The following is a 69,866-nucleotide window of genomic DNA, read 5'->3' as shown; positions in this document are numbered from 1 at the left end:
GGATGATAAGCAAATGAAAAGTTTAATTTAGTCCCACTTAAACGAAACAATTCTTTCCAGAACTTACTAGTGAAGAAGGCATCTCGATCACTGACAATTGATTCTGGTATACCATGCAAACGAACAATATTTTCAAAGGAAAGCCTTGCTATGGAAGATGCGTTATATGGATGAGCAAGAGAAATAAAATGTGCCACAACCACTAATAACACTGTTTTACCTCCTGATTTTGGCAGGCCATCAATAAAATCCATTGAGATATCTGACCAGATTTGATTAGGCAGTTGTAAAGGTTGTAACAAGCCTGCTGGACTCAAATTATCAGCCTTATTAAGTTGGCAAACTGAACAAGCAACAACGTAATCCTTGATAGTTGTCTTCATAGCTGGCCAATAGAAATCCTTGTGAATACGTCGCGTGGTCTTCTGCACACCTTCATGTGTGCTATCATGAATCCCGGACAAGACAGAAGTTACCAATGGTGAGTTTGGCAAGAGATAGACCCCGTCTTTAAAGAACAACAACCCATCTCGAAACACCCAATCAGCATCCATCTCTCCCTGTGCAATTTTAGCTTGAAGTTCCTGAAGAATGGGTGACTGCTTGACTTCTTCCTGAACTTCCTCAAATATCAAAACTTCCGGCTGAGAAATAGCAAATAACATATCTTCAGCCTCTTCTCGCCGCGATAGTGCATATGCAGCAGTATTCAATCGCCCAGCCTTGTATTCCACCCGAAAATCAAACCCCATCAACTTGTTAAGCCGATGTTGTTGAGGAGAAGTAGTAAGACGTTGATCTAGCAAGTATTTAAGGCTGTAGTGATCCGTCCGAATTAGAAAGGCTCGACCCCATAGATAAGGCCTCTAATGTTGAACTGCCTTTGTCAAGCCTATCAATTCCCGTTCATAAGCTGGAAGTTTCAAGTTTCAGTCCGCTAGCTTACGACTGAAAAAAGCAACTGGATGTCCTTGCTGTTGAAGGATTGCTCCTATTCCAACACTCGAAGCGTCACACTCAACAACAAATTCTTCTTTAAAGTTTGGCAACTGTAACACCGGGGCAGAAACTAATGCCTTTTTAAGAGCTTCAAAAGAAGCAAAGGCATCATCGTTCCACTTAAAAGAATGCCGCTGAAGCATACTTGTTAAGGGGGCAGCAATCAAACCGTAATTCTGAATGAATTTACGGTAATATCCTGTCAATCCTAAGAAACCACGCAACACTGTTGTTGATTGTGGTTGAGGTCAATCCACCACGGCGTCGATTTTGGTAGCATCAGCAGACACACCTATGTTTGAGACTATGTGGCCAGATAAGCTACTTGTTTTTCGCCAAAGGAACATTTGGATTTTTTTTTAAATAAAGACGATGAGCTTGGAGCAACTCAAAGATGATTCACATGTGTGACAAATGATCTTTCCAAGTCTTGCTATACACAAGTATGTCATCAAAAAATACAAGCACAAATTGACGTAGGTACTCCCGGAATACCTCATTCATCAAAGCTTGAAACGTAGAAGGAGCATTCGTTAATCCGAATGGCATGACAAGGAACTCGAAATGACCATGATGTGTTCTGAAAGCCGTCTTCTCAACATCCATAGAATCCATGCGGACTTGATGATAACCAGAGCGAAGATCAAGCTTGGTGAAAAAGTGTGTCCCGTGCAATTCTTCAAGTAACTCCTCCACTACTGGAATAGGGAATTTGTCTTTTACTGTTTTAGTATTTAGCTCCATATAATCCACACAAAAGCGCCATGTTCCATCATGTTTCCGGACTAGCAATACAGGTGATAAGAATGGAGAACGACTTGGTCGAATAATGCCTTGCTGAAGCATTTGCTCACATTGTTTCTCAATCTCATCTTTCTGAAAGTGAGGGTAGCGATAGGGCCATAAGGCAAAATCCCACAGAATAGGGCCTAGTGTTTGTAGCCATTTGATACCTAGGACAATATCAAAAGCATCCAAAGGAATCACATATAAATCAACACTGAAGGAATGGATAGTTACACACAATTGCACTGCTGTGCAAATGCCCTAACTGGAAATCTTCTCGCCATTTGCCACTGATAAATGGAGATTTCCTCGATGTTGGATAGGCAAATCTAAGCGCTGGGCTGCCGTTGAGCTAATAAAGTTGTGTGTACTGCCCGAATCCACTAAGCTAAGCAACAACTTCTTATCAATTAAAACTTGCAACTGCATAGTATTTGCATGTTGTTTGCCTGTGATAGCATGGAGTGAGATGGCAGGTTCTCCGCTATCCGTTGTTACGTCATCAGATTCCCCATCCTCTATTTCTAGCCAGAATAACTTTTTGCACTGATGGCTTGTAACATAAAGATCATCACAGTTGTAGCATAACCCCTTTGCACGTTGGGCAGCCATCTCAGCGCGAGTCAACCTTTTAACAAAAGGATTGGAAGCAGTTACTGTAGCACTCGGAGTCACTGTTGTAGCGGCCGCTTTTACACTAACGTTTGAGGTTGAACCATAGCCCCTTTGTGTGCTAGAAGAAATTTGTATCTTCCTCTCAAATGCTCTCGCGAGACTCATTGCTTGTACTAAGTTAGATGGGTTGTGCAATTCAACATCAAGACGAATCAAATCAACTAAACCAGCTGTAAACATATCCACTTGCTGGTCTATACGTACAGATGATGCACGAGCCAACATTTTGGAAGTTCCTTTGATAATTTTCAACAGAACTAGTTTGTTTCAAGTTGATCAATTCCCCTAATGGATTACTTTTCATTGGTGGACCAAAACGGAGAGTACAATATTCTTTGAAGACACCCCAAGTTAAATTGGGTTCCTCCTGTTCCGGTTGATAAACCCACAATTGCGCCTCCCCTACCATGTGAAAAGCGGCTAAACCTACTTTTTCTTGGTTGATTGTACGCTGGTTAGCGAAGAACTTCTCACAACGGTGAAGCCAAATAAGAGGATCTTCACTTCCATCATAAGTAGGAAAGTCTAATTTAGTGTATCTGGTAACTATACCTCTTCCTCCGATATTGTCATCAGTACCATAGTTACTGTTGTTGTTTCTTACTCCGAGACGCACATCTAGCTGTTCACCTACATTATTGGTTCGCTGGACAGAAGCAGCACTGTTGTCTCCAACTTCAACTCCCTTTGCACGCGCCGTAGTGCGGATTAAGGCTTCAATCTGTTGCGATAGTTGCTGGAACTTGGCGTCCATCTTTGCTTATGAAGCTGCTACTTTTGCTTCGGTTTGAGTTTGGGCTTCCTGTAAAAGACTTCGCAGCTTTGCTTATACAGTATTTTCGTCCATAGTTACAAGCCCTCATACCAAATTGTTAAGGTCCCTAATTCTGGATCTGGATCGAGTCGCTGGTTGACTAACTTGAAAGTCAGGCCCAACATGCAGGTCTAAGCCCTTGTTCTTGTTCCTTGACTTGCCTATGATTGCTGAATTTTGCAATTCATTTAGGGAATTGTAGACCTGGGAACTTGTTTGAGAAAGTTCCAAATCTCTGAAACTTGATAAAATCCAACCTATTTTATTAATAACGTCAATTCTCTTAAATAGAGGGTTACAGTAGCAAGAGTCCTAACAACTTAGAATAGCAAAAGTCCTATAAAACTGAAATAACAAGAATCATAATCCACGCAGGGAAGTTTTATTTGACTAACAAAAAAAATTCAGAAAACATTAAGTATTATCTGTCCTATTAATTCTCTCATCTGGAATATTGTTTCCCCACAAACGCATCAATAACAGCCTGTCTAGTTAATGGCTCAAGATGTACAACGTTTTGATCTCAAGGTGTCCCATGCTATTCTGGAATGGTTCTTGATGCTGCTGACATAAAAAGCTTTTGAGCTTTCTGCTCCGCTAGCATCATACATGTTTTCTAGCCATGTTTAAGGAAGGAAGGTAGTGATTTTGCTAATTATTTCAAGTCACACCATTCTTTCTCCTAATGATTGGCAGGTGTCTTTCCTTTTATAGAGAGGGAAAAACTAATATAGTTGTATGGTTCATGCTACAGTGGTTGAGTTTGAAGCAACTACAAACTATCATCTGACATATTGAAACAAGTTATGTTCCATCTTCTCCGTTCTGAGTATGATAGAAAGAATGATATCATGGTACGTGAACAGAAGTAATGGAGTTTCAGTATCCAGAGAATGACATTGTACTTCTGAGGAGAATTGCTGTCTCAATATCCGCTTCTCCTTCATTATGCCGAGAATAATAGAGAAAATCACTTGAGTTATGACCCAAAAAATGAAAAAGGAAAAGCAAAAATTCACCAGTGTTATAGAGAAGAATTGCTAAGAATGGATTTTGGGTCTAACTCAACTCCAAAAGCTAGCTCCTGAGGGAATAATTGACCAAGTCCATATAAAGAGATCACCCATCCCTTTTTCATCCGATGTGGGACTCTTCAACACCCCACCTCACTCTCAGGGCTGGACATCTGGTGCGTGAACAATTTAATATGGAGTACCATCATCGGTATACAATAATTGGATGGATCTTGCTCTGATACCATGAAGATTTGAAGAAGAGAGAGCTTCTTTATATTTCTTGAGGAATATAGAACACATGAGAATGGGTACTTATACAATGAGTCCTAAGACTAAATAAGGAAAGACGATATTACACAATCAATTCCTAATCAAGTACATTTAAAACAATAGCATTCTACTCCTATAATTAAGCTATCAATGTCAATCAAATATCAATTAACACATATCCATAACCCAACGACAATATTGTACCCTCAATGATAAGTAATTTATCCAAGTGTCTCAAGACTTACTTTTTCAACCAACAAAGCAAGTAAGCTAGTAAAGTAACAACAAAATCAATATGACAACAAGTTTAAAGTAAGGTGATATTTCACCAAACCTCAAGCTACTCACAGTATCTCAACAAATTTAAGTTTATGTGCAAACCTTGGAGCTTTAGTGCTTGTAAAGCTCAAAGAAACATCAAGGAATTAAAGATCTTCTAAGCCAAGAAAAGAGCGATTCTCCTAATGTTTTCTCCTTAGCTTGAATAAATGTCCTTTTCACCTTAAAACACATAATCAAATACTTGCTAAGGTCTGAAATTTAAGGATATTCAACATAAATCAAGATGAGGAACAAAAGATAGCCTAATTTGTCAAAACACTTCCTAATTTAAAAAAAAGAATAATCTGGGCAGCACTCAGGTCCTGCATTGTGCCCCATTTTTGATACAGTAAACAGAGGATCTAGGATTCTCTATCCGCGGTTGCACGTTTTTAGTGCGCTCAGGGAGGTTGGGCCAAGAGAGAGATAGTGCATGTAAGAACTCAGAAACAATATAGGCTTATGATGTGGTTGTCAAAGAAAAGGCTTTAGGCTCAAAGGGGGAATGCTAGGGATAACGTCATTTGGTAGGCTAGAAAGGCTCAAACGGGTCAAAGAAGGCCTACGATCCTTTTCTATGCTGAGTGTTACTCAAAGTTGTGGGTAAATCTCTTATCTTTCTACTTCCTTTGAATCAACCTCAATCTGAGTTATAGGTAAAACGTTATGCTAGAAATTCTAACCGCTGTGCAACAAAAACGAAATTTCAATTCTTACCACAAATGAGAGCAATGACTTGTGAATCCTACAAAACAAAGCTTATATTCTTGATTTAAATGGAAATATGAAGTATTCAACAAAGTACATTTGACTTTTTATGAGAAAGATGTAGAGCTAGGGTTTGATCTTTAATGGAGAAGAAGATGGAGTTTGGAGAATGATATTTTCCAATGTGAGGGCTTCTCTATTTTTTTTGGTCAACAGTAAAATTTTCGTTTAACCAAGTGGAATAATTACACCAGCTAGGATCCTGTATAAAATTCACTTACATTGTGTAAAATTTCTCTCACCGTGATCCTATTTAATTATACCATTGATCATTGTGTACAATTAAAAGTAAACCAGTAAACTAGACAGGAAATGAATTTAAACTATCAAGAATGCTACTCCATTTGGGCTGCTGTGGCCCTCTGATGTGCAGCTGTGATGCAATCTCTTTGGCTCGCTGTTGGTATGTCAATCTCTGTGCCATCGATGAGCATTTCTTTCAATCCATATATGGTAAACTGTTGCTGTGAATATCCAGCCGTCTCTGCTTGTGTCCTGCCCCTGCGTGTTCTGTTGGAGACCCAAACAACCTCTGCATCCCAGGTGGTAATTTGCCGGTGAATCTGCATCCATGGCAACAAAGTACTCCACAACTGTTTAGAGTAAGGACAGTTAAAGTATAGATGGGAGAGTTCATCCATCCCATCAGGACATAGCACACAATTTCTGTCCACCAGAATACCCCATTTGTCTAATCTCTCAACTGTGGCTAGCCTTTGGTGTAGTGCCAGCTAGAGGATGAACTAATGCTTAGGTACCACATGATGCCCCAAGACAAGATTCTTCCATTGAACTTTGGAAATTGAGGCAAGAAAGCATTGTAAGCCTTCTTAATGCTGAATTTCCCACAGGTTGTCCATTGTTTAAGCTCTGTTATAGTATCAGGATCGCCTCGCCCAATCAGCTTCTACCTTCAAATACTTTCCTCACAAGCCAATAACCTTGCTTTGGCATTGTTGTATCCTCTCAAGATTTGCCTCTTATGTAAAAGCTGTGAATCCGCTTCACCCAGAGGCTATCTGTCATTGAAGCAATAGCCCAGGAAAGCTTGCAGATGGCAGCTTTATTCCAAACATGGTAGTCAATCAAATAAAGGCCCCCTGATCAATGTGAGGGCTTCTCAAAAAGGGAAAAATTCATCTGAGGATAGAATTACATCTCAAAGATCCAATAGCTAGGATATAAGGACTATTTCCTTCAAATTGCACATAACACCTCCCTTTTTTTAAACAATGTAGACAATAACCTTTGGCCACTCAAATTGTATAATAGACTCCACAAGATACTATTCACTTTCCCATTTGACCCCATATTGTACTACTAATTTGCTAACCAATACAACAACAACAACCACCCAGTGAAATCCCACAACGTGGGGTCTGGGGAGGGTAGAGTGTACGCAGATCTTACTCCTACCAAGGTAGGACGGCTGTTTCTGAAAGACCCTCGGCTCAATAAAAAAAAGCATAAAAAGAGGTCAGATAAGGCTAAGAGATTCCAAGCGATATGGAAATGAAATAATACAAGTGACACAGATAACATAGGATAATCAAAGCACAGGAAATAACAGATAATAGCAGAAATCAGAGCACAAGAAATTATACTGCGATAATGCGACTACTAATAAGACAGGATAACGAGACTATCTACTAACCTTCTACCCTAATCTAGGTCCTCCAAACCCTCCTATCTAAGGTCATGTCCTCAGTAAGCTGTAACTGCGCCATGTCGTGTCTAATTACCTCTCCCCAATACTTCTTCGGCCTACCCCTACCTCGTCTGAAACCATCGATGGCCAACCTCTCACACCTCCGCACTGGGGCATTTGTGTCTCTCCTCTTCACATGCCCAAACCATCTCAATCTCGCTTCTCGCATCTTGTCTTCCACCGAGGCCACTCCCAACTTGTCCCGAATATCCTCATTCCTAATCCTGTCACTCCTGGTGTGGCCACACATCCATCTCATCATTCTCATCTCGGCAACTTTCATCTTTTGAACGTGAGATATCTTAACTGGCCAACACTCGGCCCCATACAACATAGTCGGTCTAACCACCACTTTGTAGAACTTGCCCTTAAGTTGTGGTGGCACCTTCTTGTCACATAGCACTCCAGAAGCAAGCCTCCATTTTATCCACCCTGCCCCAATACAATGTGTGACATCATCGTCAATCTCCCCGCTCCCTTGCATAATAGACCCAAGATACTTGAAACTACTTTTTTTCTGAATGGCCTGGGTACCAAGCCTAACTTCCAAGCCAGCCTCCTGTGGTGCTTCACTAAACTTACACTCTAAGTACTCTGTCTTGGTCCTACTCAGCTTAAAACCCTTTAGACTCCAGAGTATGTCTCCAACCCTCCAGCTTAGCGTTAACTCCGCTACGAGTCTCGTCGATCAGGACTATGTCATCTGCAAAAAACATACACCATGGCACCTCACCTTGGATTTGCAGCGTCAATCCGTCCATCACCAAGGCAAATAAAAACGGACTAAGAACTGATCCTTGATGCAACCCCATCACAACTAGAAAGTGCTCTGAGTCTCCTCCTACTGTCCTTACCTTGGTTTTGGCTCCCTCATACATGTCCTTGATCACCCTAATGTACGCCACAGGTACACTTTTAGCCCCCAAGCATCTCCATAGGATCTCTCTTGGAACTTTGTCATAAGCCTTTTCTAGGTTGATGAATACCATGTGTAAGTCCCTCTTCCTCTCCCTATACTGCTCCACCAGTCTCCTCACAAGATGGATAGCTTCTGTAGTTGAGCGTCCCGGCATGAATCCGAACTAGTTCTCTGAAATAGACACGCCTCTCCTCACCCTCGTCTCCACCACCCTTTCCCACACTTTCATAGTATGGCTTAGCAGCTTGATACCTCTATAGTTATTGCAACTCTGGATATATCCCTTGTTCTTGTATAGAGGGATCATTACACTCGACCTCCATTCTTCGGGCATCATTGTCGTCTTAAAGATGACATTAAACAACCTAGTCAGCCACTCCAAACCTGCCGGGCCGGCGCTCTTCCAAATTCTCCAGGAATCTCGTCAGGTCCAGTTGCTCTTCCCCTGCGCATCCTACGAACAACACCCTTAACCTCCTCAACCTTAATACTCCTGCAATATCCAAAATCGTGACGCTTTCTTGTATGTTCTAAATCTCCCAACACAATGTCTCTGTCCCCTTCTTCATTCAAGAGTTTGTAGAAGTATGACTGCCATCTCCGTCTAATGAGAGTCTCCTCTACCAATACTTTGCCATGCTCGTCCTGATGCACTTCACTTGATCCACATTACGTGCCTTTCTCCCCCTCGCCTTGGCTAGCCTGAACAATTTCTGATCCCCTCCTTTCTCTTCTAGTTCAGCATAAAGGCGTTCAAAAGCTGCCGTTTTTGCCGTCGAAACCGCCAACTTCGCCTCCTTCCTCGCCATCTTATAAAGTTCCCTATTTGTTCGCTTCTCCACCTCATCTTCGCTTTCTATCAATTTCGCATACGCTACCTTCTTTGCTTCCACCTTCTCTTGAACTTCTCCATTCCACCACTAGTCCCCTCGATGCTGACCACAACTACCTGTCGAGACCCCCAACACTTCCTTTGCTACCACCATAATGCAACTTGCCGTCCTATCCCACATACTGGTCGCATCCCCACTACTATCCCTGGCCCCCATAATCTTCAATTTCTCTCTCATCTCCAGGGCACTAGTCGTGGTCAAACTCCCCCATCTGATCCTAGGTCGATCATCAACGACCCTTTTCTTCCTCGTCATCTCGATCCCTAAATTCATCACCAAGAGCTTATGTCGGGTTGTAAGATAGTCGCTCGGAATGACCTTACAGTCTTTGCACAGACCTTTATCGTCCTTCCTAAGGAGTAAAAAAATCTATTTGAGTCTTAGCCACTGAACTACGAAAGGTTACCAAGTGCTCCTCCTTCTTTGGGAAACTCGAATTGGCTATCACCAACCCAAAAGCTCTTGCAAAATCCAAAAGTGAGACTCGTCCTCCATTCATAACCAATATCAGTGTATAATACAAAAATCTTTCTTTAAACAAAAAGGGGTTTTCTTACAAATAAATGTCAAAACTCAAATTTCGAGAAAGGTGAAAAATATTCACAAGAAAAAATGTGATCAATTATAATGCATTTAATAAATCTATATGGGGTGTTACAGGAACCATGATTGTAAGAGCTTTTCATTCACATTAAAAATGGTTTTAGAATCTCGTAGATATTCTAAGATTTCGTAATTATAGTATAACTTGATTTACTTCTGTAATTATGTCTTTGACTCTATTTCCTTTCTTATTATATATATACACTTAGCTATTTAAACCCCAATGGCTTGAGGGAATACTCAAGCTTTGTTTATTGGAGCTAGGGTGAGAAGAGTAGTTGCTATGCAGTGTACAAACAACATTCAAGAGTGAAGGTTGGTCGCCTTGCAAGTTTTCCTACGGTTGTCACTGTTTAAGCCTTTAAGGTGTTTGTCAACTTCTGTCAGTACTGTGCACAAACCAGTAGCATTGCCAAAATCTCAGTTGTGCGACCCATCCGAAGAAAACCCACCACCGGAAAGACCTCCAATGCTTCCACGTGCCACCAAAACAGTCTGTCCTCCGGCTTCACGTGTTAGATCTATATCACTTAGACATTTCTAAGGTGATACCGGTTCCATCTTTCTAAGTTACTATTTCTCCTTCATCTTCCTCTACATCTCCAGTTTCATCACCTGCAACTCTATCTCCATCACCTACAGCTCCACAAGGACCACAACCTACAACTCCATCAAGAATGCTTTGTGTGGTGATCTTAAGGATGAAGTATACATGGAGCAACCACCTAATTTTGTTTGTTAGGAGAACTCCAATGGTCTTTTATGCCGGATAGTTGGCTGCGTTCGTCCCTATATGATTTGAAAGTCTCCTTGAGCATGGTTTGGTAAGTTCAACACGGTCATTCAGGAGTTTGGTATGACTTACAATGAGGGTGATCATTCCGTATTCACTCAATATACACATAGGTTGATTGGGCAGGATCACCTTCTGATAGGCGGTCTCTGTCTGGATATTGTGTTCTGGTAGGAGACAATTTGGTGTCATAGAAAAGTAAGAAACAAAATGTGGTTGCTCGATCTAGTACGTAAGCTGAATACCGAGAAAAGGCTATGGCAACTTGCAAGCTTATTTTGATTAAACAATTTCTCCGAGAATTGAAGTTGAGAAATCACTCAAATGGAACTTGTGTGCGATAACCAAGCTGCTCTTCATATTGCATCAAATCCAGTGTTTCATGAGAAAACTAAACACATTGAGATCAACTTTCATTTCATCAGAGAAAATAAATACTTTCAGGAGACATTGATAGAAAATTCATGAAGTCAAATGATCAGCTTGTGAATATTCTCACTAAGTCCCTCACTGGTTCTCATATCAGCTACATTTGTAACAAGGTTGGTACACATGATTTATGTGCACCAACTTGAGGGGGAGTGTTAGAATCTCATAGATATTTTAGGATATTCTAGAATTTTGTAAATACAGTATAACTTGTTACTCCATTAAATATGTATTTTGATTCTCTGTCAATTTCTCTTTCCTTCTCACAGTGGTCACTTTCCAGTAAAATAGTTATGTTGCAATTTATCGAAATAGTGACTTATTTGGTACATCAATTTTTCTCTTTTTGGTTTGCTTTCATTTTTTGATACTTTTTTGTTAAAATTCCAAACAGATTAACTTACTTGACAGTAAGGAGCTCCAACAAAGAGTGAAACTTTATCTCATGAATCGTGGCCCACCTGAGCATTGGCTTTTTTCTGGACCTTTCAAGCGTGCGGAATTGCAGAAAGCTCTTGGAAATTATTTGTCATGGAAGGAAAGGTAACAAGCTGAACATTTTTTTTCCGATACGTGGGTAATATCTTGGACATTATTATATGCAATAAAAAGTTCCTTGTAATTGATTAAGGTTTAGATTTTAACTATAAGATCAAGTATGATACAATATTGAAATGCGGAAACAAGAAACTAAGAACAATAAAATAAAAGGAAAGAAGGTAGACACAAGAGATGGAATCAAAAGCAACCGAAAGCTATTTTAAAGCTAAAGATCTCAATTGAATTAACCAAAACAAGCACCTAATCTATGAGATAGACCTCAAGGGAATTGTAGCAATCCCTTGCAACCCACATTTCCAAACAAGCAATCAACAAAAGCTTCACCAAGCTTCTCTCTAGAGAACAACATTAATATTCATATCCTCAAAATCTAAGCTAAGGAATGAAATGACATAGTGTAGTATTTATACTAAGTTAGGCTAAGACTAAAGACCAAGGCTTATTACAAAAATACCATTAATGAAATAAAGGCCTTCTGAAGTCATGATTTAGGGGATGATGGTTTGTATTTATGGAATAGCCTCTTTGCATCCATAGCCATCTTCTCCCTAATTCTTCCAAGTGGAGTCTTGTACTTCCACTTTAGCACATTCTTGAGCCTCAAGCCTTCATTCCAAGCATCCTCAAAGACTCTAAAGTTGTGATCCCTAGCTCGGCTTGCATCAAAGTGTCTTTGGTGGCTAGCTAAGTACACACATCTCTATATCCAGTGTTTATTCAGATCTTCTATAACCATTGTTATACTTGTTAGTTAACATTTATTTTATCTAAAAGGAGTAAGATATACATCCATGTAAGACTTGGTACAATTTTAATTAAATCGAGATGAACTTTTAGATTACATTCAGTTATCCAATGTGTTATCTTCAGGATAGTAGTTTTACATTTACTTGTCCAAATGTATTTCTGATACTGGTTCAGATAGATTTGTATGATTCTCCTGATCGAATTAAAAATGTGTTGAGATTCAACTTCTTCTGTTTGATGTATTAGAACTGCATTTAGATATCCAAGAGACTAACCTAGACATGTAACTGGAGATAGTGCTTTCTTACTTCTCTGTGTATAAAAGGTGCTGAAATTTTTTTTGCGACACTTTTAAGTGTCATCCTTGGCAGTTTCCTGACGCCCTGGCTAACTTGGTTGACAAGTACAACTAAACCCATTTGGCATTTAGTTTGGAGAATCAATCCAATTCAACATTATTTGCTGCAACGTACGTCTTTCGAGCGCTGAGCATTTTTTGGAAAATGCATGAAATATACTCGATTTATGTTTATCACCCAATTTATAAGACCATAACCAGTACTCAATGAGTTTACTCCCCTTAAGAGAGCCACTTTTTAATACTTAAACTCAATTGAAATGAAGTAAATTCAATTGAAATCTACAGAGGAACTTAAATATTTGCTAAATTGATAGCCTCAGTATATGCTACCATAATCTATATGTAAGTATTGTGAGAACAACTTTAGCAGGGGAAACTCCCTCTCGCATTATGCAAGGTCAGGTTGTTTACAATAGACTTTATGTGGTTAGGCCTTTTCTCGGACCCTGCACGTAGCGGAAGCTTAGCGCACTCAGGTGCCCCTTTTGTTTAGACCCTGGTTCCGCCAAAGATCCTGTCATGCATGTTTGTAACCTTGAACGTGTTCTTTGTATCATTTGAAACTTATTCATGATGCAGGGTATAACACGTTTTCTGTCATCCATTAAACATTGAAAATTTTAGTAGTACATTAAGGCATGCCATCTATCACATATATTGGACACACATGGGACACATGAGAACTCTGACTGTCCGTATCCTTATGTATTTGCCTCCCTTTGAGCATTTAATAAGATGCTGAAAGACTTCTTGAAAAGCTACTTCTCAGGATATCCATTCTTCTACTGATTCTAATTCAATGAGAAGAACAATTGATAAAGATTTTAGTTTTTGTCGTACAGTAATTTCAGCTATCCTCCCTTGAGATTTTCGCAAATAAGGTTTGCCTCGAACGCTTCTGTACACACCAAAGTCACATCCTTTAGGAAGCTTTACTTTTTCAGATATGCTTACAAGGGAAAACTGGACACATCTCTTATTGGAAAGATTTTATCTTACGGGTACCTTAGTTTGAAATTATCATAGAACTACAATCCGCTTATGATTTTATTTACGAGTGACCATAGTCCTGAATTCAAACTTCACTCACTTACAAGGTCTTCTGTATTTGTCAAGCTAATCTTCGAGGAGCTTGAAGGATAAACTGGGTTAAAGTGGGTGCTCAGGGAACCCTGGTTTTCAAAATAATCCAAGATACATGAATGTTTTTGTCATTAATAATTATCTGACTTATTTATCTCTTATTGGTCTTCTGTATTTTCTCACGACCCACATAGCCTCTTGGTTATGGACTTAGGGATTAAGAGGAAGAGGAGAAAGAGGGTTGTGTATGATCAACCTAAGATTAAGTGTGTGAATTGACTAAGGACAACGCGAAGGAGTTGGGTGAGGAATTGCGGGCAATGGGGGCCTGGAGGAGTAGCGGGGACGCGAGTAGTATGTGGGCCACAACACTTAAAACTTTTTTTAAAAAAAAAAACTGGTAACTGTATTGTATTCCATATGAGCAAAACAGTACATAGGTTGTACTGAAACCATGTCTACAAAAGTACTCTAAGACATTACTATTCTAATCCTATATTGAATCTAATACATCATAACATTAGGGAAGCAGTTAGAGAGGTGCTAGGGGTTTTGAAGGGTTACTTTGGCGAACACAAGGGGACTGGTGGTGGAACAATGAGGTGCAAGGTGAAGTGGAAGCCAAGAAAGCGGCGTATTCCTAGCCAGTGGAAAGCAAAGATGAGGTGAAGAAGAGGACGAATAGGGAGCAATGTAAGAAGCGAGGAAGGAGGCGAAGCTAGTGGTAACATCGGCTAAGACGGCGGCGTTTGGACGTTTGTAGGAAGAACTTGGGGAAAAAGGCGGTGACAAAAAGCTGTACAGGCTAGCCAAGGCGAGGGAGATGCAGGCCTGTGACCTAGACTAAGTGTATCAAAGACGAGGAAGGCGAAGTATTGGTGGGAGATGCATATATTAGACGAAGATGGCAGGCATACTTCTATAAACTCTCGAGTGAAGACGGGAACAGGAACATTGTACTGGGTGGCATGGAGCACATCGAGTGTCACCGCAATTTTAGGTATTGTAGGCGCGTTAAGGTTGAGGAAGTGGAGGGGTTGTGCGTAAGATGAGTAGGGGAAGAGCGTCTGAGCCAGACGAAATCCCGGTAGAATTTTAGAAGAATGCAGTCAAGGCAGGGTTGGAGTGGCTTATTCGGTTGTTTAATGTCATTTTTAGGACGTTGAAGATGCCCGAAGAGTGGAGCTGGAGTACAATGATCCGTTGTATAAGAACAAAGAACAACTTTAGGGGTATCAAGCTGCTGAGCCATACGACAGAAGCTTGGGAGAGAGTGGTGGAAGCAAGGATGAGGAGGAAAGTGTCTATTTCAGAGAATCAGTTCTTAGTTCTTATTCATGTCGGGGTGACTAACCACAGAAGCCATTCACCTTGTGAGAGGGTTGGTGGAGCAGTACTGGGAGAGGAAGAGAGTCTTGCATATGCTGTTCATTAACTTAGAAAAGGCATACGACAAAGTGCCGAGGGAGGTTCTATGGAGATGTGTAGAAGCTAGAGGTGTTCCTGTAGCATACATTAGAGTGATTAAGGACATGTATGATGGAGCCAAGACTTGGGTAAGGACAGTGAGGGGTGACTCGGAACATTTCCCAGTCATAATGGGTCTATATCAGGGATCCACTCTTAGCTCGTTTTTGTTTGCATTGGCGATGAACGCATTGACGCGTCACATTAAAGGAGGTGCCATGGTGCATGTTATTTGCAGATGATATTGTACTGATTGACGAGACGCGAAGCTGGAGGTTTGGAGACGACACAGGAGTCTAAAGGTTTCAAGTTGGGTAGGACTAAGACAGAATACTTGGAGTACAAATTCAGTGACGTGATTCATGTAGCGGATGAGGACGTGATGCTTGCTACTCAAGTTATCCCTAAGAAAGGAAGTTTCAAGTATCTGGGCTCAATTATCCAAGGCAGTGGAGAGATTGACGATGGTATCACACATCATATTGGAGCGGGATGGATGAAATGGCGGCTCGCATCCGGTGTTTTTATGCGATAATAATATGTCGTTTAGACTTTAGAGCAAGCTCTATAGAGTGGTGGTTAGACCGACTATGCTGTATGGGGCGGAGTGTTGGCCAGTTAAGAAAGCTTATGTCAAGAAGATGAAGATAGCACAAAAGAGGATGCTGAGATGGATGTATGGGCATACCATGAGTGATAAGATTAAGGATGAAGTGATTCGTGATAAGGTGGGAGTGGTCCCCGTGGTGGAGAAGATGCGAGAAGGTAAGTTGAGATGGTTCAGTCATGTGCAGAGGAGATGCGCAGATGCTCCAGTAAGGAGGTATGAGAGGTTAGCAGTGGTGGGTCTGAAGAGAGGGAGGGGTAGGCCGAAGAAGTCTTCGAGAGAGGTGATGAAACAGGATATGGCGCAGCTTCAGCTTATCGGGGACATGACCCTTGATAGGAGGGTGTGGAGGTCGAGCATCAGGATAGAGGGATAGTAGGTTGCCTCACGAATTTCTTTTCCGTACCAGGAGTGTTAGTATCTTTTTACGTTGCCTATTCTTAGATCTCTAGCACAACCTCTTATTATCTTGTTTATCTTACTATCTTGCTGCTGTTACTGCCTATTATTACTGCTGCCTTTTCATCTTTTCTTGAGCCGAGTCTATTGGAAATAGCCCCCTTACCTTCTCAAGGTAGGGGTAAGGTCTGCATACACTCTACCCTCTCCAGACCCCACGTGATGGGATTATACTGGGTCTGTTGTTGTTGTTGGTTTTCTGTATTTAGCAGTCCACTTTGGAGGAGGCAAAAGGATAAAAGGATTTAAACATAGATTCTCAAGGAACTTCCCGATTTTCAAAATAATCATAGATGAGGGTTATCTTTCGCATCAATATTATTTGATGAGTGAAATAAGGCGGTCAACAGTAGTGGTTACATTTTCTATTTTAGGAAAATAGAGATAACAATTGTAGTTGGTGCTCAAACTGTAAAAGGTTTTAGGAAAATAGAGATAACAATTGTACTTCGTGCTGAAACTGTAAAAGCAACATGTTATAACTCCATCTTATACTTGATTTGGCTATGTTCTTTTTTTGATTCCCCAGTTATTTCATACATCAAATGAATAAATTTTAGTAATTGAAAGATAAATGGGGAACCGAATATAAAAGATTACTAGTTCGACCAAAAAAAAAAAAAAAATTCAAGTGATTGGTGTGATAAATTTTCTTTGTTCTCAATCATTCAAGATACTATGTGAATTAATATATATTTTTTTTTTTTTTTTTTTTTGGTAAAGTAATAAAATTCATTAGTAAAACATTAAGAAGATGCAAGGTTACAGATGGGAAAAGCTGGCAGGCTTGGCAAAACCTGTAGAACAATCTAAAGATATCCTATCTCTACTGAACTAGAGAAAAGGAGCTGATAAAATCTAGAAAGTTACCCACATTGTTTACAGGGGCAAAAAAATGCCAACTAAAAAGACTAACTAAACACCTAGACTTTAGAGAGAAAATAGGAGTTGAGATTCCTTCAAAGCATCTGTTGTTTCTCTCCTTCCATAGGGTCCAAAAAATTACTGCTGGGATCATTCTCCAAATTCTTTTAATGGATTTGTCAACTCTCCAGAGTATCCAGCTAGCATATGCATCTTTGATGTTGAAGGGCATTACCCATTGTAGACCAAGCATAGAGTAGAAGAAAAACCAGAGGCTAGCTGCTGCAGGGCAGTGCAAAAATAGATGGTTGACACTTTCATTGGTCTGCTTGCACATGGTACACATGTTAACAACTATTACACCTCTCCTTCTAAGATTGTCTTGTGTTAGGCATGCTTCCTTCAGTGCATTACCCAGTGCAGTTAATATATTACTGAATCTAAAAAGTAAAATAAAAATGGATTCAAGTAGAGTTTATCGAATGGCTCAATTAGCTAGACCCATGCTGTGAGTTGTTTCATGCCATAAATAAATTCGGACATCAAGAAATCTGTTGGACAGGTGGATATTTTCTCATAGCAGTAAGCTAATACTTTAATTATTATTAAATCAAAGAGGCCAAAAGCATGTATCCAATAACTGTTTTCCTAATAAAATATTGTAGTCAAACCGTTGAAAAACATTGTATCTACCTGGAAAATTAACCTATCAGGGAACTGCTAGGTTTTTGTTCTGTAGAACTCATTCATTTTTTCGTCAATGGAAATTTAGAAATTTCTGCCATTATATAAATGCAAGAGTTTCTAGCAAAACGGTGGCAATTTGATTGACATTTGAAACATGGTGGAATGAATGAAGAGTGGAAATGCTCCTGGGCCTTGTCAAGTGGTAAGAGTGCATGATGTGGGTTGGGCGCATGTCACGGGTTCTAACCTGCCATAAACAAAACCTTGATGTTTAAGTGAAGATAGATGGACAGGCCCACTATCCATCGAGTTTCAAATTTTGCGCCACTGACCCTTGCGGATTTCTCCGTTATCAAAAAGAAAAAAAGAAAAAAAAATGAAGAGTGGGAGATACTCCACCTCAGAGTGGAGTTTCTACTCTTCATTTTTGTGACCCTTCCCCTCCCCCCTCCCTCTCAGGGTTTCATTAGCCAAGGGGTTAGCAATGAGTGAAGTGTGAGTTATTCCTTATTGAGATATTTAGGTGGTAAGTTGTGTGAAATTTCATTAAGAAACTCCTTAAGTCATGAAGGTTCTCATTTATTTATGTTCCACTTGTTGAAATTTACTAGTGATGCTGTCTCAGTGTTAATTTTGACAATTATTGTGCTGATCCTATATATGTATCAGCTCTTGTTTCTTGTGCTCCTAGGTAGAAATTTATTTTGCCATTCTCAAATTTTACATTTCGAGGATACACCTGTCAACCTTTCTTGCTTGTTCATTGTGGTTTCAGGTATCCAACTTTTTTTGATGATATTGCTGCACGCCTGCTTCCAATCATCCCCTTAATCATATATAGACTCATTGAAAATGACGCTATGGATGCGGCTGATAGAGTTCTTCAAGTTTATTCAACCTTCCTTCATTACTATCCTCTGAACTTCACGTTTGTTCGTGATATACTTGCTTATTTCTATGGTCATCTTCCTGGAAAGCTAATACTTCGTATATTGAATATCTTGGATATTAAAAAGGTGATGATGGTTGATGGTCTGTAACTTGCTAGTTGTTTTTGCCCTTCTCTTTAGTAGTTATTGAATCATTCTCTTTTCTTTTTCCTTTTCAGATACCATTTTCTGAGTCATTCCCGCAACATATCAACTCATCAAATGCAGCCATGTGCCCACCATTGGACTACTTTGCTACTCTTTTGTTAGGAGTGGTGAATCATGTTATTCCTGCTTTAAATAACAGCTCCAAATGTGCAGCAATGGGAGATTTTGCAAATAATTCTACCCGTGCTCCCCATGGAAAGATCCAAGCAACATCACAACCTGGGCCAACTAATTCCTCTGAAGGGCAGAAACCATATTATCAGATGCAAGATCCTGGCACATTCACCCAGCTGACTCTTGAAACAGCTGTGATAGAGTTACTTTCTCTTCCTGTTTCGCCGTCACAGATTGTCTCATCTCTTGTTCAAATTGTTGTTCACATACAACCAACCCTTGTCCAATCCAGCAATGGGCTGCATGGAGCTCCTGCTAGTTCTGGACAAGGCTCTATTTTGCCTACTTCTCCTTCGGGGGGAAGCACTGATTCTTTGGGTGCAACTAGGACGACTCCATCGGTTTCAGGAATGAATACTTCTAATTTTGTTTCACGTAGTGGTTATACTTGCCAGCAGCTGTCTTGCTTGTTGATCCAAGCATGTGGTCTTCTTTTGGCACAACTTCCTCCAGAGTTTCATGTGCCGCTATATGTTGAAGCTGCACGCGTAATAAAAGAAAGTTGGTGGCTTACTGATGCTAAAAGGTCAGTGGGCGAACTAGAATCTGCTGTTAGCTATGCTCTACTAGACCCCACCTGGGCTGCACAGGATAATACCTCAACAGCCATTGGTACGCTATTTTAACCAATCTGGAATAGCTTTACCTGTTTGTTTCCCCCTTTGTTTCTATCGATTGACCTCTATCAGTCTATCGGCTGCAATGGTGATCATGAGAATCCAAAAAAAAAAAAAAATTGTGAAAAAAGTTAAAGTGAAAATAATGATTTTGGTCTTTGAGAATGCGTTATTCTGGTTTTAGTTCCATATTATTTTAACTACACATATTTAGCCTTTAATTGAACAATACAAACACTTTTACTACTTGAAGTTAACAGAAAGTCGGAAACCTGCGGCAAATAGAAGCAAAAGAAAAGGAGTAGGAGAACTTGATGATGATGCCACTTCCTCCTCCAACCTTGCCATCCTCTCCGACCTCCTGTTCATCCGCCTACTGCTTTCACCAGAGAACACATGTTCAAGTTAGTCCAAAATCAAACTATATTTCTTGGTCAGAAGTGTGGTCAAAGCATCCAAGTTAGGTTTAACCATATCGAGTGTGGATCCCATACCCACACCCAAATCATGTCGTTTTGACATGGGCGTCGCAAGGATTATGATAGATCTAAACATCATATGTTTTTATTTGTTTTGGAATTAACTGATACTCCTTCAATCCAGTACTAAGCATCCTTCTAGGGTCCTCCTTAATTTAGTCTCTTCCTAATTTTCATTATATATTACCCCTAAAGGCTGTTCAATTTGTCATTCCTTGAACAATCTTCTTAATTAAAAATAAGAAATGCTCGAACAAAATTACTGCTTCTTGCCTCAAGTGACATGCATTTGTGCGCAAAATGTGAGCACATCACTGGACCCACATCATGTCGACATGCTGAAGCGCATTAACCCTCACCTCACTTCAGTCACTTTAAGTAAGAAGTGATCTCTTTTATAATACTGCATTTGAGGTACTTATATTATTGCATCGTGTTTTTCTTTCAAACAGTGTTCTTTTTCTTCTTCTAGGTATAATTTAGCTGCTATTTGCCTTTCTCAACATTGTCTTCTGCTACATGGAATTCTAGTACTGATGTAATCATTGGTCTTCTAGGTAATATTGTCGCATTGCTACATGCTTTCTTCTGTAACCTCCCACAAGAATGGCTCGAGGGAACACATCTTATCATTAAGCACCTTAGGCCTGTGACATCTGTTGTGGTATTAAGAATAGCATTTCGTATTATGGGTCCTTTGCTTCCAAGGCTGGCCAATGCTCACGCCCTTTTTAGTAAGGTACAAATTCTTTCGAGTTAATGTTCATTTTTCTCTTAATGTGGGACCAGTAAAGGGTAACTTTGGCGATTTGAATTTGATTTACAATATTCAGGGAAACCTAGCTTATTTTCTTATCTTTTCTTAAATTTGATAGGCTGATATTATATGCTCAGGTTTGACCATTCTCCTGCATAATAGTCCTTGTTTTGCCATGTAAAAAGAAAACATGAAAGAACTAGATTAATTACTAAGTATGCAGTATAAAACAAAGTTCCACAATCCCTTACCTAACCCCATCCATGTCTTCACCCAGATAATGACCATTTAAGCACCTCTGGAAGTGAACAGAAAGAGATGGTAGAGTCCACCACGTCATTGTACTACTTACAGGTGCTGATGCTGTCTTCCATTTCACCTCATACTCACATGGGTTTATATAAGCTTAGCTTACATTCTGACGTCTCGAACTGACCGAGTTATGCCCATTTCAAGCACCATGAAGTTGCTGAGTGGTGCGACCAAAATGGCTCTAGAAGGCAATAGGGTATAAGAAATGAAGTGATGGATAGTGTCAGCGCTAAGAGAATTGAAAAATAAAATAAAAAAGGAAATTATTAATGTGGAAAGACCCCATACCATGTATACATAGAAAAGGTTTAGAGTCCTTATAGTGAGTCATTAGAAATAGGAATTACTTTCCTTTCCTTTTTAGGATTACTTGTAAACACTTATTAAACTCAACATGCTTGAAGGAATAATCAAGCAACTCATTGCCAGCATCTCTTCTTTTCTAATTGTTTTACATGGAATTAGAGCCTCTAAGATCTTGGTAGACACACAAATAGCTTTCGCTACCGACAGGCGGTGCCGACCAATGTGTGTCGCCGTGTCGCCGCTCCTGGCAACAATTTTCTTCTTACAGCTCGCGCTTGCAATCCGAACTGACGACGGGTTTTGGAGTTAGCTCGCCCTAGCAGCGGAGTTGAATCAAAAAGCAAGGAAGAACTTCTATTGAATCAACAACTATTGATATTAGCTATGGGATTGCGGTGTCTTAACTCTTAAGTAGAAGAAGAGATTTCTTTGTCTTCTGGCTGTTATGCTACTTTCTTATTCTTTTTTTGTGTCTCCTCTCCTTCCTTTCGGTATCTAGTACAAATCCTCTCTCCAACAATAGATGCACCTCTCACCTTTCAAGCATCATTCATCTCTATGGCGACCTTTGTGGTGCCACTCTCTCTTCGGTGACCAACAACATACCCAGTGTAATTCCACATGTGGAGTCTGGTGAGGGTAGAGTGTACGCAGACCTTACCTCATGGAGGTATAGAGGCTGTTTCCGAAAGACCCTCAACTCAAGTAACACCATCTCTTCGGCGACCCGTGCTGCTATTTCTGTACGCGACTGGTGCCCTCCTCTCATCTTGATTTCTATCAGAGGCAAAGATTTGAGTCCCTACTCTGAATCTTTTCCTCTACTCTAAAATTTCTTTTACTAGAGCCAAGAGTTTAAGTCCCTACTCTGAAATTAGAGCCAAGGGTTTGAATCCCTACTCCGAAAGTTCTTTCTCTTTAATCCGAAAATTCTCTCTCTCTCCTATTCTAATACTTCACTTTTCTTATGCTAACTAAACTTGTGGTGCATATATTCAGTCTTACTTCTACCTACCCTAAAACCTTGATTCTCTAGTGTTTATCCATAGTTCTAGTTTTTTATTTACACCCTCGTTGGTTTAGTCAATAGCAGAAAATATTCAACAAATAATATAAACTTTGGGACCTATTCTATCGTGTTGGTTAGCTCATCCATAATGAGTAAACAAGTAATGGCTCAATGTTGATCTCTGGTGTAAATCCATAGTGTGGATGTGATGCGTGCTTAGGTGAGCACGTACAAATGACATCTGCATTGTGAGGATTCATCACGAATTAGCTTTAAGGTAGGTACCAACCTACTAAAACGATATCTGCATTTTGATTATGGATCCCATCAGAGACTCCAGATTTTTATCTCTTATTTTGTACATTCTCATAGATACTTTCTCATGGATTGGAAGTATGAATATCTCTATGTATGCAAAGTTGTTCATCATTTATTTTCAATTTATTATTTTTGAAAGAGAAAAGACATGTTTTTACCCTTGAACTTGGCACGAAAACTCACTTTAGCAACTAAACTTAAGTTGTATTTATATACCCCCTTAACAATTTTCATTTCAATTATTTTTCACCCTAAAAAAATAATACCACTCTCACAATGTGAGGTGTATTACACTCGCGTCACGTCATTGCCACGTCAATGCCACATCATTGTCACGTCGTTGCCACATCATTGCCATGTCAAAATTACCAACACTTCATTTTTTGTTTTTCTTTTATTATTTTTCTCTCTTTCTTCTTCTTTCTCCTCATTCTCACCCTACTTTTATCAACCACTACGCTGCTACTACCGCCACCGCCGCCGCCACCGCAAAAAAAATCATCACCATCATTTTTAACCCACACCCAACACCACCACCATCATCTCCCCACTAAATTTCATCAAATTCCTTCTTAAATTAGTCCCACTTACACTCAAATTCGTCCAAATTGATTGTTTTGATTGTTATTGTTGGCCATCATTAGTTTGGACGAAATGCCCTTAAAAGAAAAAAAAAATCACCACCACCATCTTTAACCCACATCCACAACCACCACTACCATCTCCCCCAACAAATTTCATCCAACTCCTTCTCAAATTAGTCCCATTTACACTTAAATTCGTCCAAATTGGTTGTTTTGGTTGTTATTGTTGGCCATTATTAGTATTATTATTAGCAAACCCATTTCTTCCATAATTTATTTTTGAAAGAAAATCAAAATCAAAATCAAGAAATCAAAAAATGGTGAAAAAGAAAAGAATGATGAGAATATAGAAGAAGAAGAAGCAGCAGTTGGGGGGGCGGTGGGAGGGGGAGAAGATGGTGGGTGGGGTTGTGGAGTGGAGGGGGTTTGTGAAAAGATGGTTTTTATTTTTATTTTATTTTTAAATTGTATAACCTTTATTTTATTTTTTAATTTATAATATATATATATATATATATATATATATATGAGCGGGTTCACTTTTTTTGTTTTTCACTCTCTTAATTTTTTTTTATTTTTTGTTTTTTTTTGCCACGTCAGCATTTGGGGTGGAAAATAATTGAAACGTGAGTTGTTAAGGGGGTAAATAAATAGAAGTTAAGTTTAGTTTCCAAACTGAGTTTTCGTGCTAAGTTCAGGGGTTAAAACATGTCTTTTCTCTTTTTGAAATTGGTTGAAGTTAGGAAAGATGGCACATTGTTAAAGTCGTTTCTGTTTCCATCTTGTTCCCTTTCATATGTTGCAAAACCATCTGGCAGACACTGTCGCTGCTTTTGAATATTTTGGTGGATGTCTTTGGGAGGAACTCACAGCTGCCAGTATCTGTTGAAGCAACCGAAATCTCTGATCTTATCGACTTCCTGTAAGAAACTTTTTCTGTTTTCTGTGTTTTCGTGGCTTTCTTTGATGTATTTGTTTTTACATTCTTAATTTATTCTGCAGCAGTTATGGCTCCCTTTTGCCTCACTGATTAAACAATTAATTTCCTCAGGCATCATGTTATTCATTACGAGGGGCAGGGAGGGGCAGTGCAAGCATCTAGTAAACCCAGATCAGAAATTTTGGTTCTTTTTGGAAGAGCAGCTGAAAATTTGCGTCCAGATGTTCAACATCTTCTTTCCCACCTCAACACTGATGCAAACAGTTCTATTTATGCTGCAACTCACCCAAAAATTGTCCAGAATCCTTAATAATCCTTGTATCATGCCTTCTTTGTGAAGATGTGGTTGAAAGGTATATCTTAAAGACTTTGTTATTGCAGGAACTATTTGACGGCGTTAAGTTGCTTTTGCAGCTATATGTCACCCTCCAGTGATATGAGATGCAACATAGAAATGTGTACCAAATTTTCCTTTGGGATAAAAAAGTTGTTAAAAGTCATCCCTTCAATGGGAAGGGAAGGTATATATGCTGTTAGGTGGTTGCTTTAAATTTTGTATAAAAAATACAGTATGACATGCAAAGGAGACTGTTAAAACCTTCCCCTTTCCCGTCTTTGTTTAATAAAAAAAACTCATGACGAAGTCTTCTCACAAGTTGATATTTCTTTTCCTAAATTTTTAATTGTTTTTTAATTATACAAAAATCTTAGTCGTATTTGAATCTATTGTCAAGCACCGGCCAATGGTGAATGTAAACGTGTTGTTGTGTTCCTGAAACAATTGTTCCACTTGTTACGTTCTTCCAAGTGTCATATTTGCTTCACAAAACATACCATATCAGATTTTGTAGGATATTTATTTCTAGACATAATCAGAGGAGGGTAAAAATTCGCTGCCTAGCTAAACCTAACCCCTAGCCGAAACCCTAGTAACAACCTTTCCTTTTCCGGCAACAATGGCCGTCACAGCCGAGGGTGCCCAGTTATCTTTGACACCATTGTAACGTTCATAATTCTCTACTCTGATGTCCTATCGACGAGCGATTTGTTGCATTGGAAATTAGACTCGGTGAACTTCATTTTAGGCTTTTGATATACCTTAAAATTCCTTATATACCTGGAGATATACCCCTCCAAAATTGACCCAAATTCTGTCCTTAATTCTGCCAACTTTTTTCAAATTTTCGACAAACTTATTTTCTTTGATTTGGTTGATCCTGGAATCTTCCAGAACTCCCCCTACATGCTATTTATCATTTATTATACTTGATAATGGTCATGTTCTCGTCTTTCAAGGTTGTCCTTCCCGATTACGACTTACGAGATCGTAATTCATCTTTTACTCCATTGTTACGTACTTTTCATGGCTTGTACCTTCCAAAACTTTATGGGATGCCTCCGATACTTCATAGCTACGGTGAAATATGTGGTATGCTCATGCTCTGAAAGTGCAGGGTGTAACAAAAAAGGCCATGGCCAGTCTATGGGTCTAAATTTTCATAATTTATCGGGTCTTTGTTCATTGACCACGCTGGATATTAGTGACTGCAACATTTCAGACGGAAGCATTTTATGTAATTTTGGGTTCTTACCGTCTTTGGTGAGATTGAATCTTGAAGGAAATGATTTTTCCAATATTCCAGCTGCAAGCATCAGTCGTCTCATTCGACTTGAATTCCTTGCATTGGGTGGTTGTAAGAGGCTGGAGAGTTTTCCAGAACCTACTGCAAATATACTAGAGATATATGCTGATGAATGCACATCTTTGAAGAGCATTGATCAATTAACCAAATATCCAAGGCTGCATAGAGTTTCACTCACAAAATGTCATCAACTTCTAAAAAATAAATGTCACGCCTCCATGCTTGATTCGCTGTTGAAGCACATGCTCAAGGTAAGTAACCATGTATGCTTCCAAGCCACAATTTACTGACATGAAAAGAAAAATACTTATAATGAAAATGTACTACTCCAAGTTCACATACGAATCTGGGAATAACAGTCCTTTGATGGCGCATGCAGGGACTATCGATAACGAAATGCAGATTTAGTATTTTCCTCCCTGGTGTGAGTGGTTTACGTACAATAACTCGGGGACTGATTCAATCTCAGTGCCCCTGCCCAAAGAATGGCAGACACCCACATTCATGGGTATTGCTATCTGTGCTGTTTTTGATATTATAACTCCTTCAATTTTTAATAATATTACGATCATGAAAACGTTCCAAGAACTCGCAATGCAGTGTAGGCTCACAAGCCATGATGGCTCATGCAGCCGATTCAGATCTTGTTTCGGTTGGATAGGAAGCGAAAAACCTCAAGATTTAGGCAACATTTTTCTAGGCTATGTGTCAATTGATTGTGATTTGTTGAAGGTACTCAAGGATTTGCTTTTGAATCCTAAGAACTGGAGTCAGTTTGAGTTTGGTGTATATGATATTAATAAGATTATGCTGATCAAAGGTTTGGGGCTGGGTTTTGTGTACGAGAATGATATCAATGATCCAAAATGAGATGGACAACACTTCTAAAGTTTTATAATACGTGAATTTTGTTCCTACTGTTTCATTGTTTTCATTTTTCTTTTTGTAATTTGTTTAATTGTCATAATAACCTAATAATGGCTACTGTATATATCTTGTGTGTGATATTCAATGATAGTGAGGAATCCCTGTAGCAATTGAAGTCATTTGTGATACTCAAGCAAGTGCATCCAAATAGAAGAATAGCAATACCACAAATACGATACTAATATGGTTCATATATACCATTCGTAAAATATCCCACAAACATGAAATAATCACCGAATTTAAATACTCCTAAATTACGCAGTCATACTCATACTTCATATAGATAATAGTATAAATGACATTATTCATATGCATCACTCCTCCAAGAAGCGCATAGCATTAAGTTTTTGATGTTCTCCATCTTCAATGGGGAAGTAACTGCCACACTGCTAGATCTTGTTCTCCATTCTTTCAACAGCCCGAGTCACTGTGGAACTGAACGGGATTGGACAAGCACATGATGAAATTGATACCAATTTAGGTTATCCATGCAGGTCATCCATCTGTTTAGAACAATTAGAAAATGAATGAGTAGAAACAATAAATATAAACCCCTTACAAGCTTCATAAGCTGTTACATGCGAAGAAAGAGGCCGGTAGCCTAATGAAGATGGGTTCTTCCGACTAACCTTCAGGGCTCCTAGAAATATTTCACTTAGAACATGAGCGGACGAATCAGGCGACAGCCCTTGCAAACCAGTACAGGTTTTCCCGCTCAACTTCTGCACTGGTACTTGAGAATTTGGTAATTGCTAGTCAGAGTCTTCGTAAACTTCCCCATCGTCAGAAAGCTCATCAAAAGCTCGAACATCAAGCTGATAGCGGAGAAGTCCTCCAATGCCACCAAAACCTCGGCAAAACTGAGATCCTTCTTGTGACTTGTTGGTGACAAATTCCAGACTGCAACCAAATCTCCTGTACTCGTTAGCAAACCACTCAAGCAGCGACAATTTATCCTGAGCCTCTAATTCGGCATTTGTATCGGGATCACGGAAGTTACTCTGGTCAGCCTCCTGGTCCTTGTTCAAGTGTTTGACAACAGTTTCTCCAGAACTGCTATTTTTCAGCACATACCTCGTAATATCCAGATTTTCCCACACAATAAGTGTCTCAATAGCACCCATTTCCAGAACTTTTAACGTATCATCAACCCCAAAGACGTACTTCCCAGTGTCCTGACTAATTTCCTCAAAGTACTTTCCTATCAACTTCTTCTCTTGTATAAACTTCACATTAGCTAAGATCTCAGCAGATAGCTCAATTGCTTGGTTGAAACCGTTTTCACCTCCATAAGAAACATCAACCACATTTAGAATCTTAGCCTGAAGACGAGGATCAAACATATCAGACTGACTGAGCTCTGTTTTAAAGTCAGCAGATCCAGCTAGTATCAGGCCGGAGACATTGGGCTGGCTGGTGGCAGGATTTATATAAAATTGGGTTGCAAGCTCCGCTGTCTTTCTCACATAGTTGTGTCGTTTCTCCATCCGAAGACGAGCAAAACGCAAGGCTGATTGTCCTCCCCTCCCGTGTTTTTTGGGCAGATCAACACTAAACTTATGAAGGACCTCTCGGGTGTTTCCACTCAATGTCCCAAAAAGAGTCCCATTCCCATCCATCACAATAAATCCAAATTTGTCATCAGATTCCAAAAGTTCATTCAGGGCTTCTGTGTGGAACTTGTTATCACAAAGATAAAGTGAGGCATTAATGGGCTTGAAGGGCTCAAAATCAATTGTAACCTTCTTCTCTTTCCCATCATCAGTCACAATTGTTCCAGTGTAAAGGACAAGCCCATTCGGAGGAACCTTGTTGTAGAGTTTAAGCCTCTGCTGAGCAGATGTGATTGCACCAAGCACAGATTGGCGATTCACCCTGCTCTTAATATTTGATGCAGTTCCAAACTCATCTCCAAGCATCTTGGTAACACGAGATACTTGATCACGGGGAGGCATGATAAGTGAAATCATGCTAGTGCCATTGCCTCTAGCAGCTTCCAGTGCCTTGATAAGTTTTTTAATCTTCCATATTTCAATGTTCTTATCACTCTCCTGACCATCCGACATTGTATAAAGAACTGCAGTTCAAACAGAAAAACATCAAATTGGTAGTACACATAAGATACAACAGCTTCGATCTTGAAGAGACTAACCAAACACCTGTAACATCCATACAGCACCATATAAGTTATGCAAGAAACAGGAGCATTTACATTACTGTATATCAAGGAACTTGGTGAAAAGGATTCAAAAGGTCAACATATTTCTCCTTGATATCAAATCGACTTAAGGAATAACAAGGCATGCTTACATAGAGGTTTTTTTAAAAAAATTCACTTCAAAATAAAGGATAAATACATGACTGCAAAACAACAATCCCTGGGGCAAAGAATATCCTAACCATAGGAAGCTCAAATCAAGTTCTACTAAAACCAATATATAGGAGTACCATTTTTTGTAAGGATTTAATTGCACAATAAATCTGTTGAAGTTCCATCTCAAACTATTACTCCTATTACTGCTAGATCATGAAATGCAACATTGGAAAATCATTTTTTGTTCAAAGGAGTAGGCATAGGAACCAAAGTAAGTTACGAAACAATCGGACATCCTCCCTTACACAACCAATATCAAATTTATGAATGATCTTCGAGAATTGTTATCCTTTAAAAATTGGCCTAGTTTCACATGGGATAATGTACCTTATTAAGGGCTCGTTTGGTTGGGGAACAAGTTATCCCTTGATAACTAATCCCGGGATTGTTATCCCACCCTCTATGTAGGATAAAAAAACACTACAATCCCGGGATTAGTTATCCCACGATTTTATCCCAACCAAACGTGGGATAAGGTAGTACTAAATTTTTATCCCATGACTATTTTTGCTTATCCACCATACCAAAAATAACCTTTTTACAATATTTATCATATAAAAAACTAATTTTTTTTTAATCAAACTTCTCGAATATAAATTTCACGCAACTCTAGATTAATCTTCCGAACGAATCTACATATCCCTCTTTCAATTTTAGCAATTTATTTAAACAAATAGTGAAAAATTAACCAATTTCTTATCAAGATCCAATTGAAAATACACCAAATTAACTGAACATAGAAGGAATTAAACTGTTAAAACTCAAATACTTAGAAATTTTAAATAAACAATATGCAAGGACCATACGCACCACAAAAAAATCACTTTTTTATAATATTTATCATATAAAAAACTATGTTTTCCTAATCAAACATCTTAAATATAAATCTATATCTCCCTCTTTCAATTATAGCAATTTTTTAAACAAATAGTGAAAAATTATCCAATTACTTATATAGATCCAATAAAAATACACCAAATTCAAGCATGAATAACAAAAGCTAATACTTTATCCAATTACTTATATAGATCCATATTTCCAGAAATAAAAACTAATACTTTATCCAGTAAAACAAAAAATTCAAGCATGAATTAAAAAAAAACTCAGATTCAACAGCAAATTAATGAGTAATTACGGAACATACCTTAGATTAGAGAAGAAAGAAAGATTTCTTGTAAAAGGGTGGTGTAAATTTTGAGATAATTGGTAGTGTAGGGGGTTTATTTGTGAGAATTAGGGCAACCAAATATTTAATTTTCTTACTTCTTTCACCACTGAAGTTTGTTAAAAGTACTTTTTGGTACTTTGGGTTCTATTTAAATTTTTATGGTCCTTTGTTGTTTTTATATCGGGAGAACTGCCCCCGGAAACACTTTGATAAATTAAATTTTGGACAGGAAGTCTTGGCAAATTATTTTGATATAAATCTTTAATACTACTCCTTCCGTCCAAAATGATTGTCCTCTTTTGATTTGGTACAAATTTTAAGAAAATTTAAAATGTGTGATCCAAAACAAGCCTTAGATATTTGTGTGGCTGGTTAAATTGTTTCTAAATAAGGGACAATATTTTTGGGACAGACTAAAAAGAAAAGGAGAATAATCTTTTTGGGACAGAGGTAGGAGTGTCAATGGGACGGTTCGGTCGGTTATTTTTAAAAACTTATACCATCCCAATTTTTCGGTTATTTTACTTTATATAATCAACATTAGACTTTTCAAAACCGTCTCATTATCTCGATTTTTCTTCGATATTGATACGGTTCGATTAATTTCCGGTTATTTTAATTTTAAAGTGTCACCTAAAAATGCACCCTTATTAAAATGTAACGACACAGATCTCCACAAACCTATTTGTAGCACACCATAAAATAAAGCTTCAATTTATTTCTTCTGAAATATTTAATGTAAAAGCTATTAAAAACTACACAAAATAATTAAACTGAAATGTGTTATATCAAGTAGCAAGACAACAGCGATAGCATCATCATGACGTGAATCCCTCACTAATTGACCAGGGAGAAGAGTAACTTGCCAAAGACAACAATGTTGATCAATTGAGCCAAAACAAACATCAGCTTATAAGCCACTGAAACCACAAGTTGAATTTGATACATATATATTCAGTGGCGAAAATTCTTTTTTATATTTGAAACATAACTTATAAAATATATTTTATATATTCAATTTAACATATTTGTAATATATAAAATATATTTCATACATGTAAAGCTATTCGGCTCGGTTCGAGATTTTTTCAATTTTTTTAATAAATTAAAAAGATCACCCTAATTGTTCGGGACGGTTTTAAGCTTAAAAAAAACACGGTTTTATTGAAAAAAGACTATAAATTGATTCAATATGGTTAGGTTGATTGGTTCACTTGATTTTTCATATTTTTTTTAAGGGGGTACTTCTTATTAAGGAATGAGTTTCATTACTTTCGTGCTTGAATGGGGAATTTTAAGATTCATTGTCCAAAGAAAAAGAAATTTGGTAACTAACCAATATCCAATTAAATGTGTTACGTTTTGTGTGGAATGAATGCAAGCAAGCTCACTATATATTTTTATGCTATCTCTTTTGTTTACTTCACCAAATGTTATTTTATTTTTGTACTTTCCTTTTATGACTTTTGCTTTATTTATGTTGGATGATTTATTAAATCAACAAAATTGTCATTGGGACCACCAATATAACCTTGCTTTTAAAAAAAAATATTTTTATTTAAAATCTAACTTCTAACTTTTTTTATACGAAGTCATTAATTATTATTTTATTATTGATTTGTTCTAAGAACTCCTTTTCAATTGATAATATAGCTAATTTATTCAATTTATCTTGAGACATTGTTGATCTTAGATAAACTTTTATCAATTTTAATTGAAAATCTTCTTACGACTAAGGCAATAATTTCATATATATATAACACATTTTAAGGAAAAAATGAGACCCCAAACGACTGTTTTATTGGTCTTATAGTCGAGTCACCCCCGACTATCAATATATAAAAGTTATGTACTTTGCATATGAATCAATCCAATAATTCTTTAGATTATGAGAACAACAAACTTCACTTGTAGAAAGTAAATTCCTTTATGACATTTAAGTTTTGAGAACTGATTAATTTGAGCTCACTATAACAATAGGTAAATCTTCGTAGCAAGCTTGACATGATAATATGAAAAATAGAAAAGTAACATGCTATAATTGGTTGAATTGATTGAATAGAGTTCTTTAATAATTATGCTAGTGCGAGGTACATATTTCATAGTAGGAGGTAGCATTTATTCGGTAGATGCGTAATCTCTGCACACCAATGTTTAATTCTTCACACAATAACTTTTTTTTTCTTTTACACAATAACTTAAATCCTTTGCTCAAACATTTTTTTTTCTTTTTGGCTTATTTCAATAGCAAAACTTGTGCGGGGCACTTGTTGCCTTGTTGGTATCACTAATAAATTTTCTGAAAAAGGATAACTAAGTACAGGACAGGATAATTAGTTAATTACTCTTCATCGTCCAAAATACACACATACATTTAGAATCGCCGATTTTCGAGGCAAAATATCCCCGTAGAAGACCTTTGGATAATTTCATCATTTTTACTGTCTCTTGGATTACGTAGAATTTTCCTTCCTTGATACATTGAAATTTCTTCATGCATGCATGCATGCAGAATAAGTTTTGATTAATGCAAAAAATCATGCATTTTTTGTGCTGTGTAACCACCGTGGATGACAAAAACACGGTGGCTGTACGTCATCATCGTCCGTCCAAACCTTCCTCCAAACTACACAACACCTTAATTAGCAAAAACGACAAAAATGTTGAAATATCCAGTGATGATAATTTCGGAAATGGAATATGTGGAATATTATACAAATGGGTACATTTTGGTAGAGGATGGAGGCCTCGTTGGTTTGTACTTCATGATGGTGTGCTTTCCTACTATAAAATACATGGACATAATAAGATTGTGATTGTGATTGATTCTGAAATGGAAAAAGGTTTCAGAGTCATAGGGAAGAAATCATTTCGTTTCATCAATAACTACAAAAATACTCATTCCAAATCCCTCCATCAACCATCAGGTGAAATCCACCTCAAGGTATCTAATTTTTTAGATGATAATGTTCCTTTGATAACATATTATGGTTTCCCAATGGTTTTGGGAATACAAGATCAAAATATCTATAACCTCTGTCCCAATTATGTGGCACAGTTAAAATTTTGAGAGTCAACCAAGTTTTTATTTGATTGAAATTTTTTTTATGACTTTTAAATATTTTAAGTTGTTAATTATTGTATATTTTATATTAGTACTTTTTTACATAGCTTTCAAATATATAAATTTTATTTCAAAAAATTTATAACTTCTATGTTGGAATTCAAAGTTTGAATCCCGAAATTTCAACTTTGTCGCAAAAATTGGGACAGAGAGAGTAATTTTTATCTTAATTCCAATATGAATCCTTAAATTATTAAAGAACGTACAAAACTTATATATTTAGAAAATGTATAGAAACCATGATGTTTGGCCTAGTGTTCAATGAAATGGGTTGAGAACCATGAGGTATCAAGTTTAAATTCTAGCAGAGACAAAAACACTAGGTGATTTCTGTCAATCTGTCCTAGCCTTGGCGGATATAGTTACCCGGTACCTGTTGCTAGTGGCAGGTGGCAGGTATCTCATGGAATTAGTCGAGGTGCACGCAAGCTGGCCCCGACACCACAGTTATCCCAAAAAAACCAATGTATAAAAAAGATGCTACTCCCGGTGTTTCATTTTGTAGGTGTTTCATTATAGAGCCTAAGAAAGAAAGAATGAGTTTGGCATATATGAAAATATCCTTAATTAGTAGTGCTATATATGTAATGATGTTTATATGATCATTAAAACATGTTATTAAGGGTAAAATATATGGAAATATGTCATTCTTTTTTTAACAGACTAAAAGAGAAAGCGTGCCTCATAGAATGGAACAGAGGGTTTATAAGTCATATCTTTTTTCACTAAAACAATTTTAAAAAATTGTATGAGAAAGTGGAATCATTTGAAATAATATAGAGGAAGTTTTGTTCATGGATTGGTGGATGAAACTTGTCTACCAAGATCATGTTTTTATTTGTGAGATTAATTTTAATTTTGGGTTGGATATTCTACTTAATACTACAGTCTATATAGGACTCATCAGTAATGGGAAGTTGCTCAGATGATAGGAGGTTCTTGATAATTACTGGGAAGAAGAAGCTGCAGTTGAGGGCAGAGTCAAAAGAGGACAGGTTAATATGGTTGGAAGGATTGTTTGCAACAAGGAAGACATATTTAACAAGTGATTTTGTTCATATGCCTAGAGTGAACAATAATTGCTATGTCGCAACTAGGGAAAGCAAGATGAAAGGTTATTCTCTATTACTTTATTTTGCTCTTTACTTGGTTTTCTCATGGCTTATGTGCTGTTTCATACATTTAGTATAAGAATTGGTTTTGACATTTAAGTAATGATAAGCGAAAAATTGTTTCATAAGTTCTTTGCAACCATAAAATTATGGTCTTACTTTTGGTTCCTTTAAATTCGAGTTTCCTATGTTATTTCTAAAAGCGGATTTAGCCTTGTTTTCAGGTTCACATTTTCCGTTTTGGAGTTTCTTAGTTTAACTTGCTGCCTGTACTACATGGAGAAAGTTCTCTAACAACTTTGGTTTCTTCAAGTATTTTCAGGAGGAAATACAAGCGGATGGGTTGAAGAGCATTACAGGCAGGAGGAAACTGATGATGATGTTCACACCGATAACCTATATTTTGATGCTGAAGAAGTTCTTTCTTCTTGTTCCTTGAGAACCGCCGAGTCTTATGATGAAAGCTCATCTTCTGACTCTGAGAATGAGGATGTTCATCCATCTGAAGATGGTCTTAGTTCTTTTATGAGATTTGTTGAATGTGACTATCCTTACATAGAGCGAAGAGAAAAATTGCCCGAACCAGTTGAGGAGGAGAAGGGAATAAGCCTTTGGTCGATGATCAAAGATAACATTGGGAAGGATCTAACTAGACTTTGTCTTCCTGTGTACTTCAACGAACCCCTCTCTTCTTTGCAGAAATGTTTCGAAGATTTTGAGTACTCTTACCTTCTTGACCAAGCATATGAATGGGGGAGAACGGTGAGCATTTCATTGAGAATACAATGTGTTGTATAGAGTAACGAGCTGTAATCTATATTCATAACAATATTTTGCTAGGATAACCTGAAATGCTTTCATGGATTGAAGAAAATAATATTATTAGATGACATATTAACATGAGTATTGACCTTAATCTTCTAACTTGTCCTAAGTTCGTCTACCAGTAATTTGAACAATTATTCTAGTGAAAAGATATATTCCTTGGTGGCCTTCTATTTGTAGAAGCTAAACAAAGCCAGCTGATAACTTTCTCTTAAAAGGTTAATTAACCCTTAAGTAGGTGAAAATCAGCAAGTTATGAACTTTGTTTGGTTTCTTACTGTAGAACTTGTTCCTTTTAAGTTCTCGCATCTATATTGGACTCAATATTTTCCACCTTGTCCATTTGAGATGTTGATTGCTTTGAACATTTTTTGTAGGGAAATAATCTTATGAGGATGCTTAATGTTGCAGCATTTGCTGTATCTGGATATGCTTGCACAGATGGTAGAAAATTCAAGCCATTTAATCCCTTATTGGGCGAGACATATGAAGCTAATTACCCAGACAAGGGACTGCGTTTCATCTCAGAGAAGGTACTCTTAGTAGCAGCACGAAATGGTTCCTTTTCCTCGTTGTACATATTATGTTCTGCCTCTGATCTTGTAGATTTTGACTACCTATTTTCGTATGGAAAAAAAAGAGCAAATAAAAAAAAACGAAACTGTTTTCAATTCCAAACATGTATCTGAATCATTGAATTTCATTGTAAGAGTCCTTCTTTAGCTAAAGGCTATATGTCTCCGCGCTTAAATATCTAAGATGATGTGTGTATGGGACTAGGTTTTAAAATGCAGCTACCAAGTATAAAATGGAGCTAAATTACTAAGCCAAAATAGTGTTCTAAATTTTACTGGAAAACCACCTTGTGTGTATTCCCTTATAGTTTCTGCAGTTAAAACAAAATATTACCATAAGTTTGCTTTTGTAATTTTTCTCCTTCCTCTTTTATGCCTCCAGTTAGACCAAATGAGATACATCTTGCGAAGGGAAGAACTAGAGTGGGGAAGGAGGAATAAAGTGGGGAAGGGGGAATAAGGGACACACAAAAGGTGAGAATAGAAACCTTGTGTTGATAAGATTTTGAGAATAGAACTGCATGGTGAACTAGTTAATTTAAGGAAGCTTCTTCGCACTGTCCAAAGAAATAGCATTGTATTCCTTTTGTTTTATGTATTGTCACATTCCAAGAGGGCATAGTTTTTTTAAGCTTTTTCTTATGTTAACTATCATTTGTCCGAGTTCCTTGACCTAGTGAAGGTAAAGGTTTCATGAAACTAATGGCATAGCTTGATGGATCTCATGCTTTCTTTTCTCAAACGAAATGACATTAAAGTTCAATAAAGTGTTCTTTTTTTCTTGTTGACATAGGTAAGTCATCACCCCTTGATTCTTGCATGCCACTGCGAAGGTCGTGGTTGGAAGATGTGGGGAGATACCAATTTAAAAAGTAAATTTTGGGGTCCATCAATTCAACTTGATCCAGTTGGTGTCCTTAACTTAGAGTTTGATGATGCAGAAGTATTCCAGTGGAGCAAGGTATGTGTATTATAATAAGTGATGACACTGCAACTCCTTGTATCATTCTTGCTGAACTGTTAAAACTTATACTATCAGGTAACCACTTCAATCTACAACCTCGTTTTAGGGAAACTCTATTGCGACCACTTTGGTACGATGCATATCCAAGGAAGCGGTGGCTACTCTTGCAAGCTTAAATTTAAGAAACAGTCCATTATTAATAGAAATCCACACCAGGTGAAGTACCTCCACATTATCGATGTTAATATTCTTCGTGCCGGCTAATTAGTTCAATAAAATGTGCTCTTTTTTATCACTCTTGTTACTTTTTATGCTCCATAGATGAGACAACTTTATAGGCTCATTTCACAGGGCCGTGTTTTTTCTCTATTAACTAAACACACTTCTAGTTAAGGCAGATATTAAGATGTAATTTCTCGGAGGTTCCTTCAACTGGAACTAAAATTTTCCTCCTTCTACGTTTTCTTTCAAGAATTTTTCCATTCTTGAATATAATAAATCTGAACGATTCCAATATGCTATTACGTATCTTTCAAATTGTGGTCCAATCTCATGAATGCATATTGCTGTAGAATTGTGTTTATCGAGTTCAGTGTTCACTGCCTTTGGTTGTCTCATAATAATGTCTACTTTTAAAACTTTTTTACTTTTCTTTTGTTTATCAGTAACAAACCAAAAATTTCATCCATGGAGTCTACATATATTTCTTTAGACACATCAAATCCTAGTTTTAGCAGTTCTTGATCAGAACTGATCCTTTGATTTGGTTTGGCAGCTCTATGCTATGACTGTATTATGTTTTTCTAAGAGGATGATTAAAGCTTCACAAATAATCTGCATACTAAGATTTTACATTGCAGGTACATGGACTTGTACAAGATAAAAGTGGGAAAACAGTGGCAACTATGTTTGGGAAATGGGATGAAAGTTTGCATTACTGTAATACTTCGATGGATTTAGGGCAAGATATGGAGTATTTGCTTTGGAAGCGGAGTAAACCATCAAATTTTGAAACGAAGTACAACTTTACAAGTTTCGCAGTCACCCTTAACGAGCTCTCTCCAGATCTTGAGGTACTGTAGTTGATAGTCCTCTCCATAACCAGTACTTCTGGTTTATGCAAAATCTATTTATAGTTATACTATTCTTTTGCATTATAATACATATGTTGCCATCAATTGCTGTTAACAGGAAAAGTTGCCTCCGACTGATTCAAGGCTTAGACCAGATCAAAGACTTCTTGAAAACGGAGAATATGAAACTGCTAACTCAGAAAAGTTACGACTAGAACAGAGGCAGCGTCAGGTAATGCAGCTAGTTTCATGAATTTATACACAAATTATTAAATTAGATGGTTCCTCTTTGTGTGCTTTATTCGTAGCTGAGTGAGAGCGATAATCGCCTATACATGGAAAACCAAAATTTTGCGCGTACTGATAATATAAAAAGGAAGGACATAAAACTAAAGCAATGAACTGTCAACAACAACAAATTACACCTCAGTCTCAAACAGGTTAGGGTTGGCTATATGAATCCTCATTTCTCCATTTAAACTCAACTCGCGTCATCAACATTAAAGTTGTCATCATTATAGGAAACTTTTGATATCTGTGATTATCAAAATTTAGACAAGTTTCCTATGAAAAATAGAACAAGAGAAAAGAAGAACAGCAATGCAAATACTCTAGTTATTCGACTGCCATCCTAAGGATTTAGGAATGTTAGTTTGGTTGGAGTACAAGTTAGTTCCATTTTCTCAGTCAAAAACCAATCAAGGGACCTTTATCCCAGGGGCGGAACCAGAATATTTGATAAGGGGGTTCAAGAAAATTAAAAAATAAACACGCAGTATTGAAATGTCAATCCTTGATTCAAAAGAAGCCTTACAACATCAACTGAAGCAGTTAAGCGGAGCCAATACTCATGCTTAAATTGAGAATCTTGCCTCACAAGTGCAGATTGAATAGATTGTTCTTGTCGCACTAGATCTTCACAATTCTTTCTTGCCTGATTATGAATGCTATTTCCGCCATGTTTTTTAAGAATCTTTTTTTTTTTTTTTTGCCAACTCCTAAACCCTATGACCGAAAATACATCACCCCCTCCTTGATGAATATTATCGTTTGCAAATAGATAGCAATTCAAACAAAAGACTTCATCTTTACTTTCACTATACTCTAACCAATTAGAATACTCACTAAACCACTGAGGATTAAAAAGACACATGTCTCTAGAAACTTTTGTTTTAGGATACTCTTTAAGCCGAGGTTGACAAGGACCTCTCCTAAGGTATTCTCTTCGAATGACATCACGATGAATTGGATGAAAGTCCAAAATTTGAGTTCTTTCACCCGGATCATGCTTTAAAGAATTCAAATTAAATTCCTGAGAAGAAAGCAATGGTACTTTTGAGTGGTTGACATTTTCTTCTAGATTAGGTTGATCATGAGAATCCAAGCTTGATTTTGGAACTTTGGTAAAATAATTCTTCACTGACTTTTGAGACTGAATTATAATAAAAAAATTAGTTAGAATTAAAGACACAATGTCAATCTTAAAAGTCAATAAAATAAAGCCTATTTAAGAACATCTAACTGTGAGAATAAAAACTCAATCTTGTATATAGCAATACAGCAAAAAAACAATTAGTAACCTTAACTCCTTAAGCATATCCCATTTCAAAAACTCTACCAAATGTCTCAATAAGCAAGAAAACAACTTAACCACAATCCAACACACATAAAAGGGAATTGATTACTAAATAAAAATCTACACTTTGATTCTTTTGTTAGCTAAAAATAAATATCTAGAAGACCAATTTTGCAAACAAACAATATTTAAAAATAAAAACAATCAAGGCTTGGGTTCATGGATGGAAAATGGGTCAGCTACCCATTTCACAAAATGGGTTGATTAACAACTAACAAGAAATACTAATGGATTTATTGTGATTTTGAGTATGATTAAAAAAAAAGAGGGGAAAAAAAAAAGAAATACCTTGGAATTGGAAGCCATGGGCCAAGAAGAAATGACAGAGTAGGAACCGCAGTAGTCAGTAGAACAAATGAACAATGTTAACACTTATGAAATTAGGGATTCTATATCCCAGCCAAATGACCCACGTTTTTTTAATAATAATAATAATAATAACAAATGAACAATGTTAACACTTATAAAATTAGGATTCTATATCCCAGCCAAATGACCCACGTTTTTTTAATAATAATAATAATAATAATAATAAATAAATAAAGTGACGTCGTTTTTTTTAAGGGACTGGCCGACTGGATGAAAAAATTAAAAAAATGTGTCATTGCCAAGAATTGAACCCGTGACCACAGGCTCAATCACAAGCGCCTTATCCACTGATCGACAATCTCCATTTGTTAAGGGGATGCAAAAATAATATTTGTACATGAATAAAAAAAATCACAGTATATATATAGTGCAATTTTCCGACGAAGGGGGTTCGGTTGCCACCCCTCGCACCCCTGTAGCTCCGCCCCTGCTTTATCCCACAATAGTTATGAAGTCTTGGTACGTGAAACAGTTAAGATTATTGGTATTTACAGCTCAAAATATTTGCCATTACATCATACTGAAGTTTCATAAGAGTTTGCATAACAAGTATTGTCATGCAGGCATCAAAGATGCAGGAAAAAGGCTGGAAACCAAGGTGGTTTACAAAGCCAAAAGGTAGTGATACATATCAGTATAGAGGAGGATATTGGGAAGCTAGAGAAACTTGTAAATGGGAATCCTGTCCACATATTTTTGGTGAAGTTTCTGAAGAGATTTGACTCTTTTACTCCGTTTTGCAATTTTAAAGCAGTAATGGACAGGCAAAAGGGGATACGGAATAAGATGTTAAAAATAAAGTACAGAATGTAAATAGACATAGACTTAGGCAAAATGTAAATGGATATAGTCATATAGTGTTGGAGGCAAATAACACTACTTGATTTCTTCTCATTTGTTCAAGCCTTAGTGGATAGAGTTATCCGATACCTGTATTGTTGGAAGATAGCAGGTACTCCGTGAAATTAGTCAAGATGCATGCAAGTTGATTCGGACAACACGGTCATTTAAAAAAAAAAAAAAAAAGCGTGTGTTTGGCCTTTTACTTGTACTATATTCTTCTGTAGAAAGTTTCTTTTATTCTTCTTTTTAGGTTTTCCAAGTCCACCCTGTTGAATATGCCCCAAATCTTCCTTGAAATTCAAGGAACCATTGTTCTGTTCTATATCTCGAAACTATTTACTTCAGATCATAAGATGTCAGGAAGTGCAACTTTTATTTTCTATTGTACAAACTTTACTACTACTCAAAAACATTATTTTCTAGTGACTCTTGAGTACTCTTGATTAGCACTTGCCAACGTTACTTTTATCTTAACTCTTGAATACTTGATTTTAGAAATTTTACAGTTTGATACTTGACAAGGTGCATATGTCATCAAGGGTACATTAAGAAATCTTGAATCTGCCTCTGGTAAGCTTGGAAACGAAAGTAGTTTTTATTTTGGATAGAATGGGAGTTCATATACAAATATACAAATTTATCCATGGATGTATAATACAGAGAACATGAAGGTCATACCCCTCAATTCAAATTGAATTTCTGTTAGTAGAATATGTTTTGAAAACTTGTGCGCTTAATCCAGTTCCAAATTTCCATTGTCATATTCAATAAATCTTGACTGATTTCAATACAAGAACTTGGTTTAATACGAGTGACATAGATCTATAGATCCTTGGTCACATTAGCGGATGAGACCTCATCATTACATATGGGACAAATCTGCAAATAAATAAATAAATCTGTAAGTATGAACATCAAGAAATAGAAAAGAGTAAATGAGAACACTTGGCAATTAATTACCTTCTTTATCTGAAGCCATGTTTTTATACAATCTGAATGGTAGTGATGATCACATGGAAGTGCTACTAGCTTCTCTCCTTCTTCATATTCCAATTGACACACCACACACCTATATATTTATCCAAAAAAGTCAAATTTTCAATGTTTAATAATTATTCAGTCTAATGACCAAGAGGTCACAGCACACAATGTAAACCACAGTGTCACGAGTTTAAATCTTCTTAATAATCAGGTCTTATATATCCTATTGATTGTGGGGGGGGAACTAAAATGATTATGAGGGGTTGAAATTTTTTTTTTTTTTGGTCGAATCTTTAATTTTCGACTACTTACTTGTCAACAAGTGTCTTGGAATTATTGGATTGAAATGTAGAAGAATGCAAGGATTTGCTTATTTCTGCTTCAGATAATCCTCTGTTCTCTACTCCAACAAATTCTCCTAAAGCAATTAATTCCTGTGAAAAAACTATGCTCTTTAGTAAATGTCATGTAGTTCTTGAAAAATACATAAATTAAATAAAAAGTACTCCTACCTCGTAAGATAATTCATCTGGATCAACATCATCTTCCTCCATATCCTGTATAAGGAGAAAATCCATTGTAATTTCATGACAATTTATGATACCTATGTGTGTGTGTGTGTTGTATAGATCAAATATATGGAAATACACAAATTATAGTGCGAATATGTGTGCTCTAGAGAGAGACCTCGTTGTCCTCGTCGTAACCATCGTCGTAGAACTCTAATTCAAAATCTGCAAAAAGAAATTTATCAAAAGGGAAAACGATGAGAACGATTTATTACTTCTTATGTTGAGTATACTTTATTTTGAGCTGAAAAATATAATAGTATATGCTATAGTACTAATTAAGACAATGGAGGGAAAAAATTGGATTTTCCTTTCATTTCCCTTCTTATGGGGTTTCTTGGATCATTTCTTCAAATGAAAAAAAGAAGAAGTTAATATTCCTCCTGTTTCAATTTCTGTGAACTTATTACTATTTGGAAGTTTACGAGATGGTTCTTTGAACATTTTTTTCTTACATTTTTTCTAAATTATAAATTATCATAGCTTATAATTTTTTTTATATAGTTTCTAAATATATAAATTTTATTTTTATAAAATTAAAAAATCTATGTCAAAATTTAACTTCAAAGTTATAAATTTGACCCTCATGCTCTGTAAAGGTTTACATAAATTGAAACGGAAGGAGTATTAGATTACCTTGAACCTCACTTCCTAGAAATTCTTCATCAGAGGCAGTTATTTCTTCATCTTCACTTTCACTTTCAATCATCGACAACATAATACAAACCCTATCCTGAAAAAGTCACATTCATTCCCATGCACTGTTAGTATCAATTAATTAGCTAGAATCCTCACACAACTACAACAACGTAACCTAGTGTGATCCCACAGATGATCGTCTGGGGAGGGTGGGTGTAAGCAGGCGTTACCCTTACCTATAAGGTAGAGAGGTTGTTCCCGGTAGACCCTCGACTCAAGAAAAATATATTTTAATAGAAGAAAAAGAAAGACCAAAATCATGCAACTGGCGGGGATTAATACCATTTCGTAGAAAAATTACACAGAATATATAGATAGGCTTATCTTCTTTATATATATATATATATATATATATATATAAAGATTGAAGTACGTAGCAAAAAATGTACCTCATCTATTTGGCTAAGAGGTGTTCTTCGAGTCGTTGGCTTCCTCTGTTCTTCATCAGCCATAATAATGTATTTTTGATAAAATTTCTGGAGGATGGCTAAAACAATGGCTTGAATTGGATGTTATAATGAGAAAGGAGGCAAAGAAGAAGAACGATGAAGGAATTTTTGGGTTAACTTAAATCTTAAGAAACTTTCATGCAAAGCAAAGAAATCCAAAATTATTTCCATGCAATTTTCTAAGATTCCAATGTTCTTTCTTCTTGTTTTCAAGTTTGTCTTTGTGCTAGCTACTTCACATCGATAAAGAAGCTATCTGGTTGGAGTAATTAATAGTAACAAGTTTAATTTATATCTAATACTTTTCCCATAGGGCAAGCTCCCTATAAGTTCATATACATTACATTAACTATATATTGAGAGTGGTGGATTATATATAATTCTGAAGAAAAATTATAGAAATATCTGATAAGGACCGTTCCCGCTTAAATGAATTTTTTGCGGCGTGAATTTAAATTTAATCGAATTAATGAATTTCGAATATCAGATTATTATACAATAGAAAGAATAAAGAATAAAGAATTCAGCCGGTTTTCTTCAAGTGAAGTCCTATGACTTTTTGTCTTTAATTAATTTTGCTCTTACATGTAAATGGAAAAGAAAAAAAAAATGACGAGAAACGTTATATACCATCAGGGTATATATTGGTATGTGGAAAAGGTATATAGTAACACTAAATTCTTTATCATTCTATCTTACTTGGATCATCTTGAAATAATCACGTTATAATAGTCTTTAAAAACATTTAGATTGATAATTATGAAACTCCCGTGGATTCTTGTTCATGTAATTTTTTTCTTTTAGTTCTTTAAATAGAAGGTTGCTCTAGATATCACATATTCCGCATCAACAGTGTATTTCTCACCCTTATCTATAATTATATACTTTTACATCTATAATTATTTTAATCCAAAATTAATAAAAACGTAAATGTATTCTTGTGCTACACGATGTAACTGTTGTCACGTGCCTGACATCTTTAGTTAATGGATCATGAGTCCCAAAATTTTTTAACCCAAAAAATAACCTTTACAACCAAACTAACTCTTTAAGAAAAAAAAATCAAACTAGGCTTTTGTGCGTGAAATCCTCTTTCCCCCGACCCCAACCTTTATTCTTTGGAAATCAAACTTAAAAATAAGCTTTTTTCTATACTTTGATAGAAGATTAGTCACGTTTCAAAACACCGGAATATAAATATTTTATATAGAACTTAATAATTTTTTTAGCGTAAAATAATAACGGCTCATTACATCAAGTATACGTATATGTTTGGATCGTCATTTTAGGGGTTGTAAAGTGCCTCGAAGTAAGTTTGGAAACTTGTTATCTTTAAGTTTTTTTTTCGTACTTTGACCGAAGATTAGTCACGTTTCAAAACGTCGGAATATAAATATTTTATATAGAACTTAATATTTTTTTAGCGTACAATAATATTGGCTTATTACATCAAATAATATACATTTGGATTTTCGTTTTAGGGGTTGTAAAGTGCTCCGAAGTAAGTTTGAAAACTTGTTATATTTAGGTTTAAGTGTCATATTTTATAGGGTTTTGATTAATCTCTTTTGTTTTACTCCCAAAGCTATGAAAGTACTTTTCTGGTTCAAGAAAGATAGAAAAGAAAAAATTACTCTGCTTTGTAGTAAGTTTTTTTTTTCTTTTATGTCTTTTTTATTTTGATATTGTATTATGTAATCCGCACCATTTGAATGTGCAAAAATAAATATAATATTTAAAAATAATTCATCCAATATAAGATGTTCATAATAATTGAAAAATATTTCATTCCGTTAGCAACGGAATACATCATTAAATTATAATATACTTAAAAAAAATCAAGTTCTAGACACTCTTCTACTTCCAGATGTACTGCCACCATGGGAGTTTTACCCACATGAACGCTTATCATGCCCAAGTTGCTTACATGTCGAGCACTTGTGAGAGTAAGTCTTTTCTCTAACATCCATTTGATTGGGATAACACGTTAGCTTGTTTTTTCCCAATTTACGAATATACTCCTTGTTCGCAACCATAGAAAACGGCGAGGCTGGCCAATAAGCTTGATTAACAAGAAGATGGAAGTGGCTGGAATATTCTTTAAGGTAATTTACGACCTTATATTCCCCTCCGCCTAATCAGTTACATTTCTTGCCATTCTCTCAAAGCATTTGACTGCATGAGAACGGGCATGTGGTACGTTTGCCACTTACCACAAGTGTATGATCTTGTACGCTTAATAACGATATGTTTGTTTCCTCCTTTACCAGCGTAATAACCCATTCTAACTTCATACACTCGTTGAACGACGTCATACTCGGTCATGTGGTGACCCTCTGATTTTCTTCTATGGTGTACCATCTTTTTGTAGGTGTTACACCTTGGAAATTTTCCCGTTAGCGTACCACGAATAGACCCACGAAGGGTATGATGTATACGACACGTTGACGAGTAAGAAGTAATATTTAATGATTCTAAATGATATTTCAAATACATTTGAGGTAGGAGACGAAAGTTGTTAAGGAAAGCAAGGTATATGTTATTTGTCGGGCAAGAATTACGAGTATCGAATTAATGATGGCTTAATGACATTTTGGAGAAGAGTTATAATGTCCCTTATATTGGTAATGAAGTGTTAAGTAAGTTTCAAGAAGGACCCATGAGCCAAATATAGGCATAAGCCATCAAAAAGGACGATTTAAGGAAACGTTTTCGGATGATATGACTTGGAAGGGCCAACACGCCATTATAAGTTTGTAATTTGGACAAACACTAGAATAAAATTTGTAGATAATTGAAAGAGCTTTCCAACCATAGGTCGTGGGCCCTCACAGCATATCGGGATCAAAAGTTATGGCCATTCTACGACAGACTGTTTGGGCAAAATATCACATTCTGGCGCACTTTACGGCGCAACATGCGGCCCGCAAACACGACATGCGGCCACGCAATTGGGCAGCAAAGTGTGCCAGTGAAATTTGTGAGGTCCTGCATGGTTTGCGACACAACATGCTTTTAGCAAAGCATGCTTTGCGTCCCGCAAAGTGTGCCGCATGTTGTGTCGGTCCAGAATTTTCTGGACTACTTTAAATAAGACCCAACTCGACCAAAATCATATTTTTCATCATTATTGGTCAAGAAAACCTCTAGAATACTCTTTAACATTCATCCACAAGAAAATTCAAGGGAAACCCATGATCAATAACACCAAATCCATGAACCCAAGTGTATGAAACCTAGCCAAAGTTTATTTAATTCAAGAAAATCCGAGGGAAGTGAAGTAGGGTTTTGGTGCTAGAGGAGTAACTCCACTCAAGACTTGTTCAACCATTATCTAAGGTAAGTTTCATGACTTTCTCATGATGATTAAAGTGTTGATAAGTTAAAATACTTTGATTGGAGAAGAGTGTAGGAAATGGGTCATGAAAGGTGAATAGTGACATTGTTGGATGAAGGTTTGAAATGAATCATAAATATAGATATGTTGAGATTGTAGAAACAGCTAGGAGTAAAAGAATGGGGATTGGGTGAAGAAAACACCATTAATGAAGGTTGTGGAGCTTCATGCCCACCAAGTGTTTGATAAAATGCTTAGATGATCAAAGCATGGATATTGTTGCTACTATAGAATCCCTATGACCTGTATTGTTATAGATTAAAGTTGAAGGGATTGAAAGACATTGTGATACGCTCAAAAGCAGGAAGTCAAGGTATGTAGAACTTCCATCAACATGTGGGAATCTCTACGTTCTTCCCCATGCTCCGTTTCTTGATATTCATGAAGTTCAAATCCTAGGGCACTAAATCCAACATATTGGTAGCCCGTAGTTATGTATTTATGTACATGAATCTTGTATCTATATTCGTTATTGTATTCCTAATCTTCCATTACGGTTATTAGGAACCCCAGCTTAATACATGAATCATGAATTCTTCCTCATGTGTTCTCATTATGTTTATATGAAACCTATTGATTTTATCTAGCAAGTACAAGCATGTTTTCAAGTCAATTATATATATGATTACGAACTATTGTTGTTACTCGTGAATCAAGAACATGTTTGTAAGACTATGACAAGTTATCTTATAAAACTACACTTCAAGTTATTTCATGAAACCATGTTTACAAGTTATTTCATGAAACCATGTTTACAAGTTATTTTCGTGAAGTCATGATTACAAGACAAGTACAAGTTAATTCACGAAAATCATGGGCTTCTTAGTCAACTATATCATGTTCATGTTTTTGGGAGTTGCACGAATTACCGAGAAGGCTCGGATAGCCTGAAACTATGTAGCCACCATAGGACAAGGATCGCTCCGCCCAGTTAGGACGATACCTTAATTTTACACTGAATGGATCCATCAGGCACGTTACCACCTTATACTCTGGCAAGGTATGAGGGCTCTGCTGGTCCGGCGAGGTACCAGACTCTACGTACCCACGTGGTGATATCACATGTCGGTTTATGAAATGCTCTCCCCACTTATCATGTTTTACTCATGTTATATATATATATACTCATGCTCATGTTCATGTCCAGGTTTTCAGTTTCATTTCTTATCATGTTATTTCATGTCCCATGTTATTTCATTCAGTTGCTTTACATACCAGTACATTCAATATGCTGACGTCCCCGTTTATTTGCCTTGGGGGCCTGCATTTCACGATGCAGGTACTGACTTACAGGACGACGCACCTGCTCAGTAGGACAACTCTTGTATCAGTTTTTGGGTGAGCCCCATTCTCTTCGAATTTGGAGTTTAGTCAATTGTTTACCTTATGTCATTGATGCATTAAGGGTATGCTGGGGGCCTTGTCCCAGCAAGAAAGTTTTATGTTCAGACTCATGCTAGAGGTTTCATAGACTAAACAAGTCAGTTGGGTCGTGTTAGACTTTCAGAATCGGTTAGCCATTTTGGCTCAGTTATGGTATTATCCACACTCATGTTTAAACAAGTATTTTATTAAGTATTATGACTTACTACGTTTTATACAGGCTCATCATGCATTCACGTTATATTCCGCTTATGTTATGTATCATGATGATTCAGCAAGCCATGTGGTTCGCTCGGTCACATGCAGTCAGGCACCAAGTGTCGTGTTACGTTCAGGCCATGGTTCGGGGCATGACAGTAAGGCTTTGGCATCCATGTTCCGTTCTCGGCTAATATGGCTTTGGCTTGCCTTGTCCTATCCGCAAACCGCTCCAGGACCTGCTTGAAAGCTAGTCTTACCATTGCAGTGATAGGTAGTCCCCAAGCAGATTTGAGGAGTCCATTGAAAGACTCTGAGCTGTTTGTTGTGAGCATGCCCCATCTCCTTCCTCCATCTGCATAAAGCATCCATTTTTCAACTTCTAATTTCATCAACCAAACATATGCCTCTTCACTCACTTTCCTTAGCAGCTCCATTTTTTGCAGCCCATTTTCTTTGTTGATGCTGCATCGCAGCCCCCCCCATATCAATTTGTTTACAGTGCCATTTCCAAACTTTGTTTGCAAATTAGCCTTTAAGTACCTTAAACAATATCGATGATAAGCATGTGGAGGCTTCCACCCATCCAGAGTAGGCATATTGTGCAATATGCCTTTATGACGATCCAATAGGACACATATGCCCTGACGACCCCTAATAGCATGAGTCTTTAGATATGGAGTATTTGCTTTGGAAGCGGAGTAAACCATCAAATTTTGAAACGAAGTACAACTTTAAGAGTTTCGCAGTCACCCTTAACGAGATCTCTCCAGATCTTGAGGTACTGTAGTTGATAGTCCTCTCCATAACCAGTACTTCTGGTTTATGCAAAATCTATTTATAGTTATACTATTCTTTTGCATTATAATACATATGTTGCCATCAATTGCTGTTAACAGGAAAAGTTGCCTCCGACTGATTCAAGGCTTAGACCAGATCAAAGATTTCTTGAAAATGGAGAATATGAAACTGCTAACTCAGAAAAGTTACGACTAGAACAGAGGCAGCGTCAGGTAATGCAGCTAGTTTCATGAATTTATACACAAATTAAATTAGATGGTTCCTCTTTGTGTGCTTTATTCATAGCTGAGTGAGTGCAATAATCGCCTATACATGGAAAACCAAATTTTGCGCGTACTGATAATATAAAAAGGAAGGACATAAAACTAAAGCAATGAACTGTCAACAACAACAAATTGCACCTCAGTCTCAAACAGGTTAGGGTTGGCTATATGAATCCTCATTTCTCCATTTAAACTCAACTCGTGTCATCAACATTAAAGTTGTCATCATTATAGGAAAATTTTGATATCTGTGATTATCAAAATTTAGACAAGTTTCCTATGAAAAAAAGAACAAGAAAAAAGACGAACAGCAATGCAAATACTCTAGTTATTCGACGGCCATCCTAAAGTTTTAGGAATGTCATTTCAGTAGTTTGGTTGGAGTAACAAGTTAGTTCCATTTTCTCAGTAAAAACCCAATCAAGGTACCTTTATCCCACAATAGTTATGAAGTCTTGGTACATGAAACAGTTAAGATTATTGGCATTTACAGCTCAAAATATTTGCCATTACATCATACTGAAGTTTCATAAGAGTTTGCATAACAAGTATTGTCATGCAGGCGTCAAAGATGCAGGAAAAAGGCTGGAAACCAAGGTGGTTTACAAAGCCAAAAGGTAGTGATACATATCAGTATAGAGGAGGATATTGGGAAGCTAGAGAAACTTGTAAATGGGAATCCTGTCCACATATTTTTGGTGAAGTTTCTGAAGAGATTTGACTCTTTTACTCCGTTTTGCAATTTTTCAGCAGTAATGGACAGGCAAAAGGGATATGGAATAAGATGTTAAAAATAAAGTACAGAATGTAATAAGACATAGACTTAGGCAAAATGTAAATGGATATAGTCAAATAGTGTTGGAGGTGGTTGTAGGTAAATAACAGTGAGTGATTTCTTCCCATTTGTTCAAGTCTTAGTGGATAGAGTTATCCGGTACCTGTATTGTTGGAAGATAGCAGGTACTCCGTGGAATTAGTCAAAATGCATGCAAGTTGGCTCGGACACCACGGTCATTTAAACAAAAAAAAAAAAAAAGCGCATGTTTGGCCTTTTACTTGTACTATATTCTTCTGTAGAAAGTTTCTTTTATTCTTCTTTTTAGGTTTTCCAAGTCCACCCTATTGAATATGCCCCAAATCTTCCCTGAAATTCAAGGAACCATTGTTCTGTTCTATATCTCGAAACTATTTACTTCAGATCATAAGATGTCAGGATGTGCAACTTTTATTTTCTATTGTACAAACTTTACTACTACTCAAAAACATTATTTTCTAGTGACTCTTGAGTCTTGAGTACTCATGATTAGCACTTGCCAAAGTTACTTTTATCTTAACTCTTGAATACTTGATTTTAGAAATTTTACAGTTTGATACCTGACAAGGTGCATATGTTAAGAAATCTTGAATCTGCCTCTGGTAAACTTGGAAACGAAAGTTGTTTTTATTTTGGATAGAATGGGAGTTCATATACAAATATACAAATTTATCCATGGATGTATAATACAGAGAACATGAAGGTCATACCCCTCAATTCAAATTGAATTTCTGTTAGTAGAATATGTTTTGAAAACTTGTGCGCTTAATCCAGTTCCAAATTTCCATTGTCATATTCAATAAATCTTGACTGATTTCAATACAAGAACTTGGTTTAATACGAGTGACATAGATCTATAGATCCTTGGTCACATTAGCGGATGAGACCTCATCATTACATATGGGACAAATCTGCAAATAAATAAATAAATCTGTAAGTATGAACATCAAGAAATAGAAAAGAGTAAATGAGAACACTTGGCAATTAATTACCTTCTTTATCTGAAGCCATGTTTTTATACAATCTGAATGGTAGTGATGATCACATGGAAGTGCTACTAGCTTCTCTCCTTCTTCATATTCCAATTGACACACCACACACCTATATATTTATCCAAAAAAGTCAAATTTTCAATGTTTAATAATTATTCAGTCTAATGACCAAGAGGTCACAGCACACAATGTAAACCACAGTGTCACGAGTTTAAATCTTCTTAATAATCAGGTCTTATATATCCTATTGATTGTGGGGGGGAAACTAAAATGATTATGAGGGGTTGAAATTTTTTTTTTTTTTGGTCGAATCTTTAATTTTCGACTACTTACTTGTCAACAAGTGTCTTGGAATTATTGGATTGAAATGTAGAAGAATGCAAGGATTTGCTTATTTCTGCTTCAGATAATCCTCTGTTCTCTACTCCAACAAATTCTCCTAAAGCAATTAATTCCTGTGAAAAAACTATGCTCTTTAGTAAATGTCATGTAGTTCTTGAAAAATACATAAATTAAATAAAAAGTACTCCTACCTCGTAAGATAATTCATCTGGATCAACATCATCTTCCTCCATATCCTGTATAAGGAGAAAATCCATTGTTATTTCATGATAATTTATGATACCTATGTGTGTGTGTGTTGAATAGATCAAATATATGGAAATACACAAATTATAGTGCGAATATGTGTGCTCTAGAGAGAGACCTCGTTGTCCTCGTCGTAACCATCGTCGTAGAACTCTAATTCAAAATCTGCAAAAAGAAATTTATCAAAAGGGAAAACGATGATAACTATTTATTACTTCTTATGTTTAACATAAAATTGAGTATATAAAAATTTGAGAAAATAGGTTGAGTATACTTTATTTTGAGCTGAAAAATATAATAGTATATGCTATAGTACTAATTAAGATAATGGAGGGAAAAAAATGGATTTTCTTTTCATTTCCCTTCTTATGGGGTTTCTTGGATCATTTCTTCAAATGAAAAAAAAGAAGAAGTTAGTATTCCTTCTGTTTCAATTTCTGTGAACTTATTACTATTTAGAAGTTTACGAGATGGTTCTTTGAACAAGTTTTTCTTACATTTTTCTAAATTATTTGAATTATAAATTATCATCGCTTATAATTTTTTTTATGTAGTTTCTAAATATATAAATTTTGTTTTTATAAAATTGAAAAATCTATGTCAAAATTTAACGTCAAAGTTATAAATTTGACCCTCATTCTCCGTAAAGTTTACATAAATTGAAACGGAAGGAGTATTAGATTACCTTGAACACTTCCTAGAAATTCTTCATCAGAGGCAGTTGTTTCTTCATCTTCACTTTCACTTTCAATCATCGACAACATAATACAAATCCTATCCTGAAAAAGTCACATTCATTCCCATGCACTGTAAGTATCAATTAATTAGCTAGAATCCTCACACAACTATAACAACGTAACCCGGTGTAATCCCATAGATGATAGTCTGGGAAGAGTGGGTGTAAGTAGATCTTACCCTTACCTATAATGTAGAGAGGTTGTTCCCGATAGACCCTCGACTCAAGAAAAATATATTTTAATAGAAGAAAAAGAAAGACAAAAATCATGCAACCAGTGGCGGGGATTAATACCATTTCGTAGAAAAATTACACAGAATATATAGACAGGCTTCTCTTCTTTATATATACTAGTTATGTGAGGCCCGGGCTCAACAGAATATATAGACAGGCTTCTCTTCTTTATATATACTAGTTATGTGAGGCCCGTGCTGAGTCCGGGCCCAAACTCAAGATATAAAAGTAGATATTTTAACTAAAGAAAATATAATTTGTGTTAGTACAAGTGTACAACAACAACAACAACCATATACCCATTGTAGTCCCGCAAGTGGGTAGTTATATGAAAGCAAAATTTTCATTCCACTCCTTTAATATTTTAACTTCCATTTTGATGAAATTATTTACTTCAAATCAAATGTGGAGCCAGAATTTGACATTTATAACTTATGTATCCTAATTTTCTGAAGTTATTTAGTTCCAAATAAATAATCTATACATAGTTAATGAATTTTTAAGACAAATACATACTTTAACTTGTGCAGCGGATGGAGCTACTTCTCTCTTAATTAGGGATTAGGGGTTCGAACATGGATATGGAAAAAATCTTTGGAAGAAGGCTCCTCCCGATAAGCGCAATACAATGCGAATTATTTGGATTAATTGGGCTCAAATGCGGATATCAAGCACCAACCAGAAAACCAAAGAACATGAAAAATGAGGTAGGAGGTTCGATAGCTTTTGAAAAGTAGACCTTAAAAACAAAAAAATTGACTTACATAAATAAGATTAGGACCTAAAAGTAATTAATTAAAAAGTTTTAAAAATTTTGAAAATTATTGTGAGGACTACAAAAGTCCCCAGGTTCGATAGCTTTTGAAAAGTAGACCTTAAAAATAAAAAGCAAAAAATGTGACTTAAATAAATAAGATTAGGACCTAAAAGTAGTTAATTAAAAAGTTTTTAAAAATTTTGAAAATTTTAAAAATTATTGTGAGGACTACAAAAATCTCCACATTTGCTCTTATATATAATAGTAACAAAAAGTTAATTTGAGGGATCATGTATTACCAAAATAAGTTTGGAAGTGTCTAGATTTATTGAAAATATACTTTAATATATATGCAATAAAAATCAAATACAAGGGCAAAATTGAAATTGCAAACCATTTGGTTAGCAAACTCTCCAACAAGAAAGTTGAGAACTAACTAAGGCCTACAAAATTCATTACATTGCCACTTATTATATATAGTAATATATATATATATATATATATATATATATATATAATAAATCTTGTAAATTATATGTTGATTCTCTTTAGTGAAATATTGGCTCAGCCACCACATGCTACAAGATTGAAATTTTAAACAAAAGATTGAAGTACGTAGCAAAAAATGTACCTCATCTATTTGGCTAAGAGGTGTTCTTCGAGTCGTTGGCTTCCTCTGTTCTTCATCAGCCATAATAATGTATTTTTGATAAAATTTCCGGAAATTTGGATGGCTAAAACAATGGCTTGAATTGGATGTTATAATGAGAAAGGAGGCAAACTACAATTTTATAACATATTCCGCCCCATACGGAGTACAAACTACAATAATATAACATTATAGTTTGTACTCCGTATCTAAAACTTTATTATATTAGTGTTTACTATGAATACAAAGTCTGCATTTTTTTTTACATTATTTTTTTTTAAATATGGGGTTCACTTTTTTTTTTGTTTTGATATTACTTGATTTTGTTAATATGGAGTCTACTTTTTTTTTACCGTGAATTTGGAGATGGTGGGTTTCACTTTTTTTTTTATATTGCTTGATGTCGTTTAGTATGGGTCCACTCTTTATGAGGTGCACTTTTTTTTTTTTGACATTATTAGTTTGTACTATTTTTATGCATATAATATATATACATATACTATGTTCAAAACACGATTAATATAACATTGTAGTTTGTGTTCTGTATCTAAAACTTTATTATATTAGTGTTTGCTATGAATATAAAGTCTGCACTTTTTTTTTAACATTATATTTTTTTTAATATGGGGTTCACTTTTTTTTTTATATTGCTTGATTTTGATAATATGGGGTCCATTTTTTTTTCCCATGAGTTTGGAGATGGTGAGTTTCATTTTTTTTTTTTGCTCGGTGTTATTTAGTATGAGGCCCACCGCTCCCCCCCCCCCCCCCTTTTTTTTTAAGGGACAACGGACGACGAAGCATGGGTCTAAACCCATGCTTTATATAGTTTTTTTTTTTTAATATTGTTTGGTGTTGTTTAGTATGGGGCCCACCCTTTTGGACATTATTAGTTTGCACTATATATATATATATAGATACACTATGTTCAAAACACAATTAATATAACATTATAGTTTGTGCTCCGTATCTAAAATTTTATTATATTAGTGTTTGCTATGAATACAAAGTCTGCACTTTTTTTTTTTTGACATTGTTTGTTTTTTTAATATGGGATTCACTTTTTTTATATATATATTGCTTGATTTTGTCAATATGGGATATTATGTTCAAAACACGATTAATATAACATTGTAATTTGTGTTCCGTATCTAAAACTTTATTATATTAGTGTTTGCTACGAATACAAAGTCTGCACTCTTTTTTTTAACATTGTTTTTTTTTAATATGGGATTCACCTTTTTTTTTATATTGTTTGATTTTGTTAATACGGAATCCACTTTTTTTTCCCGTGAGTTTGGAGATGGTGGGTTCCACTTTATTTTTATTTTTTTTAAATATTGGTTGGTGTATTAGTAGTTGTTTAAAATATGTTGGCCCATAATTTTTTTTTAAAATATTAATAATTATTTCAAATATGTGGGCTCACAATTTTTTTTTGAGCGCACAAACGGACGACGAAATGTTACAATGGGCCGAGACAAGAGTAGTATACTATTCACTATTCAGAAAAGGACCAAAGATTAAAGCCAATTGCTGCTACAGCAGCCACATGTAACAGATTGAAATTATTTGCAATATTCAAATTTCTTCCTTGTGAGGACGACCAAAAGAGATCATTCTTAAATTTTATTGTTGTTCATCTATCTTCTACTTATTCTTTATTATATACTGCTTACCGTCATCATGAACTAAAACTGTAGTCATTAATATCAGAGGCGTATGTAGCCTACGAGGTAGGGGTTTAACTGAACCCCAAATTTTTGGTGCGCAGCCTAAATTTATGTGTAAAAAATTATTGAAATTGCAATAAATAGTAGATATGAACTCCTAACTTTAAAAATATAATGGGTTCGATGCTAAAAATCTTAATATTGAACCCATAAAATTTAAATACTGGATCCGCCTCTGGTCATTATTGCTTCCTCCGGTTCATTTTACTTGTCATATTTTTTTGGTAAGCTCCTTAAAAGAATATTAACTAAAATAGATTCATTTTTTTTGCGCAGATTGCTCTTCTTTTGGGGTGGTCTTTAGAATTTGCCCCTCATATTTGTTGTCTTTACGTTTTGCCCTTTGCGTAGAAATCCTGAGGTTCTAGGTTCGAACTCCTGTTCAGACATAAAAATAAAAAATAATTTCGCAAGGAAAGACTTGAGAAAGTTATACCGGAAACGGCATACGCACGCTTAAGGCATGACTAAAGTTATGCCGGAGGATGGTCGTTCAAGGGCAAAATTGTCAAATTGCTCTAACTTTTTAAATTTCCCAAAGCTGTATTTAATAGACGTGCTGCAGCTCTCCTTTTTCTTTTGATTGGACACGTGTACTAACCTATGCCATCCTTCTGCTCTTCCTCTAAATTCCAACCAATACATATAAATCCCAACCACTATATTTAAAGATTACAGTGTCAAAAATGTCCTTTCTGAAAACACATTAAAAATGTCCTTACTAATCTATGGACCACTATATTTAAAGATTACAGTGTCAAAAATGTCCTTTCTGAAAACACATTAAAAATGTCCTTACTAATCTATGGACCACCATAGTTAAAGATTACAGTGTCAAAAATGTCCCTATTTTTAATGTGCTTTAAGAAATAGTAAGGACTGTAAGGAAAAAATAAAGTGTTCACCTTTTTTTTTCTCGTGAGTTTGGAGATGGTGAGTTCTATTTTATTTTTTTATTTTTTAAATATTGATTGGTGTATTAGTAGTTGTTTAAAATATGTGGGCCCAAATTTTTTTAAAAAAATATTAGTAGTTATTTCAAATATGTGGACCCATAATTTTTTTTTAGCCCACAAACGAACGACAAAAGGACGACCAAAAAGTGAGCCTACCCGGCTCTTCTTAATAGTAGTAATACTTTTACATCTATAATTATTTTAATCAAAAATTAATAAAAACGTAAATGTATTCTTGTGCTACACGATGTAACTCTTGTCACGTGCCTGACATCTTTAGTTAATGGATCATGAGTCCCAAATTTTTTTAACCCAAAAAATAACCTTTACAACCAAACTAACTCTTTAAGAAAAAAACATCAAACTAGGCTTATGTGCGTGAAATTCTCTTTCCCCCGACCCCAACCTTTATTCTTTGAAAATCAAACTCAAAAATAAGATTTTTTCTGTACTTTGATAGAAGATTAGTTACGTTTCAAAACACCGGAATAAAAATATTTTATATAGTACTTAATAATTTTTTTAGCTTAAAATAATATCGGCTCATTATGATACGCCCAAATTACACCCTTTTTATCAGGAGTAAGCGGTCGTTGTCAAATATAGAACCCAACAAGGTTGGGGTCGAATCCCACAGAGAATACAGTGAAGAAATAGACTTATCAAGTGTAACACTCGACCATTAGTCTAAATTTCGAGGACGGGGGGATATAATGATATTGGGTTTAATAATTGGCTACTGACAATTAAATGATATTGTAATGAGATGTAAACTATTAGAGAGAGTGACTAAGGTTGTGGTTCCAATGGAAAGTAATGCGAGTGGGTATCAATTTAACCTCTTCAAATGTTGAGATGCGATTAACGCTGGATTTTTCTAGACCGTATTCCCCGGCAACGGCGCCATTTTTGATAACGTCCAAATCCACTCCTCAAAGAGAAAGTGTACACAGTCGTATGCAATATAATTTACCCAACTATGAGTCGGGATCGATCCCACAGGGAACAATATGCTAGGCGATTAAGAAAGTAAGAAATTATCACCAACTAAGCTAAAGCCAAACGATAGATAATATTTTGGGTTTTTTTGGAGAAAATTATAACTAATGCGGAAATGTAAACTAACCTAGAAAGCAAGTAAAATGATCAATGGCCACAAGCATGGATACAAGGGAAATTACTCTCAAGTAACGATCCAATGTATTTTACAATTTTACAACTAAGAGAGGGTTTATGTTAATAGATAATGATTTCTAAAATCTCATTGAAAGTTTCTCAACCAAATCAATGAATTTCACTCTAAGCTTTCTCAAGCCTTAGAGTGTGATGTTAAACACAATCAATTCAACCTCAAGTTAACTATCCTATCTCTAGCTCAAGTTATTAGATGGGTTTAATGACCCAAATCCTTGCTATCTAACTCTTTTCCTAACTTTCACTTTCTTTCTCAAACAAAGTAAAAGTACTTAGGCACAAATAATGTTTGCAACCATTAAGAGACATTTAAGCATGAAGAGTTAATAGAGAAACAATAAACCCACTTCATTAGAAATTAAAATCATTCAATACATAAGCAAAATGAGAGATTCATCCAAACCAAACATATGAATATTTGCATAAACAAGATTCAAGTAATGGAATAGAAAGCTACACACTTAGATATACAATACAAAATAAGGAATTGAAGAAAGGTTTAAGAATTATCTCATTAAAGTGCTCTAATCTTCTCCTCCAATGGTGTAGGTGAAACCCTAGCCTCCAAAACTTGTATGAAAACTGCCAAAGATGTGTTTAGAAAACCCTAGTTGGCTTTTTATAGGAACTGGAATGGCAGAAATTGTTAAAGCCCAAGTTCTGGTCGAACTGGGCCGAAAATCCTTTTACGCGAACGCGCCACGTTACTGCGCGAACGCGTGGAATCACGCTCTTTCTTAAGCGCGGTCGCGTGTCGTTCCTGCGCGAACGCGCAGAGTCACTTAACGTGCGTGGGTGCGATCGCGTGGCTTTATTGCGCGAACGCGCAGAGTAATATTTCAGCCAATATTTCCAGAATGTCCAGTTATTTCCAGTTTTGCAGCTTTTTTGCTTGTTTTCCACACTTAGGCTCTACGGACCCCGTATTACCTGAAACATACTAAAAACCACGTAAAATAACATAGACTTGCTTAAAAAACAAGTAAAACTTATAGCCGAAAAGCGTCGATTGTGGCGTAAAATCACGCCACATCAAGAATCAACCAAGGGTCAGTTACTTGTGATTATTGTGGTGAAAATCACCCCAGTCATGAATGTCAAGCAGGTAACACTTTCTCATATGGTGGTTCTCAGAGACTGAAAGACCTTGAAAAATTAATTGATAAAATAAGCCAGAGGCCAGTCAGATGTGATTTATGTGCAGGCAACCACGAAAGCTTTGAACAGGTAACACAATCTCATACGGTATTTCTGAAAAACTAAAATACCTTGAGGAATTAATCAATCAAAGGTCCGTTATTTGTGAATATTGTGGTGGAAGTCACCTTAGTCATAAATGCCAATAAGATAATCCTATCTTTCTTGATTCATTTTATGAACAATCTCACGATGCTTCTAGTTCTTACATGTATAACGATTTTTATGGGTATAATGGCAATCCGGAATGCAATCAATACCTAAATTCTATGTGGAATCAAAGCAACATGAGTCAACCACCTCAACAGGAGAACAAAAGGTTTGAAGAGACTTTGTATATCTATATGAAAAAGACAGAAGAAAAACATGTGCAGGATCAAATAGCCATGACGTACTTAACAATGCAAGTAAATCACTTGGTAAGTATTGTAAACTCCTTAAATTTTGGTGGTGAACAAATAAATGACACAACATCATGTGAGAATGAATCAACTCAAGAAGACGAGCCTTATGAGAAAAAGGTTATCTCTCCAGAAGAAGGTTTAGATCTAATGGAGATTGCTTACAATGAATATTTGGTTGAATTTAATTCAACAAAATATGAATGCATATCCGATTTTTCTTATCCACATAAATTGATTAATTTTGAAGAAAATGAGAATGAAGAGGTCACAAGCACAAATGAAATATCCTTTGATCGTTATTCTTCACTTTCTTCTAAACATTATAATTTTGTGGATTTTGTTATTGGAGATTTTCAGGAAAACACACGGAATGATCTTTGTAAAAAATGCAAAATAGAGTTAAGGAAGATCATACTCAATTATTTGACTCCTCGAGACAAGGACAAAAAAGAGCGCTATGTGCGAAAAAGAAAAATGTTTTATGATGTTCTTAGCCAAATGAACTCCATGAGGAACCAGAAAAAGCGAAAAAGAAAACTTGATTCACAATTAGGAGTGGAGCACACAAGTTCTCGAAGGAAAAAAAAAGATTTAAGGGAAATTCTTTACCCCTCTTATTTATAAAGTGTGTGTCATGAGGACATGACACAATTTAAGTGTGGGGTAGAAGAAAACACTTTTATATATGTATTTTTTTTCTAATTATATATTTTATTTTTATGATTATTTTTTTCGTGATTTTTTTTTTTTATCATTGCAATTTTTTTTCCTTCAGTTTTTTTTTTTATTTTCCCGTAGCCATTGAGGGTGAAGCAATGGAGCCTTATAAGTCTAGTAAGGAGTGATAGTGCACTTGATTAATTGATTTGGCTAATATCCATATCAATGTAAAACTAGAATACAAAATGATGGCTTCTGCAAAAACAATGTCACTTATACAGGAGTAACTCCATAGCGATTGGCATGCCTGAATGACTGGTTAATCAACCGCATTTTGAACAATTTCATTATTGGCATAGGTAATTTTCTAGTTTATACTTAAGCTAGGCTCTGAGGGCTCGTTTGGTATGATGGATAGAGAAAAATAGTCCTGGGATAAAAATTAGTACCACCTTATCCCACGTTTGGTTGGGAAAAAAACTCGGGATAACTAATCCCGGGATTAGTTATCCCTAGATTAGAGTGTTTTTTTGTCCCACCTTGAGGGTGGAATAACTAATCCCGGGATTAGTTATCCCGGGATAAGCTGTTTCCAACCAAACGAGCCCTGAAAGTTAACATAGTTAACAAATGAACTTATTGCACACAGAAGGTGTGTGATTGCAGTTTCTTTCAAGCTTTCTTCTGCGGTTGCATATTTGAAAGCCAAAAAGATTTTCACTTTATTTTAATATTGAATAATTTAATTTAGTATATAAAAATATGCCTCTTGTAAATGCTAATATATCAAAATAAAATTCTTATCATCCAATGTCAAATATATATTTTTTATATTTAACTCGTAACTTCCTTGTTTGTGAGTTTATTTATGTGAAGGCAAGAACTAATATCTTCAATACTTGGCAGGACTTTATGAAATTGAGAAGCATTACAATCAAAAGCAAGAAGAATTTACAATCTTTATTCTAGAACTTGCCCCGAATGTCTTTTGAGGCGAAATCCTAGATAACACTGATTTTTAAAAAATGAATTAGGCTTTCTTTGTTTACCTCTGTCTTTTCTAAATATTGCACCAAAAACTCAAAAAAAAAAAAAAAAAAAAAAAAACCATAGCACAAATTTAAATATGCAATTCCATGCTTATGATTTGAAAGTCCTTTTTCATAAAATAAGTTTGGAGCTCGTTTTGAAAAAGAACTAGAATTTAAAAAAAAAACGAAAAAATGGTGGTGATTATGTACAAAACTCTAAGTACATCAAGGAAAAAAAAAAGCATCAACTAGCAAATATGTGAAAAGTCTTTTCTGAAAAAAAAAAAAAAAAAAAAAAAAAAACTGCTCCAAAGCTGGAAAAAGGCAAGTCACAATAAATATAACCTTTATCCTGCCAGCCTGAAGCCAACATTACAAGTCAAAAAAGTCCTAAATGATTTTAGAAGTCAGTGTTTGGTCTACATTAGTTGAGATAGACATAAAGGGCAAGCCTATGGACAAAAAGATGAAGAATACTAAATGCAGATGATCGTAAAATTATCAATTTCAGTGAAGACCCGAAAAGAAAGAAGGTGAAGCTTTTGTCGAATAAAAATAAAAGCAGAAACAAAGTGAAGGTTTGATAAATATGGAAATTATAAAGTTTGGAAGCATGATAGATTTTATTTGATTAAATTTCCATTTTACAAGAGTAGCCATAATTTCAAAAAAAAAAAGTCTTCCTTCAAAATTCTTTCCTGGTGGACGAGCAAAAATTCTTTCCTCATGTTTGAAGCCATTACTTTAATTGGTTAACTACACTAATCGAAATAAGTGTTATTAATTAATTATTGTTTAATGTCACTAATTACTTGTAAATAAATTAGTAGTATAAGCGAGAGTGATGCTATTAACATATTGTCATCGTTACGTGGAGTGATTGTATTAAAAATAAGCAATCATTCTTTAAACAAAAAATAAATAATAAACTTTTCATTTTATTATAATAATTTTATCTTGCCGATTCAAAATATCCCAACCTCTATCTTTTATTAGAAAAATCCAAAAATATTTCTTGTTTTATTATTATAATTTTTAAGACTTTTGAACAACCCTCTTTTCATCAATTTGATCCTCTCAAATAGTAACAAAAATAATACAAATTTGTAGCCTAGGTAGTTTCAATCTCTGTGGGACGATATCTTAAACTTTACTATAATTTGACATAGTACGAGCAAAAAAATATCTATGCACATTGGTCTCGTCACATACGTCTGTACATGAGAAGGGAATAAATATTAAGTACTATGACATATGTCTACGTGGGACATAAAAATAGTTGGATAAAGTGTACAAGTTATACAGGTCATGGTACAAGCATTCATTGCGTGTACAATTTGTGAAGCTCATGGGAAGAAATAAATATTCAACAAAAACGTAAAAAGTCAAAAGTGAACAAGTAAAAGTGCACGGAGGAAATAAATGTGTCGGAGAATTAAAATACAAGTGCACACGTGTACAGAAGAGAATAAATATTCAGTACTATAGCATATATCCACGTGGGATTTATTAATTCTTAAAGAATGTGAAATGTCAAAAGTGTACAATTTGTGAAGCTCTTGTTACAATTTTGGGCAGCTGTGTTCGTACTCCCAAGTTACTTATATATATTAGAAACATGGGAAGAAAATAAATATTCAGTAAAAACGTGAAAAGTCAAAAGTGAACAAATAAAGTGCGTGAATGAAATAAATATGTGTCGGAGAATTAAAATAGAAGTGCACACGTATATACATGAGAAGAGAATAAATATTCAGTATTATGACATATATTCACGTGGGATTTATTAATTCTTAAAGAATGTGAAAAGTCAAAAGTGAACATATAAAATTTCACGGACGAAATAAATTTGTGTAGGAGAATTAAATTTTGAGGTGCATACGTCTATACATGAGAAGGGAATAAATATTAAGTATTTTGACATATATCTACGTGGGATATAAAAATAGTTGGATACAGTGTATAAGTTATATAGCTCATGCTACAAGCAGTCATTGTGTGTATAATTTGTGAAGCTCATGGGACGAAAATAAATATTCAGCAAAAACGTGAAAAGCCAAAAGTGAATAAGTAAAAGTGCACAGAGAAAATAAATATATGTCGGAAAATTAAAATAGAAGTTCACACGTGTATGCATGAGAAGAGAATAAATATTCGGTACTATGACATATATCCACGTAGGATTTATTAATTCTTAAAGAATGTGAAAAGTCAAAAGTGAACATATTAAAGTGCACAGACGAAATAAATTTGTGTAGGAGAATTAAAATTGAACTTCATATGTCCATACATGAGAAGAGAATAAATATTCAGCTAGAATACAAAAAGTCAAAAGTGAACAAGTAAAAGTACATGAAGGAAACAAATGTGTCGGATAATTAAATTTGAAGTCCATACATTTATACATGAGAAGGGAACAACTATTAAGTACTATGACATATGTCTACGTGGAATATAAAAATATTATATAAAGTGTACATGTTATATAGCCCATGTACAATTTGTGAAGCTTATTGTACAAGGTGGGGCAGCTGTATTCGTACCCCATCGCACTTATATATAATGAAAATATACTTTTACATTTATATTTGTTTTAATCGAAAATTAATAAAAATGTAAATATATTCTTGTGCTACACGATGTAACTATTGTCACGTGGCTGACATCTTTAGTTAATGGATCATTTAACGAACATTCTAATAATGTGACTCTCACGTAAGGTGACACTAAACCCGTCAACCGGTTTCGTTTAACCGGTTCAAACCGGTAATCGGATCGGTAAAATCGGAACCGGTAGAATTGGTTAACCGTCTAATATTATCGGTTCCGGTTCTGATTTTTTTGAAACCGGAACCGGACCGGTAAAACCGGTTAAACTGGTGAAATAAAAAAAAAATTATAGCCGTTGCTGGCTGGGCTTTGTCCGTTAATGGACCGTTGGCAACGGTCCATTTGCAAAAATGGCTGTTGCCAAACGGTCATAAACTTAATTTTTGGCCCCCCAAACCCACCAATTTTTTTTTTAACACTTTAACCCATCTCCCACCCCTATATAAACCCTTCTTCATTTTCATTTTAATCCACACCAATTCACTATTCTCTTTCTCTCAAATCTCAATCTCTCAATTATAGTTACTTTGCAATAATTAGCCACTTTATATTTCTCTCAAATAAATATTACAAAGTCTTATTATAGTTTCAATTATTAATTTTGCAATTATAATATTGTTGGTGGAGTTGGTGATTTTGCAACAATCCGAAGTAGATTTGGTAGATTTGCAATTCTAGCCGCCTTCACTTTGTTGGAAATTAATCCGGCAATTTGGTACCTTCGTTCCAACTCTATCTTTATTTTTCGCAATTTAATTTACGCAATTTAATTCTAGCAATTTATTTTTCGCAATTTAATTTACCCAATTTAATTCTAGCAATTTAATGTTGTAATTTATTTTCTTGTAATTTATTTGATTGTGATTTAAATTAATTCTATTTAATAATGTCAAAGAGATTAAGACGTGGTGCCGGTAGTAGTAGTAGTATTGTTAGGGGTGAGCTTAATGAGGAAACATTTGTGGAAGAAATACCTAATTTAGGTATTGATGTTGGTGGAAATAATCCACTTTTAGGTCATGAGGCAATGCAACAACATTTTACCGACACTTTTAATGAAATTAATGAAGATGATGGTGATGATGAAACACAACCCCCCGAAAATCCCATAGGAGATACATGTCCTGTACAATCACATACACAAGATAAACCGCCTAGAACTCGTAAGCCAACAGTTAAAGTTTGGAAATTTATGACTAAGAATAGGGAAAACCAATCAGCTACATGTACCCTATGTGGACAAGTATTTAGTTTTAAGCAAGAAACTGGTAAGGATGGTGGAACGAGTACACTAAATAGTCATATGAGAAGCAAACATATGAATGTTTGGGGAGAGCAAACGGGTTCAAATGTGGGGGTATTCAAATGACGATAGACCCACGAACCGGTAGAAATTTTAAGTATGACAAGAAAAAAGAGCGTGTAGAAATAGCTAAAATGGTAGCTTATGATTGTTTATCATTTTCCTTTCCCTCGGGTTTGGGGTTTGTTACTTACATTCAACGTTGTTATAATCCGTTATTTGAGGGTATTCATACAAGTACTTGTAGAGTCGATGTTATAGATTTATTTAAAAAATATAGATTTTATTTGCGCCATGTATTTAATTCTTTAAATTGTAATGTTTATCTTACCGCTGATTTGGGTCTTAGTCTTAACAAGTTAGATTTTTTTGCTATTACATGTCATTGGGTTGATGACAACTGGGTTATGCAAAAAAGAATTATAGCTTTTTTATATGATGAAGGAAAAGGTCGTCACGATAAAATTTTTTTAGCCGATTCAATGTCTACTATTATGAGATTTTTTAACATTTATAGAAAAACACTTTATATTGCTTTAGATAATGCTTCTAATAATACAAAGGCGATTGGTCTTATAAAAAGAGAACTAAAACCTCCGCTAAGAAATATTTTTCATGTAAGATGTAGTTGTCACATTTTAAACTTAATTGTTAAAGATGGTCTTGTGCATTTTGAAGATTCTGTTAAAAAGGTTAGAGATGCGGTTGCGTTTGTTTTTTGTAATGCTAATAGGGGAAGAATTAGAGATTTTAAGAATGCTTGTGTGGAAAATAACCTTAGACCTAGGAAAATTCAAATAGAAATTGAGACTAGGTGGAACTACACTTACATTATGCTACAACAAGCATATGAGTATAGGATTCTCATACAACAAGTTCACAACAAATATAATATTAATAGTAATGATTGGTTAAATTTTTCGCATTGGGAAGATGTTAAAGAATGTGTTGAACTCTTAGAATTTTTTTATAATGCAACTCTTGCTTTTTCTAGACAATTCTATCCCACGGTAACCGGAATTTTAGCCTATTTAGCGGAAATAGCTAGAGTTTTACAGGAGTATAAATATAAACCCGGTTATCAAGTGACTATTTTTGAAATGATAATCAAATTTAAGAAGTATTTTTTTCCCATCCCAACTTTATTTATATTGGGTTCTCTTTTAAATCCTTGTTTAAAAGTGTCTTATACTAAAGCATTGGTTAGTCAAATTTATCCATTTTTAGAAATTGAAGAGGGAGTTCAACCATCTTTAGCTAAAGCCGAACTCGCTATTGATGACGAGTTTAGAAAAGTTTTTACTCATTATTCTAAATTGGAAGAACGTGCTACACCCGTTGCTCCACGCCCTACTACTTCTCAAAGTACCAAAAAGGGCTTGTCGGGTTTGTCGCATTTAAAAGTTTTACATTCACAGCCAACTTCTTCTTGTAGTGCAAACTTTGATGAATATAACTTTTATTTGATGCAGCCAAATGTAGATATCAAGGAAGTTATATATAATACAAAAAACAAAAAAAAAAAAGGTTTTGGACACTTTGAACAGGACCGGTTCCGGTTTGGGGTTTCAAACCGGTAAATCGAAACCGATGGCCGGTTCCGTAACCGGTTACCGGTTAAACCGGTTGATGGGCTTAGGTGACACCGTGACATTCTAAAAATAAAGTGTTAACTGAATTTTAGTAGTTCCAAACAGAAATCAAGATGATTGAAATGGTTTCAAACAGTTTGTGAGCGTCCTTTGATAAATATATTGCTTACATATGGAATAAGATTATAAGAAAGTCAAATCGGGCAGGTTAAGCAAAATTGGAGCGGATCAAAATGGGTCGATTAATAAATAGTAGAATTTTTTTACTTGAGATGAAATCAAATGAGTCAAAATGAGCTAAGCAATGAATCGGACCAACTTGTCCAACTTTCACAAAGTTTTACTTTAATTTTATTTATCTTTTCTGATAATTTGTTTAATTACCTAAGAATTTTTTTCTTTTGCTATGACTGTATATAATATATCAAGAACTATTTTTTTATGATATTTTGGCAAGACTTTTTAGAGAAAAGGACTAAAATCATACATTATGTTTGGGTTTGGATCAAAATCATACATATTCTTTCACATGGAGCACTAATAGTACATTATGTTTGCATAAGTGGTGCACTTTTAGTCAAACTCCCAAATATTTTTTTAGAAATTTAACGGAAAAGAACAAAAATGCCCCTGAACTTTTAGAAAAGGTATAAAAATACCCTTTATTCATCTATTTTGCTAAAACTACCCCTCAATTCAACTTTTTGGCTCATTTATTCCCCTTGACTAACGGACAACACTAATTTAAAAAAAAAAAATTAAATTGCACATGACATTTTATTACTGAAAAATTGATTTATTCTTTTAAAAAGAAATTTGAAAAATCGTTATTTGTAGAATAAGGAAAAATAATTTTTCAACACCCGTTTCTTTAAAAAACAAATGTAGTAAGCCTTTTATATATATATATATATATAAAAACAGAATTGGATTTTCATTAAAACATGTGGAATTTTTTTAAATTTGGAAAACTTTTTTTTAACGAGTAAAACCTTGACTAACGGACAACACTATTTTTTTTTCTTTTCAAAATGTGAAAAACTGGATTTTTGTAAAAATCTGAAAAAATTAAAATTTTTTATGGAAAAACTGTGTTTAAAAAAAAAACCAGAAAACTATATTTTTTTAAATCTAGAAGAAAATTATGGAGTATTAGTTTTGCACATTTTACTTAAAAAAACAATCAGTTTTTCAGATTTAAAAATTGAATTTTCTAAAAACAAATGGGGTTTCCACCCGTTAAAAAAAAGTTTTCCAAATTTAAAAAAATTCCACATGTTTTAATGAAAATCCAATTCTGTTTTTTTTTAATATATATAAAAGGTTGAAAAATTATTTTTCCTTATTCTACAAATAACGATTTTTCAGATTTCTTTTTAAAAGAATAAATCAATTTTTCAGTAATAAAATGTCATGTGCAATTTTTTTTTTTTTTTAAATTAGTGTTGTCCGTTAGTCAAGGGGAATAAATGAGCCAAAAAGTTGAAGTGAGGGGTATTTTTAGCAAAATAGATGAATAAAGGGTATTTTTATACCTTTTCTAAAAGTTCAGGGGCATTTTTGTTCTTTTCCGTTAAATTTCTAAAAAAATATTTGGGAGTTTGACTAAAAGTGCACCACTTATGCAAACATAATGTACTATTAGTGCTCCATGTGAAAGAATATATATGATTTTGATCTAAACCCAAACATAATGTATGATTTTGATTCTTTTCTCGACTTTTTATGGGTAAATTTGGGCTATATTTCTGCTCAACTTTTAAAGGAGCAAATTGGGCTGGTCAAAATAGTTGACTTAATAAATGAGTGGATCAATAACCCGTCTAAGCTTTAGGTGGCTATATTTTTATATGGACTAATTTTACCGCTTCTAATCTGAAAATATGAAAGGTATCCTTCATTTTCATTACATTTGCAAATGATTCGTTATGGTTGATACAACAAATAGTACTATGTATATATAGTGATTTTTAAAAAAAAAATTTAAATCAACCATCCAATCTGTTGAGAGTGGATGTCTTTTTCCATTATAATCAAATCAAAGATGTACTAAAAGAGGAGGAAATCCTCCCTATATCTACCTACTTAGTATGAAACAAGAAGGTGGTGGGGTTGAAGATGGAAGACTATACACGCCATGTTATATATGGCAGTGACAACAGTGATACATAAATGCAGAAAAAGTAGGGGTTTGATCTGTGGATATCTGTTGTGAAAACGATTGATATATTATCTTTGCATGTTTATTTTTTCACTTTGTGAGGTTGAAGTTTAAGTTCAATTGTTTCCCGAAATGTGTAATTTTTGTTAAACTTTCAGCAAGTACCTTGAATCGTGTTTATTTGACTAAAGAGTCAGCAAAATCAGGTTATTGGGAAAAGCAGCTAATAACAGCTCTCCCAAGAAGCCACAATAAACGAATGTCGAGCCTGAAAACTGTATTTTCGGGTAAGGTGGTGTTTAGTTATAGTCTCGAGAAAACCAAAAACAAAAAAGGAGTAAATAAAATACATAAGCAGCAGAGTCGGGCCCTCTCTCTTAAAATAGTTATACTCGATACTACTAGTAATATACTCTCAAAGCATTTTGAATACAATTCTTGTTAGCCTTTATGTTAAAA

At 35.5% G+C, this 69,866-nt stretch overlaps 6 protein-coding genes across 10 annotated transcripts; 3 read left to right on the top strand and 3 right to left on the bottom strand.

Moving 5' to 3' along the window:
- The first annotated feature begins 11,368 nt into the window (after positions 1-11,368).
- Positions 11,369-25,078, top strand: LOC132637046 (mediator of RNA polymerase II transcription subunit 23-like). Of its 2 annotated transcripts, none has more exons than XR_009581527.1 (6): positions 11,369-11,537; positions 18,606-18,846; positions 18,939-19,713; positions 20,755-20,936; positions 21,232-21,308; positions 24,302-24,404. XR_009581527.1 is itself a non-coding variant. In XM_060354197.1 (6 exons), the coding sequence occupies exons 1-6, from the start codon at positions 11,440-11,442 to the stop codon at positions 24,731-24,733; spliced, it is 1,599 nt and encodes a 532-aa protein (XP_060210180.1). In that variant the 5' UTR covers positions 11,370-11,439; the 3' UTR covers positions 24,734-25,078. The 2 variants fall into 2 exon arrangements, 1 of the variants encoding a protein (XP_060210180.1); XM_060354197.1 differs by lacking the exon at positions 21,232-21,308 and adding an exon at positions 24,535-25,078 and having other exon boundaries at positions 11,370-11,537; positions 24,302-24,405.
- A 152-nt stretch (positions 25,079-25,230) lies between these two features.
- Positions 25,231-27,004, top strand: LOC132637047 (uncharacterized). Its single transcript, XM_060354198.1, has 2 exons — positions 25,231-26,317; positions 26,446-27,004. The coding sequence occupies exons 1-2, from the start codon at positions 25,787-25,789 to the stop codon at positions 26,605-26,607; spliced, it is 693 nt and encodes a 230-aa protein (XP_060210181.1). The 5' UTR covers positions 25,231-25,786; the 3' UTR covers positions 26,608-27,004.
- A 127-nt stretch (positions 27,005-27,131) lies between these two features.
- LOC132637044 (eukaryotic peptide chain release factor subunit 1-3) lies at positions 27,132-30,680 on the bottom strand. The gene is made up of 3 exons (XM_060354196.1): positions 30,512-30,680; positions 27,623-29,070; positions 27,132-27,496 (listed from the first exon to the last, which is right to left on the bottom strand). Exon 2 carries the CDS (start codon positions 29,057-29,059, stop codon positions 27,746-27,748), a length of 1,314 nt encoding a protein of 437 aa, XP_060210179.1. The 5' UTR covers positions 29,060-29,070; positions 30,512-30,680; the 3' UTR covers positions 27,132-27,496; positions 27,623-27,745.
- A 1,987-nt stretch (positions 30,681-32,667) lies between these two features.
- On the top strand, positions 32,668-41,479 carry LOC132637043 (oxysterol-binding protein-related protein 1B-like). The gene is made up of 9 exons (XM_060354195.1): positions 32,668-33,479; positions 34,557-34,773; positions 35,094-35,533; positions 35,974-36,129; positions 36,965-37,132; positions 37,211-37,351; positions 37,996-38,208; positions 38,327-38,440; positions 40,777-41,479. The coding sequence occupies exons 1-9, from the start codon at positions 33,063-33,065 to the stop codon at positions 40,933-40,935; spliced, it is 2,025 nt and encodes a 674-aa protein (XP_060210178.1). The 5' UTR covers positions 32,668-33,062; the 3' UTR covers positions 40,936-41,479.
- Positions 41,480-41,789: 310 nt separating this feature from the next.
- LOC132637042 (E3 ubiquitin ligase BIG BROTHER-related-like) lies at positions 41,790-43,828 on the bottom strand. 2 transcript variants are annotated; one of them, XM_060354193.1, is made up of 7 exons: positions 43,695-43,828; positions 43,243-43,339; positions 42,725-42,771; positions 42,550-42,594; positions 42,350-42,471; positions 42,017-42,125; positions 41,790-41,935 (listed from the first exon to the last, which is right to left on the bottom strand). In XM_060354193.1, the coding sequence occupies exons 1-7, from the start codon at positions 43,755-43,757 to the stop codon at positions 41,879-41,881; spliced, it is 540 nt and encodes a 179-aa protein (XP_060210176.1). In that variant the 5' UTR covers positions 43,758-43,828; the 3' UTR covers positions 41,790-41,878. The 2 variants fall into 2 exon arrangements, with proteins under 2 accessions (XP_060210176.1, XP_060210177.1); XM_060354194.1 differs by lacking the exon at positions 43,695-43,828 and adding an exon at positions 43,588-43,665.
- Positions 43,829-51,213: 7,385 nt separating this feature from the next.
- Positions 51,214-54,718, bottom strand: LOC132638838 (E3 ubiquitin ligase BIG BROTHER-related-like). 3 transcript variants are annotated; one of them, XM_060355593.1, is made up of 7 exons: positions 54,549-54,718; positions 52,876-52,969; positions 52,309-52,355; positions 52,136-52,180; positions 51,936-52,057; positions 51,603-51,711; positions 51,214-51,521 (listed from the first exon to the last, which is right to left on the bottom strand). In XM_060355593.1, the coding sequence occupies exons 1-7, from the start codon at positions 54,609-54,611 to the stop codon at positions 51,465-51,467; spliced, it is 537 nt and encodes a 178-aa protein (XP_060211576.1). In that variant the 5' UTR covers positions 54,612-54,718; the 3' UTR covers positions 51,214-51,464. The 3 variants fall into 3 exon arrangements, with proteins under 3 accessions (XP_060211576.1, XP_060211577.1, XP_060211578.1); XM_060355594.1 differs by lacking the exon at positions 54,549-54,718 and adding an exon at positions 53,221-53,293; XM_060355595.1 differs by lacking the exon at positions 54,549-54,718 and adding an exon at positions 53,112-53,292.
- Positions 54,719-69,866: the final 15,148 nt, after the last annotated feature.

This window comes from Lycium barbarum, chromosome 4, assembly GCF_019175385.1.
Source record: "Lycium barbarum isolate Lr01 chromosome 4, ASM1917538v2, whole genome shotgun sequence".
Taxonomy (NCBI): domain Eukaryota; kingdom Viridiplantae; phylum Streptophyta; class Magnoliopsida; order Solanales; family Solanaceae; genus Lycium; species Lycium barbarum.
The sequence above is the reverse complement of the archived record's forward strand: the minus strand, read 5'-3'. Positions and strand labels throughout refer to the sequence as shown.

Bases quoted from the DNA above. Each gene is read 5' to 3' on its own strand.
- LOC132637043 (XM_060354195.1), top strand. From the start codon at position 33,063: ATGCAAAAAATCATGCATTTTTTGTGCTGTGTAACCACCGTGGATGAC. The intron at 36,130-36,964 runs GTACTCTTAGTA...TTGTTGACATAG, and splicing joins TGCGTTTCATCTCAGAGAAG to GTAAGTCATCACCCCTTGAT. The intron at 37,352-37,995 runs GTGAAGTACCTC...TTTACATTGCAG, and splicing joins TTAATAGAAATCCACACCAG to GTACATGGACTTGTACAAGA.
- LOC132638838 (XM_060355593.1), bottom strand. From the start codon at position 54,611: ATGGCTGATGAAGAACAGAGGAAGCCAACGACTCGAAGAACACCTCTT. The intron at 52,181-52,308 runs GTCTCTCTCTAG...CTCCTTATACAG, and splicing joins GTTACGACGAGGACAACGAG to GATATGGAGGAAGATGATGT. The intron at 51,712-51,935 runs GTAAGTAGTCGA...ATAAATATATAG, and splicing joins TCCAAGACACTTGTTGACAA to GTGTGTGGTGTGTCAATTGG.
- LOC132637042 (XM_060354193.1), bottom strand. From the start codon at position 43,757: ATGGCTGATGAAGAACAGAGGAAGCCAACGACTCGAAGAACACCTCTT. The intron at 42,772-43,242 runs GTAATCTAATAC...TTCTTTTTGCAG, and splicing joins TCTAGGAAGTGAGGTTCAAG to ATTTTGAATTAGAGTTCTAC. The intron at 42,472-42,549 runs GTAGGAGTACTT...GTTTTTTCACAG, and splicing joins CAGATGAATTATCTTACGAG to GAATTAATTGCTTTAGGAGA.
- LOC132637046 (XM_060354197.1), top strand. From the start codon at position 11,440: ATGAATCGTGGCCCACCTGAGCATTGGCTTTTTTCTGGACCTTTCAAG. The intron at 18,847-18,938 runs GTGATGATGGTT...TTTCCTTTTCAG, and splicing joins ATATCTTGGATATTAAAAAG to ATACCATTTTCTGAGTCATT. The intron at 24,406-24,534 runs GTAAGAAACTTT...TAATTTCCTCAG, and splicing joins TCTGATCTTATCGACTTCCT to GCATCATGTTATTCATTACG.
- LOC132637044 (XM_060354196.1), bottom strand. From the start codon at position 29,059: ATGTCGGATGGTCAGGAGAGTGATAAGAACATTGAAATATGGAAGATT.
- LOC132637047 (XM_060354198.1), top strand. From the start codon at position 25,787: ATGGCTTGTACCTTCCAAAACTTTATGGGATGCCTCCGATACTTCATA. The intron at 26,318-26,445 runs GTAAGTAACCAT...TGGCGCATGCAG, and splicing joins TGTTGAAGCACATGCTCAAG to GGACTATCGATAACGAAATG.